Source organism: Gossypium hirsutum, chromosome D03 (assembly GCF_007990345.1).
Source record: "Gossypium hirsutum isolate 1008001.06 chromosome D03, Gossypium_hirsutum_v2.1, whole genome shotgun sequence".
NCBI lineage: Eukaryota > Viridiplantae > Streptophyta > Magnoliopsida > Malvales > Malvaceae > Gossypium > Gossypium hirsutum.
The window spans coordinates 39,289,125-39,361,213 of record NC_053439.1 but is presented as its reverse complement, the minus strand read 5'-3'; the positions used below and the strand labels follow the sequence as shown (position 1 = coordinate 39,361,213).

The 72,089-nt window shown below is 35.8% G+C and overlaps 3 protein-coding genes and 1 long non-coding RNA gene across 6 annotated transcripts in view; 2 read left to right on the top strand and 2 right to left on the bottom strand.

Annotated features, from left to right (window-relative positions):
* Positions 1-50,634: 50,634 nt before the first annotated feature.
* LOC107949771 (squamosa promoter-binding-like protein 6) lies at positions 50,635-56,179 on the top strand. Of its 3 annotated transcripts, none has more exons than XM_016884524.2 (5): positions 50,635-51,018; positions 51,319-52,239; positions 52,742-52,878; positions 54,959-55,746; positions 55,885-56,179. In XM_016884524.2, the coding sequence occupies exons 2-4, from the start codon at positions 51,575-51,577 to the stop codon at positions 55,732-55,734; spliced, it is 1,578 nt and encodes a 525-aa protein (XP_016740013.1). In that variant the 5' UTR covers positions 50,635-51,018; positions 51,319-51,574; the 3' UTR covers positions 55,735-55,746; positions 55,885-56,179.
* A 1,204-nt stretch (positions 56,180-57,383) lies between these two features.
* LOC107949772 (COBRA-like protein 4) lies at positions 57,384-60,250 on the top strand. Its single transcript, XM_016884525.2, has 6 exons — positions 57,384-57,644; positions 57,730-57,809; positions 58,521-58,977; positions 59,056-59,203; positions 59,299-59,579; positions 59,658-60,250. The coding sequence occupies exons 1-6, from the start codon at positions 57,575-57,577 to the stop codon at positions 59,948-59,950; spliced, it is 1,329 nt and encodes a 442-aa protein (XP_016740014.2). The 5' UTR covers positions 57,384-57,574; the 3' UTR covers positions 59,951-60,250.
* A 3,535-nt stretch (positions 60,251-63,785) lies between these two features.
* On the bottom strand, positions 63,786-66,743 carry LOC107949911 (protein MAIN-LIKE 2-like). Its single transcript, XM_016884673.1, has 2 exons — positions 66,623-66,743; positions 63,786-64,396 (listed from the first exon to the last, which is right to left on the bottom strand). The coding sequence occupies exons 1-2, from the start codon at positions 66,741-66,743 to the stop codon at positions 63,786-63,788; spliced, it is 732 nt and encodes a 243-aa protein (XP_016740162.1).
* Positions 66,744-69,223: 2,480 nt separating this feature from the next.
* Positions 69,224-72,089, bottom strand: part of LOC107949773 (uncharacterized) — a 3,026-nt gene continuing 160 nt past the window's right edge. Inside the window, exons 1-3 of the long non-coding RNA XR_001697888.2 lie at positions 71,826-72,089; positions 70,799-70,936; positions 69,224-70,685 (exon numbers count right to left, since the gene is read on the bottom strand). The exon at positions 71,826-72,089 is cut by the window's right edge and continues 160 nt beyond it. This is a non-coding gene — a long non-coding RNA (uncharacterized lncRNA). The remainder of the gene's footprint in view (positions 70,686-70,798; positions 70,937-71,825) is intronic.

Here is a 72,089-nt window from a genome sequence, read left to right as displayed (position 1 = left end):
GAGATCACCCAAATTTGAGATGAGGCTTTAATCAAGTAAAAGGTAATAATTGTAATCTCAATAAGTAAAGCATTACTTACCAACTTCCATATTTGCATAAACCTTAGGAAAGGATCAAACCCAATGACCATATTGTATGTAGTCAAAGTCTGGATCGAATTGAGGGAGATATGCAGTCAATATAGACTGATATAAGACAAGTGTGGTTTTAATGCACTCAAACACAAACCATATTGACTAAGCTTGAAGATCAGATTAGCCAATTGACGATCATAATGAGAGAAATTATAAGGAAAATTGGCACATACGTTCCAAGCAACACTAAAAATAATCTTCGAAGAGAAGGGAAGGAGCAAGTGAAAGTAATAGCATTCCATTTGGGTAAAGCATACAGTAGCCCAAGTGACCCTACACAAGATGAAGACGAAGAGGATGCCAATGATCTTCAAGAAGAGACCCCTCAACAAGATGACGTTGAAGTAGAACAAGAAGAGGTAGCCAAGTCGGTAGCTAAACTAGAAGCTACACAGAACACAAAGCCTGACGTTGCGAAGAATCCATTCCTTTCATGGTTAGAGGACAAAAGAAAAATGGATAAAGCAGAATTTGTAAGTTTTCAAAACTTATTCAAGCCACTTAAATAGGGAAACTTAATGGCTAGGTGTAGGAAACTTAAATAGGGAGACCAAATTAGTCTACTGCCCTTATCAATTTATAAGAAACTCTAGTTATGGGAACGGTCTTTAGTACAATCGAAAGGGGTGCTTGAAGATGTGTTGGTTAAGGTGCGCAATTTTATTATCCCAGCCAATTTTGTAGTACTAGAATTTGAGGAAGACCACGAAATCCCTATTCTATTAGTAATACATTTTTAGCCACATCCAGGTCTACCATAGACTTAGAAAATAATGAATTAATCATGAAAATCAATGGTGAGAGTAAAATATTTAAATGTGGTCACCAACAGAATGAAGGTAGTAAGGAAAAATTAAAGAAAGCTTGTTATGAAATATCTTTAAAAACCTATAACAACCCTGAGCCAGGAAAGGTGTTTTCTGTGGTTAATGCAGGATGAAAAAGAAAATTCAAAGAGTAGCACAAGCGGAGCAAGGTGGAGTGGTATGAAAGATGTTGGAGAAATTCATACAAACAACCAAGCGAGAGAACGTCCAAGTGTAGATTACAAGAGCTAACAGATGAATCTGATAGTAACACCTGATCCTCAACAAACTATTTTAATTTTTGTAAATTATTGTATTCTAATAGACTTAAATATTAGTAATTGAATTGGAATAGAATTAAATAGGCACACAAGGATTTAATTTTAAAAACTATTTAGAATTAAGATATTTATGCCCCACACTCATTGAAATTTAAGAAATAAGGCTGGAACAAGGCCGGTGTCACAACACGACATCTCCGTGTTGCAACACTAAGCCCAACCTTGAGAATTTTCAAAACATAACTCAATCTCATAAGAAAAGTACCATTGTTTCGAAACATTAATGATAGTTGCCTCAGGGTTTCAAAATTTCAAGGTGTGTCGCAACATCGAACCTTCTAATATTCATTCTATACATCGAAGATAGTGGCCTCAGGGCTAAGAACTTATTTTAACTTGGATTTTAACCTAAAAATCAAATTTTTTTAAACTAAAACATTTCTAATATTCATCCTAAACCTTCTTGAACTTTAAACCCTCTGAAAAACCTCTTGAAGTTTCCAACTTCAAACACGCTTATTATGATTCCCCTTTTCTTTTCTCTATTGCTGCAATTATTTTTATGTTGGATTCTCTTTTGTATAGGTATGGGTGCTACATTATCTAGGAGTTTGCAGTAATCCATAAAAGCAACAAAGTACTCGGTGTAGCAAGGTTAAGGTTTCCTTTCTTCAATTTTTACTATTACATTGATTAATCGATAAACACATTGCTTGATTACTTGGTTATCTAGTTAAGCATATTTGAAAAAATGCCTCCTAGGAAATCTAGAAGAACCAATGAGCAAAAGATACCAGTGGTCACGAACCCCTCTAATTTCCCAAAATCGAACGCCAAAATTTTTTTATTAGAACTCTAAGAGAAGACATCCATACAAGAAAGGGTTTCGAACCATCCATGCTCTTGTGGAAGGAGATTTGGACATTGGTCTAGTATCATAGATGGGAGTGATTTGGCATAGCCCCAAAAAAACCAGTTGTTCTTCTCACAGTATAGGATTTTTATGCATCACTTAGAGATCAAGAGTCTATGAGATCATATGATGCTATGTGGGAAAGTGTAACAGTTAGGGGTAAAGCCGTGCGCGTTACCCTCGGGGAAATTTGTGAATTTTACAATCTACCATACTATGAATATGATTTTATAGATAACACTGATTTAAATTATTTCAAAGAAATAGTCATGGATAACATTGTAAAATATTTAATTGAGGGTAGGGATGAATGAAAACACCGACCAGGTACCTATATCCCAACTTCTTTCAATCAAGCAATTATTTTTCCAATAGCAAAAATGTGGATACAGTTCTTATGCACTCGAATTACACCTGCACTAAATGTATCTAACATTAATAATTTTTGAGCTATTTTGTTGTATGGTATTTTGCAGTAAAAAAATGTGTCGGGAGATGGATCTACCATTGCATGAAGCATTGCATAAGCGGCCAGAAAGTTGGGGTCTTCTTTCCTCATTTAGTGATGACACTTTACAAAAAGTATGGGGTTCCAATGGCAACGAACGAGCAGTGCATGAGGCCAAAAAAGATCTGGATAGGAGACTCCATATACACTCAATACATTGAGCTTCAATGAAAGCAAACAGAATATTGGAACCAGTGCAGAAAATAATAGATGGATGTCTTGACATCCCTGAAAAGAAAAAAGACATCAACAGCTCGGGAAAGAACTACGGAAACAACATCCTAGGCTTAGAGTTGGTAATACGGTGGGTGTAGGAGATGGGACTAATAGGATAGGAATTTATATGTAAAAATGGTATGAGAATACCTAACTTAACCCCAAATAAATATGGTATGATGCAATTCCATCAATCATCCAAAGCACAAAAAAGCAAGGAAAAAGAGGGAAATGATGATGACGAGGAAGACGAGGAGGAGGATGAAGATAATGAGGCGGAATTTTAGTTGCAAAGATCTACAGAGAAAGGGCTAGTCATCTATAGTCCAACCCAGTATGCACCTTCGTTGACTGGAGACTTCTCTTAAGGTGGCATTTTAGGCAAGGGAAAAGCTCCAATGGAGTAGAGACAGCCACTCAGATTTGATGACTAAAGACTTTAAATTTTAACTTTAATTGTTGGGACTTGTAAACAATTAACTTGGATTGTTTTAATTTTCATTTTAAAGTAGGAGTAGGATAAAATTAGTATATATGTCTACTATTTTGTTTTTAAATTTTCTATGTAGGAACCTTACACAAAGAGAGCACTATAGTTACGATCTTTAAACAAACAAGGAAGAAGAAACCCACCATAAGGCTACAGTAATGTCAAGACCAATCAGGTAACTTCTTTCTTGTATTTTGGAGGGCTACACATTAGGGACAATGTGCTATCTAAAGTGGGGGTAACATAGGAAATTCAAGTGTTTGTTTTCTTCTTTTATTTTTCTTTTCCTTTATTTTTCTTGTCGAAAGTGTGCTTGAGCTTTTAGAAATACAAGCCATTGGTTAAGAGCATGTATGTAGTGAAAGATATATAAATAAGGTGGTATCCATAAGTATATAGGTCTAGTTGTAATATAGTTACAACAGAGTAGGTGGGTACTCTAAGTATCGTACCCAAGGGATGCGCGTGCTAGATCAATTTTAACCTAAGCACTGAAAGATCTAATTAGTGCTTTAGTTTAGATATAGTATAAAGGTAAAATGAAAAGGATTTTTTAGGGTTTTTATAATAAAATAACATCAAGAAAAAAAATTCAAGAGATTGAAGAATAGAAATATTCAAATCTGATTATGGGTGATTAACTCACTTCGGTAATCTCCATCAACTGTCATTTCGGGTTTCTTGTCAATCAAGTAGTTGCTATCCTAGCAGGATCTTCCAATCTTCTACTCAAATTACAAGTTGGCAAGGACTACATATCTTTCGACCTCATAGTCCAGACCGATTTGGGGTGAAGGTATTCACGGATGGGCCATACCAATTTTGGGTTAATTCCCACCTTCATGAATTCCCAGGGTTTTCAGGCCTAGGGTCTTTTTTTACATTTTTCATTTCCCAGACAGTTGATCCATTGAGTATCCCTACAAAATAGTTAACAGATCATACCTCCATCCACTAATCCCCCAAAGAGGGATTAGTTACTCATGGCCTCCATAGACACTATAAAACCGATATAAAGAGAAAACATGCTAAATAAATTGACAATATAGAGTTTACGAAATAGCTTGATTGTATTAAGATTGATCATGAATCCACAAGGTTTGATTGTTTCCACAATTCAGATCTCTCAACATAGAGCAAGAACAAATGAAATAAATCTAACTTAAGAAAAGAAAAACATGAACTGAAATTAAAAGACTAGTTCTGGGCTAAGTGAATGGTTTCTGTAACATGTGACAAAGGAGCCTATTTATAGATTTTAGGTGGCCTTCTTCCTTAACCCTAGGTTAGCTGACGTTCCCGAGCTTTAAGTTTGATTGAGTGGACCAAAATGCCTCTGTCTCATGTTTAGTTTCTGTCCAGTGAAAAACTAGGACCTGTGTCGCGACATAGCAGTCAATATACTTCTTTTGAGCTATCTTCAGGGGTATGTCGTGACACCTATTGGCTGTGTCACGACATCGAAGGTAGTTTTGTGATTTCTCCATTTTGCTCCCTATGTTGCAACATCAAACATTTTGTGTTGTGACATAGACACCAATATCAGTTTATTACGCCTTTTAATGGTCTCCTACACATTTACCAAGGCCATTAGCTCACCCTTAGGCCTCATTTGGCTTCTAAGGTCAATAAAAGACTCAATTTGTATATTTTATTATCTTAAAAAAAACTCACAAGAATATAATTAATACATAATGAACACGCTTGCTTTCAAGTTGCTAAAGTGTGGAAATTAGCTTAATCTGCTACACCAAATTACGGTAGATCAATATAGCAAATGATAGATAAAATATAGAGAAATAAGCATGCTAGTATAATAGTAAATGATTAGGGTTATGATTATTTAATCGATTAAATTCATGAATATTGAGATACTTAGGGATGAACTAAGACATTCTTTGGTATAAACAAAGAGCTAAAAAGCCAACCTTATGCATCGAACTATAGTACCTATATTTGAGCCATAAATCACTTATTAAAAACCTTCACACAAAACTTGAAGCCGAAATATATATTGTACTTATGTTTTTTCTTTGCTCCCTGAACTGCACAAACTTAGACATCTGGCCACATGTATTGAGGGATACATAAAGACATTACAGTGGTTTTGTAACATCAGAATGAAATAGGAAGAAACAATGCGATATAGTAATTATAGGTCAAGCTAAAAGTGTGCAAATACAAGAAAAATTCAGAAAAAGTCAAAATGAGTGGAAAAGTACCAGAACAATGAAAAAGCATTGTGAGTGAGACAATATTGAAAAAGTAAAAGTGGCCCAAAAATAAGGTCGCAAATTTATAAATCTCAGTTAGTATTGCATAAAAACTCATAAGCTGATCACAATTACTATCCTTATATTGTAACTTTCTACACAGATAATTAAGAAAGGTGAGAGAAGGAGAATAAGGTGGTGAGCGTAAAAGGGTTACAAAAGGGGGTGAATAGGGAACAATACGATGTGTCAAACTAATTCATGCTTGAAACTATTTTGATGCTCCCTATTTTTGAATTTCATACCAACCTTCAGCCTCAAAATGTTACAAGCCGAAAAGCCATATGTAACCTAGGTAATTCGTTTATATATCATGCAAGAATTATGTGTATTTATGATTATTCCTATTTTCTTCGTTCCTAAACTAATCCTGATATTATACTTTCCCAAGGATCATCGTTTACTTTATGTTTTTTTACTTCTTTCTGCGTGGATCTTTGTGGCTAAAATGTTGCCTCGTAATCGTCATCCTCTAATTGAGAATCTAGCTCTATAGCTTCCTCCTCTACTTCTTCTTCCTATTCATCTTTCTCATCATCGTTTTCCTCTTCTTTCTTAAATTGTTGGTGGTCGTACATCAATCGTATTTATTAAGAGGTAGAATTGGTATTCTGATACCATTTTGCCATACAAATTTTTGTCTCATTGGGCCCATCTCTTGCATCCACCTTATCACCCACTCCATGTTTGGGATGTCTCTTCCCTCAGGTTCTTTTCGAGTAGTAAATGTTGATTTCCTCTTCAGAGATGTCGGGACGTCCATCTTTTGCTTTCGTCATTGGTTCCAAACCTTGATTTTTTTTCATTGAAGCTCGGCATATTGAGTATAAATAGAATCACCTATTAAGCTCTTCATTGGCCTCATGAATTTCCCATTTGTTTCCATTGGAACCCTAACCTTTTTCCATAGTGTCTTTACTAGGTGACGAAAGAAAACCTCGACCTTCTAGCCACTTATACAATGCTTCATACTAAAATAGATCCATCGATTAATGCATATCTTCTTTTTTTTACAAAATTTCATACAACAAAGTAGCTCAAAAAGTGTTTACGTTAGAAACGTTCATAGTAGGTGTAATTCTAGTGCAAAGAATTTACATCCATATTTTAGCTGTGGGAAACATGATTGCTTGATTGAAACTGGTTGGTAGTTTATCTGTCGTAATTTGGTGTAGCAGATTAAACTAGTTTACACATTTAAGGGGCTTGAATACAAGTATTTTCGTTATGTTTTAGTTAAGTTTCTTTAGTTTTACTTACATTCAATAAAATGTGAACATCGAGTCTTTTATTAACCTTAAGGGTTGAACGAGGCCTAAAAGAGAGCTAACGTGCTTTGTGAGTGTGTAGGAGACCATTAGAAGGCATTTCAGGCCAATACTGGATGTTATGTTGCCACATAGGAGATCCAATGTCGCAACATAGAGAGCAAAAGAGAGAAAGTGAAAATCTGCCTTCAATGTCACGAAACAGGCTAAGGATGTCGCGACATACCCTTGAAGATGGCTGCAGAGGAGCATACTAGTTGTTATGTTGCGACACAGGTCCTGGTGTGTCGCGACATCAACTCTTTGACGAGAATAAAACACGAAGCAGGATCATTTTGGTCAACACAATCAAACTTAAAGCTTGGGAATGTCAGCTAACCTAGGGTAAACGACGACGGCTACCTGAAGGCTATAAATAGGCTTTTTTGGCACACATTATGGACACCAATCCATTAGCTTAGATTATTTTCTTAGGTTTTTAGACTTGTTTTATTGTTTCTCTTGGGTTTTCATAGTTTAGTTTATTTTTTTCTTCAAGATATTTGATTATAAAGCAAGATCAACTTCTGTGGATTCATATTATTCAATATCAATCAGGCTTTCTTAAACCCTCTATTCTGCATCATTCCCCATGATCAATCCTTCTATGGGGGATTAGTGAGTGGAGGCATGATCTCTTAACTTTTTTGTAGGGTTACTCAACGGATAACTTCTTTGGAAAAGGAAGAATGTAAAACAAAACCTAGGTCTGACAACCCTGAGAAGTCATCAAGGTGGGAATTAACCCAAAATTGGTATTGCCCATTCATAAACATCTTTACCCCAAGCCAGTTTAGACTGTGAGGTCAGAAGATAAGTAGTTCTTGCTGACTCATTACGTTGGTGGAAAATCAAAAGATCCTGCTAGGGTAGCGACTAGTTGGTTGACAAGAACCCGAGACAACAATTAATTAGGATTGCTGAAGTGAGATGATCTCCTATTCTCAAATTTGATTAACTCTATTTATCTTAATCTCTTGCAATTTTAATTTCTTTTTTATGTTATTTTATTTTATTATTTTACAAACCCTAAACATATTTCTTATTTTAATATCGTGCTATAACTGACCAAAAGTATTAATTAGATATTTAATTATTTAGGTTAAGATTTATTTAGTGCTCATCTCCCTTGGGTACGATCCTCGGAGTACTCACCTACTTCGTTGTAAAATCTATATTACAACTCTACCTATACACTTTCGGACACCACCTCATAACTCTATTTTATTACAGTATTCACACTCTGAATGTTACTACGTCTGGAGGCAGTCAGTACTCCGGTATTCGGTCGGTGGTTCCATTCACCCTCCTTTTAGATAAGTAGTTTACAATGTTATCCATATTTATGTCCTTAAAATTAGTTAAATTAGTATTTTCGAGAAAATTATTTTCATAATATGGAGCATCGTAAAACTCACAAATTTCTCGAAAGGTTACGTGCACCTCTTTACCCCTTAACATTATAGTTTCCCAAACAGCATCATACAGTCTCCTAGAATCTTGATACCTAAAAGATGCATAGAACTCTTAGACAACCAGAATAACGGCGGGTTCTTTTAGGGTTATGCAAAAGCATTCCCACCTATGATATCGAACTAACATCCAAATCTCTTTATAGAGGATCATCGCTAGTTCGAAACCCCTTTATTGAATGAATGTCTTCTCTTGTAGTTCTAGAAAGTATTATTCAGCATTCGGTTTTTGAAATTTCAAGGGGTTTACGGCCACCAAATTTTCTTATTCATTAGTTTGTTTATTTTTCCTAGGAGGCATGTTTCATCATATATTAAACTAGGGTAACTAATAATCAAGCAATATGTTTCAAAATGAAAAATGCAATGTAACAGTAAAGTTTGAGAATGAACCCTTAACCTTGTGATTTTGAATATTTGTGATTCCTTTCGTGAATTTGTTGCAATTTTGTTACTGATGTGGAGCTTAGACCTGCACAAAAGAGAAACCAAAGAGAAAAGAAAAGAAATAAATGAAACAAAAGTAGAAGCGATAAGAGAAAAATGAGAATAAGGTTTTTTTAGTTGAACAATTTGAAAGGTTTTTGAGTTTTTTAGAGTTAGAAGGGGTTTAGTGTCACAACCCAAAATTGGGTCTAGGAATTTTAGGCGTATTTTAGGGATTTTAGCTCTAGTGAGCTCGAGTATTTTGTAAGCATGGTAATCAGAGATGTTCTTGTTTATGGTATTTACAAAATCAAATCAATTTTTGAAAATAATGTTCAAAAGGTTTTTAATTTTGAAATAGGGACTGATTTCAAAATGGGGCAAAATTTTGTGTGTTAATGAAGCAGTTAAGCCAAGTTTTTAAAAAATACAACCTAATATCATCCCCCACCTTCATCAGATCATGTTAGTCTTTTCCCCTCATTCTTGTGCCGTCCTTTGCATCCCAAACCTTAGTTCATCAAATTTTTATTTCCAAAACTATATTCCATTAATTTCTATCAACACCCAAGCCATAAACCACTATAAAAATTAAAGAAAAACCCCCAAAACACCATAGATTTCTCCATTCTCAAGTTTGTGGGTTTTTTGGGTTTTCAATCAAAAGCTAATTTTTCTTTCATAAAAGGTAACCATTCATCTACCCATTAGTTTTTAATATTATTTGGTCTTTAAAATTGAGTTTTTAGCTATTGAATCGCCTATTTTCAATAAAAGCCAAAAATTGGGTCATTAATGGTGAATTTCAAGATTTTGGGTAAAAATGTGGTTTCAAAGTGTTTTCCAATTATTTTTTATGATATTAAAAGGTTTTTAAACTTAATTTTAAGTTTTTTTAAATATTTCTAAGGATTTAATGAATTTTTGTGAAAACTGCCAAAAACATGTTGAAAATTTTGATACCATGAATTGAGTAGTTTTGCACAGTTTAAAGGTTTTCAGTCTGTCATAGGTGAATAATTAGATGAATGGAATTTATTTTATGCAAAAATATTAAGTATAAATAGAGATATTTGAAATTTAAGTTTGCTATGTCGAAGGTTTTGGTTACTTGAGAACTTAGCTTAGGCTTATGTTTTTTATTGCTTAAGGTCAGTCATTAATTGATTGTGATTGTGTTGTTGTATGATTTATGTTGTTGAAGCCTCGGGTTCATTAGGACCTTCCACGAGTTAAGGAAAGGTTAGTTTGAGCTTTCGGCATTTCGACGAAAGCGTAATTAGTGAGTGTTTAGAATCATTGCTTGTGGACACAATTCATTGTGTTAATTGGGTATTTAGAAGTAGCCTAAGCCTGTAACACCCCAAAATTGGGCTTAGGATTTTGAGGAGTATTTTAGGAATTGTAGCTCTAGAGTGCTCGAAAATCTAGTAGCATAGTGAATCGAAAAAATATTCGACAATGGCTTTTTTACAGTTAAATCAATTTTTGAAAATAATGTTCCAAAGAATTTCAATTTTGAATTAGGGAATGATTTGTAAAAGGGTCAAAATTATGTGTGTTTATGAAGCAAATAAACTAAATTTTAAAATTCACCCTATATCTTCCCCCACCTAGTTTTACTTTCATGTTAACTTCTCCCTTTTATTTTCTCTTGCCATCCCATGCTCTCCCAACTCCTCCCATAAATTTTTTTTCAAACCTAAATTCATTTATTCCTGTCACTTTCCAAATCATTAAACCTCCATAAAATCCAAGAAAAACACTCAAAAACACCATAGATTCCTCCATTGTCAAGCTTGTGGTTTTTTGGGTTTTCGATCAAACACTCAATTTTTCATCAACTCGAGTTTTAAATGATCTTTGGTCTTTTAAATGGAATTTTTAGCCATTAAATCACATGTTTTAAATAAAAACAAAAAATTGGGTCGTTAATGGTAGATTTCAGGATTTTGGGTAAAAACGTGGTTTCAAAGTATTTTTCATCTTGTTTTAATATTATTAGAAGGATTGTAAATTTATTTTAAAGTTTCATTAACGATTTCTAAGGATTTAATGAATTTTCGTGAAAATAGCCATAAACATGTCAAAATTTCAATACCATAAATTGAGTAGTTTTGTGTAGTTTAAAGGTTGAGAATTAGTCATAGCTGAATAATTAGATGAATGAAATCGGTTGTAGGCAAAAAGATTAAGTATAGAGGAAGATATTTGAGTTTCAATTTTGTTACTCAAAATTTTAGTTTCATGAGGAATATAGCTTAGACTTGTGTTTTTGGTTGGTTTAAGTGAGTCTTTGGCAAAATATTAATTGTGTATATTGTTTGGTTATCATGTGTAAAGCATTGGAACCTTCTTCAAGCAAGGCGAAAGGCAAGGAAAAGCTAGTTTAAGCTTTCGACTTTTTGGTGAAAGCGTAATCGGTGAGTGTTAGGAGTCGCTACTAGTAGACACAATTCATAGTGTTAATTGGGAGCTTAGAAATAGCCTAAGTCCCTATCCGAGGTTTCGACTGTAAGCTTTCTATTTCCCTTGTTTTATTTTTAGTAAATTATGTGATTATGAGAATATTTATGGATTGATTATTATAATGCAATATTGTTATATGAGACATGTGTGATGACTATTGTGAATTGTATTGTGTTGTGGGCATATAAAATATGTCGAACAATAGTAATGATGTTGTGTTAGCAATCTAAATGTGTAGTGAAAGTGAGCAAAAATCGGTAAGTATTTATGTGTTGAATTATGGAATGTAATACTAATCTTTATGTTTTGGGAATAAGGCAATGTGGTAGACTTTTACTAATATTTGCAATGATGTTTTTGATGCTTCCATAGATTATTTGCTCTCAAGTTTATAAGATTCGTTTCGCATTATGTTGATTATAGCTCAGACCTACTTTTGATGTTTGAGACTAGTATTACAGCTGTTTTGATGTTTATTTGATGATAGCATGATGAATTGGTACAAGTTGGAATGACTTATTTGCTTAAAAATATTGTATTTTTTTGTTTGAAGTAGAGGTATCGATATTCATGTTGTAAAAATGATACCTCTGTGATTTTGAAATGTATATGGAGTCAGTAATGTAATTTGGTATCGATACCCTATCACGAGTATTGATACTCGGGGTAATTTTATCAATAATTTTTCAGTTGTACTGATATTTTTCAGGTTTTGATTTTTGGATGAGAAACAGAATGCTGATTTGGTACTGATTTTCCATACGGTATCAATTTCGTGTGTTGAAAATATCAATACCCATGTTCTAGTACCAATACCTATGTAGTCAGTTTTGAGATTTTGCTAAATGGACCTTAAGCATGTTAAATTATTATAAGACTATTCGATGAATGTTTAGCACGTAAGGATGATAACTAAAGAGTAAGGTTCACTTAAAACCATTCTAATATTCAGGGCTGGTATAGGATGTTACATAACCCTTACTCTAAATTCTGAGTGTAAGCTTTCTCATACACTTGATTTTATTTGTGAAATAAGAGCTATTGTGATTGTGAAAATGTGAACTAAGACGAGATGTTATAGCATGTGTTATCTGTTCATCATTACAATTGTTAAAGTTAAATGTAGGATGTTATACATGCTAAATGACAGAGATAATGTTGTGTTTATAATGTGATATTTGCAGTAAATAAGTGCAGTGAACGGTGAGTAAATGTGTGTGATAATAACGAATATTTTAGCCTTGTGATCTTTGAGACCGTTGGATATAGTTGGCATGCCATAGGATTGTGAGTACTCACCTATATGTAATGTGTTTTTGGGCATTGAGACCCTAGGACAAATTGGACAGATAATGGCATGTGAGTTAAGCTCCATTCAACGGGACATGTTTGGTGTGTTGGAGAGTGTTAGTTTTATGCTTCACTTTTTGGGATATGCTCGACTCTATGAGTCAATTGGTGTGTTGGAGATCTGTGTATCCAATGTGTGGTGATAGAGCCCCTTATATGTTTCATAGATCAAGTGCCAAATTATCTTTAAATGTGATTATATGTGTAATATGATATATGCTTAAAAGTGTATGTGATTACTAAGTAAATGAACCATTAAACAATGCATGAGTAAGTATAATATGACATTAAAGTTGGTACTGTTGTAAGTATGCTATATAGATGGTTTGTTAATGCATGATGACTTGTTTGCGTGGTAGTTATTCTGGGCAGTCACTAAACTTGTTAAGCTCACCCACTCCTTTTAAATCATTGTAGATTAGTAATGTTTTAATGTAAGCAGTGTGGTTCCAAGGGATTGATCCAAGCTAGACTCTAGTAATTCTTTGTAAGTGACTTATTATCCGTTTATGGTTTGGGAAAATAAAGGCAATGTGGTAGACTTTTTACTGGTATTTGCTATAATATTTTGGATGTTTCCATAGCTTATTTTTTCTTAAGATTTAAAGATTTGAATCGTGATATGTTGATTATTTCTCAGACTTATTTTTGATGTTTGAAACTATTGTTATAGTCATTCTAACGTTTATTTGATATGGTAAAAGTTGCATGTTGAATAGACTTGCGTTGGAATGGTTTGTATTCTTTTGTAAGCTGAATTTTTATTGTTTGAAGCAGGGGTATCGATACTCGAGTTTTAAAAATGATACCTTTATGATATTCAAATGTGCATAAAGTCAGAATCGTAATTTGGTATCGATACCATGTCACGAGTATCGATACTCATGGTAGAATTATTGATACATATTGAAAGGTGTCGAGAACTTCGGGTGTTTTATTTTTCGACAAGCAAAAAAATGCTATTTTGGTATCGATTTTTCAATCGGTATTGATACTGTGTATGTAAAATATCGATACCCATGTTCCAATATCAATACCTACGTAGTCAGTTTTGAAATTTTGCCAAGTGGCCCTCATGTATGTACAATTGTTATTCTATGATAAAGTAAAGTGTATGTAGTAAGTCTTAATAATAATTAAGAGTATATTTAACTTAAAAATCGTGTCAATACTAAAATAGAAGATGTTTATTTAATAATGAACTCATTTGTACTCTGTATGATGTGGGACGGTGGTGTGGCATCCTGATATTTGAGCTCGACGACTAGGCCGGGTATAGGGTGTTACATTTGATAGTATCAGAGCCAAGGTTGACTAGCACTCGAACCTAGGTGATTGTTGATGTGTTTATTGAGGTTTCACAACCCATGGATTTAGAAACCCAATTGTTTAAATTATCCTGATTTCTTAAAATTTTTGAAATGTCTCTGATTGAATTGCATGTGGGGTAGGAACAGAAACACATTGTCTGTAATCCTAAAGTTTCCTTGCAAGATTGTGACTTGGATCATTTCCCCGCCACTCAAGCCTCTTATTTTTTTTTGTGTGATATGCCTCCTAGATGTGTTAATGTGATAGCTTGTGCTCAATAGGATGGTACATCCTCTGCACCTTATGTGTCGTCACATAGAGTGAACATACCTGATGAGGGTGTTGGCCTTCTGATAGAAGCTATGATTGGAGCGTTTCAGCGGATTGCTGGTGATAACCCTACTCCTACACTTGTTAATCTTGTGCAAGTTAATCGAGGGTTGTTGCTTGAACATCTATAGGCATTTGGTGGGAAAGAGTTTTCTGTTGTAAAACGTACCAATCTGACCGTAGCTGAGTACTAGTTGGAAGGAGTTCAAAGGATCCTCGAGCAGATGCCCTATTCTGTCAAGGAGAAGTTAGGTTGTACTGTGTCCCTACTCAACGGTAAGGCTTATCATTGGTGGAATACGGTTAAGAGAGGTGCTACCGCTAACCGTTTGGCTTTGGATTATTTTCTTGAGGTGTTTAAGAGGAATTTCATGGGCTAGTAGTATATGGAGGCTCGTAAATATAAGTTCTTGGATTTGGTTTAGGGTGATTTGTTAGTGGCTGACTACGATGCAGAGTTTGTGCAACTTAGTCAGTATGCTCTTGACAAGGTTCTTTTTTAGAGGGATCATTGTAACATTTTCTGATTTGGGTTTAATCGTGAGATTCGGCATTACTTGGTAGCTCAGAACATAGTGATGTTTGATGATTTAGTTAAAAGATAAAGTAGTTGAGGAGACTTTAGCTGAGCCGCCTCATTCTTTGGTTACTGAATCTGGTAAGAGGACTTCTTATGGTGCATCAGGTCGACTGCCTAAGAGAGGGCGTGATAGTCAGAGTTTCGGTAGAGGTGCGAGACGTGGGTCTCAATCAAGTCAGTCTAGGCAGCAGAGTAGTGTTGTGGTTAGTATTGGTGATTTGATGGGTGGTTCTAGATAGCTAATTTGTGCACATTATGAGCATAGGCATTTTAGTGAGTGTCGTAAGTTGGCAGGTGGTTTTCTTAAGTGTGGTTCGATGGAACATTTTCTGAGGGATTGCCCAAGCAGAGTGGAGGTTTCACAGACTCAGAGTTCAGCACCTGGTTCTGCCCCTACTAGAGGCCTTGGTCCCAATAGAGGTAATGGAAAACTGGTTAAGCAGTGAATTGTTGCTCATACTATTGCTTCACAGTTGAGTCTAAAGGTCCAACTCAAGTTTATGTTGTTAGGGAACCGAAGGATCATGATCCAACTGATGTTATGGAAAGTTCTTTTACTTTATAGTCTACTCCATTGTTTTCTTTGGTTGATTCTGGTTCTACACATTTGTATATATTTGAGTGAATTGGCTTGTAAGTTAGGGATTCTTGTAGAGACTATTGATTTAGGTATGACTGTAATTAGTTCCTTTAGAGATAGTGTGATAGTGAATAAATTTTATCGTAGATGCCCCCTTATGATACAAAGGCACATTTTCCCTATTAATCTTATGGAATTGCCTTTTTACGAGTTTGATGTTATTCTTGGTATGGACTGGTTGCCTTAACATAAGGCTAAGGTATAATTTTAGATGAAACAAATTACTTTGAGAAATAGTGATGGGTTAGAAATTGTTGGTGGTGGTGAAAAATCGGGATTTATGTCTAATGTGGTTTCGGCTATGAAGGTTGTGAAAATGATAGGAAAAGGTTGTGAAGCTTACTTAACCTATGAGATGAATTTGTTTAGTAAAGAGTTGAGAGTTTAGTATATTCACACGATTAAGGATTTTCCTTACGTGTTTCTTGAAGAGCTGACTAGTTTGCCATCAGAACGTGAAGTTGAGTTTGGTATTGAGTATTGCATCACTTTCTATAGCCCCCTATCACATAGAACCAAAAGAGCTCAAGGATTTGAAGGTTCAGTTGTAAGAGTTTCTTGACAGAGGGTTCATTCAGCCGAGTGTATCTCCATAGGGTGCACCGATTTTTTCTATGAAAAAGAAGGACGATTCAATGAGGATGTGTATTGGCTATAGATAGTTGAACAAGTTGACTATTAAGAACAAGTATCCTTTACCTTGAATTGATGACTTGTTTCATCGGTTTCAAGGTGCAACAGTGTTCACAAATATTGATCTAACATATGGGTATTATCAGTTAAAAGTGAAGGAGTCTGATATATTGAAAAACTTCTTTTTAGACTCAGTATGGGCATTATGTGTTTTTGGTCATGCCATTTGGTTTAACTAATGCCCTTACTCCGTTCATGGATTTCATGATCGAGTATTCCATTCGTACTTGGATCAATTTGTGGTTGTCCTCATAGACGATATTTTGGTGTATTCTCGTTTTGAGGAGGATCATGATATACATCTAAGGGTTGTTTTGTAGATTCTGCGAGATAAGCAGTTGTATGCGAAGTTGAGTAAGTGTGAATTCTGGCTTTAAAAAAGTGGCATTTTTAGGTCATGTTGTGTCGGCAGAAGGGATTTGAGTGTATCCAAAGAAGATTGAGGTGATCTTAGAGTGGAAGCCATCTAGGAGTATTACCGAAGTTCAGAGTTTCTTGTTTTTGGCTGGCTATAATCGTAGATTCGTTGAAGGGTTTAACTTATTGCTGCACCCTTAACTAAACTACTTCAGAAGAGTGTGGTGTTTGAATGGACTAATGAAAGGCAGAAAATTTTTGAACAGCTTAAGGCAGTTTTAACTAAGGCACTTGTGTTGGTTCAACCAAAGCCTAGAAAAGATTTTGTGGTTTAAAATGACGTTTCGTACTCAGGACTTGTTTGTGTGTTAATGCAAAAGGGTAAAGTTGTGGCTTATCCCTCGAGACAGTTGAAGATGCATGAGAGCAATTGTCCAACCCATGACTTGGAATTAGCGGTTGTGGTATTCGCGCTTAAGATTTGGCACCATTACTTGCATGAAGAGAAGTGTGTCATCTACACAAATCATAAGAGCCTTGAGTAACTCCTCAACCAAGATGAGTTGAATTTAAGGCAAAGGTGTTAGATTGAATTTTTGAAGGATTATGATTGTGTAATAGAGTATCATCCTAGCAGGACGAATGTCGTTGTCAACGCTTTGAATAGAAAGTTGGTGGTGAAGTTGAGAGCTATTTTTGTGCGTTTAAGTTTAGCTAGTGATGGTGGTTTGTTAGCTGAGCTTCAAGTGAAGCTAACTTTGTCACAACAGATTAAGGAGAAACAGTCATTAGATAGGAGTTGTTAAAGAGGATTCGACAGGTTGAGCAAGGTGTTAAAGGGGATTTTGACGTTCACAGTGATGTCCCTTACACTATGCATCCCGATAGTGGTAAACTCTCAAGGTAGATTGTGTGTTCTACATGATGTGGATTTGAGGCAAGCGATTCTTACTGAGGCGCATAATGGCCCTTACGCTATGCATCCCGATAGTGGTAAAATGTATCATGATCTTTGAGAGATTTATTAGTTGCCTATATTGAACCGTGATGTTGTGAATTTTGTGACTCGGTGTTTGGTTTGCCAGAAGGTAAAGGCAGAGCATCATTTTCCTTCAGGATTGTTGCAACCGATTGCGATTCTTGAACAGAACTGGGAAAGGATCACTATGGACTTTGTTTCAGGTTTACATTTGACTCCGACAAGTTAAGATTTAGTGTGGGTAATAGTTGATCGGTTCCCGAAAAGTGCACATTCTTGGCTGTGTGTACCGACTATTCTTTACAAAAGTTGCCAGAGTTGTATATTGTTGAAATTGTATGTCTCTATGGAGTTCCTGGTTCTATTATTTCTAATATAGATTCATATTTTACATTGAGGTCTTGGAAGATTTTGCAAGAGGCTTTGTGTTAGAAGCTTAGTTTCAGTACGGCTTATCACCTCCCAAACAGATGGTCAGTTTGAAAATGGTAATTCAATTTTTAAAGGATATGTTGTAAAGCTATGTGATCGAGTTTAGTGGTAGTTGGGAGGGATATTTACCGTTAGCCAAGTTTGCTTACAACAATAGTTTTCAAGCAAGTATTCATATGGCTTTGAAGTGTTGTATGGTAGGAAGTGTAGAACTCTTTTGTGTTGGACAGAATTGGATGAGAAGGGAGTTGTTGGACTAGACTTAGTTCGTGAGACTGAGGAGGAAGTGAAGTTGATTTGTGATCGATTGAAAGCTGCGTCTTATAAGTAAAAATCTTATACAGATTTGAAACGTCAAGATATCGAGTTTCAAGTTGGCGATGAGATGTTCTTGAAGGTTTTACCTTAAAGGAAGGTTTTGTGGTATGGTAGGAAGTGTAAATTGAGTCCAAGGTATGTTGGACCCTATTAAGTTGTTGAGAGGATTGGTTTGGTAGCTTATCGGCTCAAGTTATCATCAGAGCTTCAGCGAATTCACAATGTTTTCCATGTGTCTGTTGCGGAAGTATCATTAAGATCCATCGTATATCATGCCAGCAGAGGAGATTGAAGTTCAAATTGATCTCACACATGAGGAAGAACTGATTGAGATTTTATCTTATCAAGAGAAGGTTTTGCATAATAAGAGGGTTCCTTTGGTTAAATTTTTGTGGCACAACCACAAGACAAAAGAGGCTGCTTGGGAAGCCAAAGATGCGATGAGACAATAATATCCTTACTTTTTTAGCTCAGGTAATTTTCGAGGATGAAATTCTTTTTAGAGGGGGAGAATTGTCACACCCTAAAATTGGGCCTAGGAGTTTTAGGGGTATTTTAGGGATTTTAGCTCTAGTGAGCATGAGAATTTCGTAAGCATGGATATCGAAGATGTTCTCGTTTATGGTATTTAGAAAATCAAATCAATTTTTGAAAATAATGTTCAAAAGGTTTTCAATTTTGAAATAGGGACTGATTTGTAAAAGGGACAAAATTTTGTGTGTTAATGAAGCAGTTAAGCCAAGTTTTTAAAAAATACAACCTAATATCATCCCCCACCTTCATCATATCATGTTAGTGTCTTCTCCCCTCATTCTTGTGCCGTCCTTTGTATCCCAAACCTTAGTTCATCAATTTTTTATTTCCAAAACTATATTCCTTTGATTTCTATTAGCACCCAAGCCATAAACCTCTACAAAATTTAAATAAAAACACCTAAAACACCATAGATTTCTCCATTGTCAAGTTTGTGGGTTTTCAAGGTTTTCAATAAAAAGCTCGTTTTTCTTCCATCAAAGGTAATCATTCGTCCACCCATTAGTTTTGAATGTTAGTTAGTCTTTAAAACTGAATTTTAGTTATTAAATCGCATGTTTTCAATAAAAGCCGAAAATTGGGTCCTTAATGGTGAATTTCTATATTTTGGGTAAAAATATGGTTTCAAAGTGTTTTTAAATTAGTTTTAATAAGATTAAAAGGTTTTTAAACTTATTTTGAAGTTTTGTTAAATATTTTTAAGGATTTAATGATTTTTTGTGAAATTTTCCATAAACATGTCAAAAATTTTGATACCATGAATTGAGTATTTTTGCATAGTTTAAAGGTTGAAAATTCGTCATAGGTGAATAATTAGATGAATGGAATTTGTTTTAGGCAACAATATTAAGTATAGACTGAGACATTTGAAATTTAAGTTTGTTATGTAGAAGGTTCCGGTTACTTGAGAACTTAGCTTAGGCTTATGTTTTTTATTCCTTAAGGTGAGTCATTAGTTGATTGTGATTGTGTTGTTGTGCGATTTATGTTGTTGAAGCCTTGGATTTTTTAGGACCTTCCACGAGTTAAGGAAAGACTAGTTTGAGCTTTCGGCATTTTTACGAAAACGTAACTGGGGAGTGTTTAGAATCGTTGCTTGTGAACACGATTCATTTCGTTAATTAGGAATTTAGAAGTAGCCTAAACCCCTACTCTAAATTTCAAGTGTAAGCTTTCTTGTATACTTGATTTAATTTTTGAAATATGTGCTAGTGTGATTGTGAAAATGTAAACTGAGACTAGATGTTATAGCATGTGTTATGTGTTCAGCATTACCATTGTTAAAGGGTAAATGAAGGCATGTTATACATGCTAAATGACAGAGATAATGTTGTGTTTATAATGTGACATTTGCAGCGAAAAAGTGCAGTGAACGGTAAGTAAATGTGTGTGTTAGTAACATATATTTTGGCCTTGTGATCCTTGAGACCATTGGATATAGTTGGCATGCCATAAGAATGTGAGTACTGACCTATATATATTGTGTTTTTGGGCATTGAGTGTAACAGCCCGATTCTGGGCCTAGTCAGAACAGTGGTTTCGGGACCACAAATCCGACGAGGGAAAATATTATTATTATATATTTATGATCTACAGTTTCACGAAAAAAATTCGTAAAAATTTCGTTCAAAAATTTCGACGTTTGGGCACTCAATTTAGTCAAAAGGACTAAATTGTAAAAAGTGAAAAAGTTGAGTTCTACATGTTAGAAGTGTCTAATTGTTATGAAATTATAAATTGGTGGTCCTTATATGGTAATTAGACCATTAGTTAATTTATGGACAAAAATAGACATAAGAAATGGGTGAAATAGATTTTTTTTAAATGGGGGCATTTTAGTCATTTAGTAATAAAAAGAATTAAAAAGGGAAAAAGATGGCAAAATGTGCTCATCTTCTCCATGGTGAATGAAATCAGCAATGGGGAAGACATAGTTAGGGTTTTTAAGCTTCCAAGCTTAATAGTAAGTGATTCCAAGCCCCGTTTTTAATGTTCTTTACGTTTTTAGAGTCTCGGTAGCTTAATTTAGCTATTCTAGCAATAATTTAACCTAGGGTTTATATTTAGAAAAATATCCATAGGTGAAAAGTGTTTATTTTTCTGTTTTATGGTGGAATATGAAGCTAGAAATTATGTTAAAAAATTTTTGCTAAGCGATTTTAAACGAAAACGGGTAAATTGACATAATCGGTAAAAATAGTTAATGTTCAAATGTATGTGATAGAGTGAGAATTTGATGTTGCCATAAAAGGGAAAAGTGTTCAGCATGTTGTAAAACATAAGAATAAGAGATGAAATTTAATTTCCGAGCTTAGGGACAAAAGTGTAAATATTCAAAAGTTTGGGGGCAAAATTGCAATTTTTCAAAAAGTTGGGTGGAGGACTATTTTATTAAATTTGAACATTAAATGAGTTAAATTTGCTATTATAGATCAAGAAAGACGAGAAGACTACCTCAAACGGGGAAAAGAAAAGATAGTGGAGTAAATTGCAAAATTACGATATTTTACACCGAGGTAAGTAAACATGTGAAATAATGCATATTTTTTATATTATTTGATATATGTTGAGATTTATTTGAACATAGAATAAATATTTGGCAAATATTCTAAAAGTGTGGTTAAGTTGGGAAAAGTGGTAAAGTGTTGAAAAACACGGTTTCTGGTTGAACACTCGGAATAGGCCGGATTACATTGAATATAAAGGGGGTTGCTAAGTGCTGATTCCCCCAAGGGGTTGCTAAGTGTTGATTCCCCGATTCATTGGTGGTTGCTAAGTGCTGATTCCACCGTATCTAAAATGTGAAAGGGGTTGCTAAGTGCTGATTCCCCGACTCATTGGTGGTTGCTAAGTGCTGATTCCACCGTATCTTAAATGTGAAGGGGGTTGCTAAGTGCTGATTCCCCCGAGGGGTTGCTAAGTGCTGATTCCCCGAATCATTGGTGGTTGCTAAGTGCTGATCCCACCGTATCTTCAATGTGAAAGGGGTTGCTAAGTGCTGATTCCCCGACTCATTGGTGGTTGCTAAGTGTTGAATCCACCGATAATGGATAACATTCCAAGTATTCAACGACGAAATTGGAAAGGTGAATATTTATATATGGTGGACAAGTTTATGGGATGAATATTGGGTTTGATACTTAATCAACCCATATGTAAGATGAGAGGAAATATCAAAAATAAAAAAGAACAATTTAAATACAAAACTGTTTTGAATAATAACAGGTGGGAAACTTTGAAAAATCACCATAAATGGTGGAAAATGAATTAAAGGTTGAATAATATATGAAATTGAATCTGGACGAGTTTATTTTCATATGAAAGAAATAGAGCAAGAAAAAGAGTTGTATATTTGGGGATATTTGAATTTTATTGAGACAGGGTTGAATTGATTTCGAAATCCCCTATTCCAACTTTCGAAAATCACCATAAATTTTAAAAACATAATTATGGCCTGAAATTTATATGTTTGGATTCCTTAATGAGTTTATTTTTAATATAAACAAATGATAACATTTTTTGAATTCTGTAAAGAGAGTTAAGTAAATTTTAGTAAGAATAGGTCAGAACTGTCGAGCAGTGAATTAGGGGAATCTTTAGAGAATAAACTGTACTAATTGGCCAAACCAAAAATTCTGAAAATTTTATGGTGGAAATTTATATGAATTTAGTTTTGGTTAAAATTTACAAAACTTAATTTTAAGTCCTGTAGCTCCAGATAAAAATAAATTAGTGACCGTGACGCAGAAAAACAGCTTGCTGGAAATTGAACAAACAATGAAATTTATGTGTGATTAAAATTATGTTACTATGTAATCATGTGAGGAATTTATTTATTGGTCATATGTTTACTTACTAAGCTATATGCTTACTCATTTTTATTTTCCCTTGATTATAGTGACATCAATCAGCTCGGAACTTGGACGACGTCAGATAATCATCCACACTATCATCAACTTTTTGGGTATTTTGTAATTAATACTTTGGAAACATGGCATGTATAGATCACTTTATGTAATGTGGTATACATATGTATATATTCAGTATTGTTCGGTTTAATATGTTGGTGTTTATTAATGGATAAATTATGTCTGAACATATAACTGTAATTGGTTGGAAATATTGAAGTTGTTTGAAATTGTCTTTGAAAATTTGCATGGGGTTTTATGTAAAAATAAGCAGAAATGCTGCCGAAATTTTTATAAAAAAAATTTATGAGTGTTTGAATTCTAGTAATACCTCATACTCTGTTCCTGCAAAGAAAACGGATAAGGGGTGTTACATTTTAGTGGTATCAGAGCTACGGTTTAGCCAGTTCTCAGACTAATAAAATATACGTGAGAGTCTACCTATACATGCCATAATTATATTGTGATAGTGTGATGATTTCTGACAATTTAAAATTTTTTTATATAGTAAATGGATCCTGACCGAAGTGTAGGAGATGATGTTGAGAGTAACACGCCAGCTCCCGCACAAGGGACCGCGCATGAAGAAAGTAGACATGAAACGCATAGTCAGGATGAGGCTCGGGAAGCCTTCCTTCGAATGATGAGTAATTGGTATACTGAATTTGTTCGTGCAAATTCAAATGTTCAACCTCCTCCACCCCCTCCTATTCCTCAATCGGTCCCCATAGCTCCACAAAGTGTTGATTTGGTAAGATCAAGTGAACCTCCCGTTGACAAAATCCGAAAGCATGGGGTTGAAGATTTCAGGGCTAATGTTGGTGATGATCCAGAAAAAGCAGAGTTTTGGCTGGAAAACACTATTCGGGTATTTGATGAACTATCTTGTACTTCTGATGAATGTTTGAAATGTAATGTGTCTTTACTGAAGGATTCAGCATACCATTGGTGGAAAACATTAATATCAGTGGTTCCGAAAGAAAGAGTTACTTGGGACTTCTTCCAAGAGGAATTCTGAAAGAAATATATAAGCCAACGATTTATTGATCAGAAACACAAGGAGTTTCTTGAGTTGAAGCAGGGTCGGATGTCTATGGCAAAATATGAAAGGGAGTTTGTTAGGCTCAGCAAGTATGCCCAGGAATGTGTGCCTACGGAGGCCATTATGTGTAAAAGATTTGAAGAGGGGTTAAATGAAGATATCAGATTGTACGTTGGGGTTTTAGAGTTGAAAGAATTTGTAGTACTGGTTGACCGAGCCTGTAAAGCTGAAGAACTGAGTAAAGAAAAGAGAAGAGCGGAGATTGAAGCTCGAGATGTAAGAAAAAGGTCAATGAGCAGGACATTTCAATCCCAACCAAAAAAGCTTAAAGGGATGGATCCGTGATCAACTGGTTCAGCTGGGTATTCACGTAGAGATCGAGGGAAATCATACCTCGGAGCTAAAACTCAAGCTACCTCAATTGCAAGTGTGGGCAATGTGGGGAATAATAGACCTGAGTGTTGGGGATTTAGACGAGCCTGTTTCAGGTGTGGTTCTCAAGAACACTATATAAAAGATTGCTCTGAGAGAATAGAGGAAGAAAAATTATAGAGAATTGGATCGGGTGATATTGTTAGTAGAGGTAGACCACTGAGGAATACTGGGAGCAAAGTCAGTGGTAAAAGTGTGGCGAAAGATACAGCTGGGAGATCAGAAACTAGAGCGCCTGCCCGAACTTATGCAATACGTGCTCGTGAGGATGCATTATCTCCTGACGTAATTACTGGTACATTTTCTCTTCATGATATTGATGTTGTTGCTTTGATTAACCCTAGGTCTACTCATTCATATGTATGTGTGAATTTAGTATCCAGTAAGAAATTGCATGTTCAAAATACTGAATTTGTGGTTAAAGTATCAAATCCTTTAGGCAAGTATGTCTTAGTCGATAAGGTTTGCAATAATTGTCCTTTGATGATTCAAGGTCACTGTTTCCCGACTAATTTGATGTTGTTACCATTTGATGAGTTCGATGTTATTTTGGGGATGGATTGGTTGATATTGCGTGATGCCAAGGTAAATTGTAGACAGAAAATCCTTGAATTGAAATGTGAAAATGGCGAAATTATTTGGGTTGAAGTAGAGGAGCCGAATAAATTGCCTATGGTAATTTCGCACATGTCTGCTCAAAAATACTTGAGAAAAGGATGTGAAGCTTATCTTGCTTATGTGTTTAATACTGGTATAACCGGGTTGAAGCTTGAATCACTGCCGGTAGTCTGTGAATTTCTGGATGTATTTCCAGAGGAATTGCCTGGGTTACCTTCGATTAGAGAAGGTGAGTTTGCTATGACTTGTTACCTGGTACTGCACCAATTTCTTTTGCACCGTATTGGATGGCTCCAACTGAGTTGAAAGAATTAAAAGCTCAATTACAAGAGTTGACAGATAAAGGATTTGTGAGACCAAGTTTTTCTCCTTAGGGTGCTCCTGTATTATTTGTGAAAAAGAAAGATGGCTCTATGAGACTTTGCATTGACTATCGTCAGCTCAACAAAGTGACTATAAAGAACAAGTACCCTTTACCGAGAATTGATTATTTGTTCGACCAACTAAAAGGAGCAACAGTGCTTTCAAAGATTGATCTGAGGTTGGGTTACTATCAGTTGAGAGTTAGGGAGTCCGATGTGCCAAAGACCGCTTTCAGAACGAGGTATGGCCATTATGAATTTCTGGTAATGCCTTTTGGGTTGACTAATGCTCCAGCTATTTTTATGGATTTAATGAACCGAATTTTTCACCCGTACCTAGATAAATTTGTGATGGTGTTCATAGATAATATTTTCATTTATACTTGGGATAAATCCGAGCACGCCGAACATTTGAGAATTGTGTTGCAGATTCTGAGAAAGAAGAAATTATATGCTTTAGCAAAAGTGAGTTTTGGCTTCGTGAGGTTGGATTCTTGGGGCATATAGTTTCAAGTGAAGGTATTCGGGTTGATCCAAGCAAAATTTCAGCAATTGTTGATTGGGAGCCACCAAAGAATGTGACCGAAGTTAGAAGCTTTCTGGGCTTAGCTGGATATTACAGATGGTTTGTCAAGGGATTCTCGATGATTGACTCTCCTATGACTAAGTTATTGCAAAAGAATGTCAAGTTTGAATGGACCGATAAATGTCAACAAAGTTTCGAGAAATTGAAGGCTTTATTGATTGAGGCACCAGTGTTGGTACAACCTGAGTCAGGGAAGGAGTTTATAATTTATAGTGATGCACCGTTGAATGGTCTTGGGTGTGTATTAATGCTAGAGGGTAAAGTAATAGCTTATGCTTCGAGACAGTTGAAACCGCATGAGAAGAATTACCCGACGCATAATTTAGAATTGGCTGCCATTGTTTTTTCTTTAAAAATTTGGCGTCATTATCTGTATGGTGAGAAATGTCGAATCTTCACTGATCATAAGAGTTTGAAGTATTTAATGAATCAAAAAGACTTGAATTTGCGACAACGAAGATGGCTCGAGCTAATAAAAGATTATGAGCTAGTGATAGATTACCATCCCAGAAAATCTAATGTTGTTGCTGATGCCTTGAGCTCAGTGAATTGCAAATTCTGGAAGCACAAAAGAATGATAGTGAATTGCAAGCCAGGAGAGCTCAGTGTGAGGCAGGTGTTGATTTAGATTTTTGACTTGGATCAGATGATTGTCTAATGTTTCGAGATAGGGTATGTGTACAGAGAAATGATGAGTTGATTCGGACCATTTTATGTGAAGCACATAGTGGTGATTTTTCAGTTCATCCAGGTAGTGTGAAAATGTATAATGATTTGAAGAAATTGTATTGGTGGCCGGGCATGAAAAAGGATATCTCGGAATTTGTATCAAAGTGTTTAATTTGCCAACAAGTGAAAGCTGAGCATCAAGTACCATCGGGTTTACTTCAACCAGTAATGATTCCAGAGTGGAAGTGGGACAGCATCACGATGGATTTTGTGACGGGATTGCCTCTGACTCCAAGGAAGAAGGATGCTATTTGGGTAATCGTTGATAGATTGACAAAGTCAGCCCATTTCATTCCAGTACGCATTGATTACTCACTTGACAACTTGGCGGAGTTCTATGTTGCTGAAATAGTGAGATTACATGGGGTGCCTAAGTCTATTATATCGGATAGAGATCCGAGGTTCACTTCGAGGTTTTGGATAAAGTTACAGGAAGCTTTGGGTACAAAATTGAACTTTAGTACTATGTTCCATCTGCAAATTGACGGGCAATCAGAAAGAGTGACTCGAGTTCTTGAAGACATGCTCCGGTGTTGTATTTTAGAATTTGAAGGTAGTTGGGAGAAATATCTACCATTGGTTGAATTTGCTTACAACAATAGCTATCAGTCAAGTATACGAATGGCACCGTATGAAGCTTTATATGGGCGTAAATGTAGAACTCCTTTATATTGGACTGAGCTTAGTGATAACCGGATTCATGGAGTTGATTTGGTGAAAGAAACTGAAGAAAAAGTGAAAATAATCTGTGATTGTTTAAAAATTGCGTCAGATCGGCAAAAGTCATATGCGGATTTAAAGAGGAAGGAGATTGAGTTTCAAGTGGGTGATAGAGTGTTCTTGAAAGTATCTCCATGGAAGAAGATTTTGAGATTTGGTCGTAAAGGCAAATTGAGTCCACGTTTTATTGGACCGTATGAAGTTATTGAAAGAATTTGACCTGTAGCTTATCGGTTAGCTTTGCCGGTAGAGTTGGAAAAAATACATAATGTATTTCATGTATCGATGTTACACCGCTATCGTTCTGATCCTTCACATATAGTTTCTCCTACAAAAATTGAAGTTCGACCGGATATGACTTATGAGGAGGAACCGATAAAGATTCTAGCTCGAGAGGTCAAACAGTTAAGACATAAAAGTGTAGTCTTAGTGAAAGTGTTGTGGAAAAAACATGGAATGGAAGAGGCTACATGGGAACCGGAGGAAGTTATAAGGAAACAGTACCCAAATCTCTTTTCCGGTAAGATTTTCGAGGACGAAAATCCCTAAGGGGGGAGAATTGTAACAGTCCGATTCTGGGCCTAGTCGGAATAGTGGTTTCGGGACCACAAATTCGACGAGGAAAAATATTATTATTATATTTTTATGATCTACAATTTCACGGAAAATTTTGTAAAAATTTCGTTCGAAAATTTCGACGTTTGGGCACTCAATTTAGTCAAAAGGACTAAATTGTAAAAAGTGCAAAAGTTGAGTTCTACATGTTAGAAGTGTCTAATTGTTAAGAAATTATAAATTGGTGGTCCTTACATGGTAATTTGACCATTAGTTAATTTATGGACAAAAATAGACATAAGAAATAGGTGAAATAGTTTTTTTTAAATGGGGGCATTTTAGTCATTTAGTAATAAAAAGAATTAAAAAGGGAAAAAGATGGCAAAATGTGCTCATCTTCTCCATGGTGAACGAAATCAGCAAGGGGGAAGCCATAGTTAGGGTTTTTAAGCTTCCAAGTTCAATAGTAAGTGATTCCAAGCCCCGTTTTTAATGTTCTTCACTTTTTTAGAGTCCCGGTAGCTTAATTTAGCTTATTCTAGCAATAATTTAACCTAGGGTTTATATTTGGAAAAATACCCATAGGTGAAAAGTGTTTATTTTGTTGTTTTATGGTGGAATATGAAGCTATAAATTATGTTAAACAACTTTTGCTAAGCAATTTTAAACGAAAACGGGTAAATTGACATAATCGGTAAAAAGAGTTAATGTTCAAAAGTATGTGTTTGAGTGAGAATTTGATATTTCTATACAAGGGAAAAGTGTTCAGCATGTTGTAAAACATAATAATAAGAGATGAAATTTAATTTCCGAGCTTAGAGACAAAAGTGTAAATATTCAAAAGTTTGGGGGCAAAATTGTAATTTTTCAAAAAGTTGGGTGGAGGACTATTTTATTAAATTTGAACATAAAATGAGTTAAATTTGCTATTACAGATCAAGAAAGACGAGAAGACTACCTCAAACGGGGAAAAGAGAAGATAGTGGAGTAAATTACAAAATTATGATATTTTGCACCGAGGTAAGTAAACATGAGAAATAATGCATATTCCGGTTGAACACTCGGAATAGGCCGGATTACATTGAATATAAAGGGGGTTGCTAAGTGCTGATTCTCCCAAGGGGTTGCTAAGTGCTGATTCCCCGATTCATTGGTGGTTGCTAAGTGCTGATTCCACCGTACCTTAAATGTGAAAGGGGTTGCTAAGTGCTGATTCCCCGACTCATTGGTGGTTGCTCAGTGCTGATTCCACTGTATCTTAAATGTGAAGGGGGTTGCTAAGTGCTGATTCTCCCGAGGGGTTGCTAAGTGCTGATTCCCCGAATCATTGGTTATTGCTAAGTGTTGATCCCGCCGTATCTTAAATGTGAAAGGGGTCGCTAAGTGTTGATTCCCCGACTCATTGGTGGTTGCTAAGTGCTGAATCCACCAATAACGGATAACATTCCGAGTGTTCAACGACGAAATTGGAAAGGTGAATATTTATATATGGTGGACAAGTTAATGGGAGGAATATTGGGTTTGATACATAATAAACCCATATTTAAGATGGGAGGAAATATCAAAATTACAAAAGAACAATTTAAATACAAAACTGTTTTGAATAATAACAGTTGGGAAACTTTGAAAAATCACCATAAATGGTGGAAATGAATTATAGGTTGAATAATATATGAAATTGAAGCTGGACGAGTTTATTTTCATATGAAAGAAATAGATCAAGCAAAAGAGTTGTATATTTGGGGATATTTGAATTTTATTGAGATAGGGTTGAATTGATTTCGAAATCCCCTATTCCAACTTTCGAAAATCACCATAAATTGTAAAAACATAATTATGGCCTAAAATTTATATGTTTGGATTCCTTAATGAGTCTATTTTTAATATAAACAAACTAGAAAATTTTTTGAATTTTGTAAAGAGAGTTAAGTAAATTTTAGTAAGAATAGGTCAGAACTATCGAGCAGTGAAACAGGGGAATCTTTAGAGAATAAACTGTACTAATTGGCCAAACCAAAAATTCTGAAAATTTTATGGTGGAAATTTATATGAATTTAGTTTTGGGGAAAATTTACAGAACTTAATTTTAAGCCTTGTAGCTCCAGATAAAAATAAATTAGTGACTGTGATGCAGAAAAACAGCTTGCTGGAAATTGAACAAACAATGAAATTTATGTGTGATTAAAATTATGTTACTATGTAATCATGTGAAGAATTTATTTATTGGTCATATGTTTACTTACTAAGCTATATTCTTACTTGTTTTTATTTTCCCTTGATTATAGTGACATCAATCAGCTCGGAACTTGGACGACGTCAGATAATCATCCACACTATCATCAACTTTTTGGGTATTTTGCAATTAATACTTTGGAAACATGGCATGTATAGATCACTTTATGTAATGTGGTATACATATGTATATATTCAGTATTGTTCAGTTTAATATGTTGGTGTTTATTAATGGATAAATTATGTCTGAACATATAACTGTAATTGGTTGGAAATATTGAAGTTGTTTGAAATTGTCTTTGAAAATTTGCATGGGGTTTTATGTAAAAATAAGCAGAAATGCTGCTGAAATTTTTATAAAAAAAATTTATAAGTGTTTGAGTTTTAGTAATACCTCATACTCTGTTCCTGCAAGGAACACGGGTAAGGGGTGTTACATTGAGGCCCTGGGAAAGGTTGGAGAGATAAGGGAATGTGAGCTAAGCTCCATTCAATGTGATATGTTTGGTGTGTTGGAGAGTGCTAGCTTTATACTTCACTTTTTGGGATATGTTCGCCTCTATGAGTCAATTGGTGTGTTGGAGATCCGTGTATCCAATGTGTGGTGGAACAACCCACTTATATGTTTCATAGATCAAGTACCAAATTATCTTTAAATGTGATTATATGTGTAATGTGATATATGCTTAAAAGTGTATGTGATTACTAAGTAAATGAACCATTAAACAATGCATGAGTAAGTATAATATGACATTAAAGTTGGTACTATTGTAAGTATGCTATATAGATGGTTCGTTAATGCATGATGACTTGTTTGCGTGGTAGTTATTCTGGGCAGTCACTAAACTTGTTAAGCTCACCCACTCCTTTTAAACCATTGTAGATTAGTAGCATTTCAGTGTGAGCCGTGTGGTTCCAAGGGATTGATCCAAGCTAGACTCTACTAATTCTTCGTAGGTGATTTATTATCCATTTATGTTTTCGAAAAATAAAGGCAATGCGGTAGACTTTTTGCTGGTATTTTCCATGATATTTTGGTTGTTTCCATAGTTTATTTTGTTCTTAGGATTTAAAGATTTCAATCATGATATGTTGATTATTGTTCGGACTTGTTTTCGATGTTTGAAACTATTATTATAGTCGTTCTGACATTTATTTGATATGGTAAAAGTTGCATGTTGAATAGACTTGTGTTGGAATTGCTTGTATGCTCTTATATGTTGAAGTTTTACTATTTGAAGCTGAGGTATTGATATTCGAGTTTTAAAAACGACACCTCTATGGTTTTCAAATGTGCATGAAGTCAGAATCGTAATTTGGTATCGATACCATATCATAAGTATCGATACTCGGGGTAAAATTACTGATATGTATTGAAAGGTACCGATAACTTCTGGTGTTTTATTTTTAGGCAAGAAATAGAATGTTTTTTTGGTATCGATTTTCAATCGGTATCAATACCAAGTAAGGAATATAACAATACCCATGTTCCAGTATTGATTCATACATAGTCAATTTTGAAATTTTGCTAAGTGGCCCTCATGTATGTACAATTGTTATTATATGATCAATTAAAGTGTGTGTAGTAAGTCTTAATGATAATTAAGAGTATATTTGACTTAAAACTCGTGTAAATTCTAAAATGGAAGACGTTTCTTTAATAATGAACTCATTTTTACTGTGTATGATGTGAGACAATGGTGTGACATCCTGATATTCGGGTTTGGCGATCGGACTGGGTATAGGGTGATACGTTTAGGATAACTAATAAGGGTGTTTTAGTTTTAAAAGGGTGGAATCTTTAGTTAGGAACCAGTTAAAATAAGGGTTTGGTTGTCAGGTTTCCATAACGATTCAGGTCAATCTTACAAAAATTTGCAACTATGTCACGATATGGAGGTTTTGTGTTACGACACCCCTGATAGTTTCTTGATGCCTTCTTGAAATTTTTGGAGTTGGGGCTACTGTCATTGATGTTGCGACCTACAGGTACCTGTGCTATGACTTGATTTTTTATTTTTTTATTCTGGACTCAGTGTTGCGACACCAATCCTATTTTGGCCTTTTTTTCCCTTGAATTTCAAGGTGTTCGGTTCATACATATCCTACTCTTAAACAATTCGAAGAAAATTAAATCCCGATGTACTTCCCCCCACACTTTAAAGCATACATTGCCCTTACTGTAAAATGATTAAGGTGCAAAAAAGAAAAGTTTCCTGAGAAGGTTGAATTCCTTTTGTTGTATTGACATCAGGATTTGTTTGCTCCAATCGGATAGAAAGTACCCACACGAAAATTTTATAACAAGAAATATGAAATATGCAATATACTATAAAGGAAAAGAAATTAATAACTAATATAAAATAAACAACTAAAGTAATAAAAGAAATGAAAACAAAATTTAAAAAAGAAATAAAGGTTCTTTAAAAGTTGGAATGACCCTATCGCCACCATAGAAGAACCTCCAGCTAGTTCTCAACAGCTTCATCCAACATTTGTTTTTCTATCGATGTATATCAAGCAGCCACATTGGTTGATTCCAATAATTTTGCCTTATTTTCAACCATTTAGTACCACATCCAAGCCAACCCCAAACTATATTTTGGGGTATTATTGCCTCGAGCTTCCTGCCCTCCATGTCGCATGAAGTTTTTGTCACTCAAGCTTTATTGCCCTTGTCAAATGAGAATGAATCAAACTCATCGATCTTTTCAGTTGGCACCTTCTCTACTATGGCCAGAAAGTGTATTGGCTCTTCTGTACTTTTATTCATAATCAATTTAAGCTCCATGTTAGTAGTTACTTCTATTTTTACATTAGCGGCTACATCTATTGTTATGTCAATTGGATCAAAAATCATTTCAACTATGTTCAACTCATCCCCATGATCTTCAATCACAAGTTTAGGTTGAATCTGATAATGGATCTCATCATGTTTTTCAATAGTACAAGGGTTTTCATGATCCAAGTAGTGCACGTCAGACATGTCCTCTTTCCTTGGACACAGTGCTTCAGATATTTCTTACATCATTTTCATCATTTGTGCCATCATGTCTGACAAGTTTGATAATACCTTAGAGTTAACAGTATTGGTGGTTTCACATAAAGGCATCTCATATGAATCACAAGAAGGCTTGTCTAAATTTTTGGGCATATCATGATCTTCTTCAGGTGCCTCATACAAATTACCAGTGAACTCATGTGGATGTTCAACTATATTAGTACCTTGGTTATTACTCCACTAGTGCATTGAGGCTTCATTTCCACATTGGCTTAGCTCTATCATGAACAATTTTTTATTTTCCTTGATCTCTCATTCTTCATAAACTCCCTCCTCGTATATTTCTTCATCATATTTCATTTCATCGTCAAACCATATGTAACCAAACTCATCCGCAGTTAAAAGATCTTTGTCGACTTAGTCTCTATGAACCAGTAACTAACTCGATGGGTATTCCTTTCTCCCGAGGCATACACTAAGATCTACAGGGAGAAATAAAGAAGTTAGTAGACTAAATTAAAAAAATAAAGTCGTACCTATAGCTTAAATTTTTCCTAACTATCCTATTAAACGCAAAAATTAAAACTGATCTAGTACCGTTGCCTCTTCGGCTACGGTGCCAACAACTTGACCGTCTCTAGATGTACTAACGTCTAGAGTGTAAATCCTACAACCAAATTTTATCGTTAGGTGGTTTCCACAATTATGCGGATCAGGTTATAATATAGATTTATACAAAAAAGTATTGGAGTACTCTGAGGATCGTACCCAAGGGAGGCGAAGATGAACTAATTCTAACTTCTACGTTAATAGATCTAATTAGTAATTTAATAAAACTATATTACGATAAATCCTAAGGTGATGAAAAATCATATTGTATGAAAATAATTAAAATGCATAAAATAAAGAAAATAAACTAATTTGTAGACTTTATCAATTTTAAAGACGGAAGACTAACTCGCTTCGGTAATCATAACTAACTCCTATTTTGGGTTCTATTCAATTAACTAGTCATTAACCTAGCAAGATCTCTCAATCTTTCACTAAACTAATAAGTCGGTAAAAACTACTTATCTTTCGACCTCACAGTCCAAATCGGATTAAGGTAAGGTGTTCACAGATAGGCAATACCAATTTTGGGTTCATTCCAACCTAAATGACTTCCTAGGGTTATCAGGCCTAGTGGTTTTAAGTTCTTCCTATCCCAACCAGTTGATCCGCTAAGAAACCCTACATAGAAGTTCATTACTCCCACGTCCACTCATTAATCTCCCATAAAAGGATTAGTCCTGCAAGGATCTAATAAACATTATAAACTTGATTGAAAAGATAAGCATAAATAATATATCAAAAATAGAGTTTAAGAAGAATCCTGCTATGTATTGATAATTGTGAGAACAGAATCCACGAAGAGTCGATGAATCCATAAATCGAGTTCCACAACGAATGAAAATAAAAGCTAGAACCTAAGTACAAAATAAACTAAAAATAAAACTAAATGAAAGTCGTAACATAAAACTTGAATTAAAAATTGTTTATTAAGAGTTTACAGTTGTCTATTTATAGGCTTAGGGTTGGTCGTCATCCATTGACCTAATTTGGCTGACGTTTTTGCATTAAAGTTTTTTGTGCAGACCAAAATGCCCTTAGCTCATTAATTCTCCTCGTCAAGGCGATATCGCGACACCCTCTAGCTTGTGTCGTGAAACTGATGGTAGTTTATTATCCGAGGCTTGATTACAGGGCTGTGTCACGGCACTAAAGGCCATTTACTCCTTTTCAGTGCCCTTCTTACTATTTTACGACATCGACACTCCATGTTGCAACATCACAGCCAGTCTTGTGTTCCTATGCCTCCGAATGATGTCCTACACACTCACCGAATACGTTAGCCTACCTTTAGGCCTGTTTTGGCCCCTAAGGTCATACAAATTACTCAAATTACACTTTTTATTATTTATGAACTAAAATTAAAAACTAAGTAAAAACATATCAAAATTGCTTTTATACGAGCTCCTCAAGTACAAAAAGTAGTTTAATCTGCTATAACAAACTGCGGCAAATCAGTAAACATTTTACATTATTACCCAAGCTTTTATATTTTATTTAATTTAGTCCCTAAATTTGAAACTTACATATTTTTCATAATTCAACCAAAAACCTTTGTGTCAAATTCAATATAGTCCCTTAACAGCCACTAAGTGACTAAATTTTACAAGAATTCCTTATTAAATTCAATATTTTATCAATTTAGTCCCTAAACTTAAAACTAACTAAAATTATTTTACAAAATAGTCCTATTTTTAACATCAAGCTTATAATATATCAATTAACCTCAAGAACATCTAAAAATCATTAATGGAATGTCCCAAAACCTTTAATAGTTTTAAGAAATAATCTCCGAGTTAATTAGATTGAGCTACAACGATCTCAAAAAAATAAAATTTACTAAAAACGAAAGCAAAATTTAGTTACATGCAAAGAACCAAGCTTGACCAATTCTTCCTTTTAAAAATGGTGTTTTCGGTTGGGAAATGTTAGAATGAAGAATATGATAGCTTGGTTTTCATTTGTTTATGATTTTATTTACTTAATTACCATTTTACACTTGTAATTTAATTGAAATTTCATCAAAAACATGCATGACCCATCCACTTACTATTAATAATGAATAAATTGTCCTAATAGTCCTTAAAAATTCATTTACCAAGCACTTAACTAATAACAATCATTACTGATTAACTTTTGTAGCTTTTAAGATTTAGTCCTTTTTTCCTTAATTAACTAGCCAAACACCAAAATTATCGGACCAAACTCTAATATGACACTATAATAGAGTCGTAAATATTAAATAAATAATATGTACTGACTCACTGGTCAGAATTGTGGTTCTGAAACCATCGTTTTTGACAACACTGAAAAAAAGGTTGTTACACTAGCTTTCAGTTCCTTATCTATTTGAACTTAAGTTTTCATTTATACCAAAGTATATGAGACACGCATACGTAGTCCATCATCCATTCAAGATTAAGGTATGTTACACTATAAACATCACAAGTGAATTGTTAGGATTTGGTAACCCCCAGCCCAAATGACCCAATAGGGTCCAGATCTCTGACCAGGATAGACCCGACCCGAAAGAAGAATGTTCGATGTAAAGATAGTTCGTTGGGGACCCCACTAGAATGCCGAGTGCTCATAAAAATAGATCACGAGGAGAGTTCGCATAAGCCTCACAAGAATGGGATCGTGAGCTATGTCTACAGAAGGGATCGTAAGCCCTACAAGGGACCCTCGTTCGTGACCAGTAGGTATGGGGCTCGCTAGAGGTGTCAGTCCCAGGATTACAAATGATCGCGTGCTCCGCAGACACACATCTAATAAGCTAGGGAATGTCAGCACCAAAGATAGGAATGTTAGTGCCATCGGCCCTAAGACCGAGACAAAATAGTGGGCCATATTGTGAGTTGTAACAGTAGTAGGAACATGTACAAATACCCCCTGCGTTTCCCTTAATACAACATGAGAAAAATATTATTTAACAATTGGTGCGATAAATCTGGACTACTTCTGATTGGTAGATTTTCTCCAATTTGATTCAATTCTTTTCAACCCTAAAAAAACCAAATAACTCACCCAAATGAGACTTTTCCTTTTATCCCTTCCTCCAGTTAGGCAGGAGAGTCGGGTTCCGGCCCCCAACACGATGAGATAAATTTGTTCATTTCTTGGTCCATCGACTGTCCTAAAAATCTCAACAATGCAATCTACCGAGGGCCTTCCCCTTCATTGGACCTTAATCTCTCCTCGGGTCAAAGAATGCCCTATTCTCTCACCAAGAACCACGCCCACAACAATTCCTGGCCCTCTAGGATAAGATGAAGTTCATGAGGGAACAAATGGTCGCACAAGAGGCACAGTTTGTGGAACAGCAAACCTTCTAGTAGGAGTTACTAAGACAGAACAAGGAACTATACAGAAAAGCACATGCTAACAACTTGGGATCCCAAGGAAACGACAACACCCAAGATGAAGCCCCAAGTACCCAGGTGAAAGAGTGGCTGAACGATATAGACGAGCTTCGCCACAACGTGCGAGCCTTACACCCTGAGTCACAAGATATGGATTGGTTATTCTACTCCAACAACCTACTTGCCCTTGAAATCGCAGTAGTGGGCTTGCCCCGTGATTTTAAGGTACCTAAAGATATGTTTGAAGGAAGAAGGGACCTATAAGCCCACTTGATGTAGTATAATGACTATATAAATGTGTTGGGATCGTCGGACGCAGCCAAATACAAGGCCTTCCCTACAATACTGAAAGTAGGCTCCAAGGACTGGTATCTCTCCCTCCCATAAGGCTCGGTTCATAACTTCTCACAATTGGGAAAATATTCTTGGGTAGATTCAGGGCCCATCGAGCGATCATGAACACACTCATAGGGCTGATGTTAGTAAAGTAGCGGGAGGGTGAGCCTCTTCAAGACTATGTAAAGAGGTTCCATGCAACTACACTCAACACAAAAAACTTGGAAGACCTATGGGCGATAGACGCCTTCATTATGGGAGTGCAGAATGACCACGTCCAGTACTCATTCACAGATAACAAGCCACAGAGCCTAGCCGACTTATACGAGTAAGCCCATAAGTTCGCAGAGGCAAAAGAAATTAAATGAGTGTCGCGGGTCAATTTTCAAAAGAAGGACCGATAACCCAAAACTAGAGAGGGACAACGTGGTAGGCAATCTCTCATCAACCAGTCTTTACGGGTTAGGATCAACAGACCGTACAGCACCTTAACCCAAGGTGACACACTTAGAAACCCGCAAAGGCCCCAATAAGAACACGCGAGGCATTATCCTCCCCAATGAAAGTTTGAGGCTTACACCCCGCTGAATGCCACGCGAGCCTACATCCTCAACCAAGTAAAGAGCCTAGGAATCCTTCCCAGACCACCCACGATACAAAGTACTAGTAGAAGGACGAACTCCAGGGACTGATGCGCCTTCCACGATGATATTGGGCATACGACGAAAGACTGTTTCACTCTAAAGGATGCCATAAAAGAAGCAGTCTGAAATTGCGAACATGATGAGTTTGTAAATCAAAAAGGTTCGAAGAAGGGCCAAATCTCATGAGGACCAAATTCCAAGGGTAAGCAAAGGGAACGAGGCACCATTCATGTAATCATAGGCACCAATGACGACTGGATGCAGTCAAATGTAAAACGATGAGAACACATGAGAGGTGGATGTCACTCAGTGCTCTAAAAAGGCCGTGACACTAGGAAAAATAGCTTGTGGAGTTTAGGAGCGATGACGAGGTACTAACCCGTGACGATGAGGGAAATGAGCCAAAGGTAGTTTCGGCTACGGTCGCAGAATTCAAAGTTAAGAGGATACTTGCTGATAGCGGTAGCGCGGTGGAAGTCCTATCTTAGGAAGCGTATAAGAAAATAGGTTTAAAAGAATAGTCGTTGTCCGAGGCCAGCCCTCTGTACGACTTTGCAAACCACCTTGTCAAGGTAAAAGCTGCGATCACACTACCAGTCACCTTAGGGGACGACGACCAATAAGTATGGCCATTTCTATGTGGTTGACCACTCGATGGCATACAATGCCTTCTTTGGAAGACTAATCATAAGGATGGTGAAAATGGTGATGGTGACCTTTTGCATGAAAATCAGATTCCGACAAGTACCAATGTTGGCTTCTTGCAATCCAACTAATACATGGCGAAGTAATGTCACATGCTATCTGTTAGGCAAGCAATGAAGCCTCTGACCAAGAGGCAGAGTTCACGAAAGGAAAATTTAACGACCCAAGCCATCAACTTAGACGATCTAGATGTAAGAGAAGAGCATTGAGATAAGAAACCCGAAGCAGCAGAGCACACTGAGACCCTATAGCTATTCTGTGACAACAAAAAGAAAATAGTTAAGATCTCGTCAACACTAAATAAGGAAGAAAAAATTACGTTGGTCAAATGTCTGAGGGGGAATTCAGACGTCTTCACATGGTTTACGATGGATATACCAGGCATAGATCCATGGGTAATTGTGCATAGGTTGAATGTGTTCCCAAAGGCGAAGCTTGTAAAGCAAAAAAAAATACACTACATGTAATAGAGGCAGTGAGGCAAGAGGTCTCCTAATTGCTGGCCACTGGATTTATCAGGGAAGTGGAGTACCCAAATTGGGTCTCAAATGTGGTAATGGTAAAAAGGTGACGGGCAAGTGAATGATGTGCATCGACTTCACCAACCTGAACAAGGCATACCCCAATGATAGCTTCCCCCTAATGTCACTAGATCGTCTGGTTGACGCCTCCGTAGGGTACAAATTTATGAGTTTTATGGATGCCATTTCGGTCTACAATCAGATCCTACTAGACTGCGACGACCAAGAAAAAATAACTTTCATCACCAAAGAGGGTCTCTTCTATTACCGAGTCGAACCATTTGGACTCAAGAATACAGGTACAACTTACCAAAGGTTGGTAAACAGGATATTCAAGTATCAGATAGGCCACGGCCTGGAGGTGTACGTAGATGACATGCTGGTAAAAAGTGAGTCCATGAAGAAACATGTGCAGAACCTCTCCACAGCTTTTGCTATATTGAGGGTCCATAACATAAAGCTTAATCCGGAAAAATGTGTCTTCGGGGTGCAAGTTGGCAAGTTCTTGCGTTTCATAATCTCATAAATAGAAATAAAGGTGAATTCGAAAAAAATCTAGGCCATCATGGAGATTCTCCTGGTGAACTATAAAAGAAATTCAGCGTCTCACAGGCAGGGTGGTGGCTCTAAATAGGTTTATCTTCAAGATGGCAGACAAGTGCCTCCTATTTTTTAAAGCTCTAAGGAAACCCTTCCCGTGGATTGAAGAATGTCAAACTGCCTTTGAACAACTGAAACAATACCTCACCTCCTCTCCACTGTTAAAGTCACCTAGAATGGGAGAAACACTATACCTATACTTAGTAGCCTCAGAGGAGACGGTCGCAGTTGTCTTAGTTAAGTTTGAAAACACCATTCAATTCTCAGTATACTATGTCAGCAAGGTGCTTCATCACGGTGAGCTCAGGTACAAAAATAGAAAAATTCATCTATGCTCTAATCATTGTAGCTCACAAGCTACGATCCTACTTCTAGGCCCACCCAATCGTTGTAGTCACCGACCAACCAATGAAGGAAGTGCTCACCAAAGCAGACACCCTGGGGAAGATAACAAAGTGGAGAATCAAACTCACAGAGTTCGGGACAGATTTCACCCTGCGAAAGGCGATAAAAAGACAGGTGCTGGCAGACTTCATAGTAGAGTGCTCGTTCGAAAGAAGCGGGGAGATGACATGTAACATGGGTTGTAATTTGATGCATCAAATAGTGAAATATCTCACTGAGATAGTGTAATATGCAAATACTAATGAAAGTTATCATTTTAATGATGGCACATTTTATGATGGGACGTACCACTCTAATGATTCTTATATTTTGAGGAAAAACGATACTCACTTTGCATTTTGTACTAAAGTTTCTTTTTATTGTTGAACACTACCAATAGCAAACACAACCTCAGGAATCGCACGCACAATAGATAACTCGAAAGGTTAGTTAGTTTACATCGACGACTTTGCAACCAAAATAAGATCAGGGGAAGACACGCTCGTAGTAGACCCAAATGGCAACAAATGGCAATATGGACTATCGTTTAGATTCCAAACATCGAACAACACCGTCGAGTACGAAGCGCTGATCTCTGGGTTATAATTGGCGCACCAGTTGGGTGCTAGGGACCTAACTATACACACGGGCTCCTAGCTAGTAGCGAAGCAAATACATGGCAAGCACGAGGTGAAAGAAGCAAACCTAAAACAATATCATGCGATGGAAACCCAATTACTGACAGGGTTCAACAAAGCCGAAGTTAGGAAGCTCCCAAGGAACGACAACACGAGCGCAGGTGCTCTGTCAAAGTTAGCATCCTCCATCACCATTGAATAGAGAGGAAAAATCCTACTCGAACTCAAAGAAACGCCAAGCTACGAAGCCCTCAATTACTCTCTATGACCCAAGAAAAAATATGGATGACCTCTATAATCCACATGTTATATGGTAAACAGGAAAGCCAAGATTGAAAAGAGCTCGCAAAACTAAAGCGCAAGGCGGAAAGGTATGTCTTTCATACGAACTGCGAATACTTGTTGAATTCTTCACATGAAAATTACATATCCGCCTATTGCAAACTTATTACATACTAAGTTAAAACAACATGTTTCATTCACCTTTTGATATATACACCTTCCTAGAGGGTATACTATATAAAAAAGGGTTTTCGCACCCATTACTGCAATGCCTTTCTCCCTTAGAAGCTGAGTATATCATGAGAGAAATCCATGAGCGCATTTGCAGATATCACTTAGGAAGAAGATTATTAGCACAAAAGATACTTAAACAGGGGTACTATTCGCCTACCAGCTACGAAAGACACCTAGAACATGGTTCACAAGTGCGACTCCTGCCAAAGAAACGCTAGAATACAGCGACAACCAGTAGAACCCCTCTAGATCATGACAGGACCTTGGCCTTTTGCGACCTGGGGGTTGATATCCTCAAACCATTCCCCATAGCCATGGCACAAAAGAAATTAATTATAGTAGTTGTTGACTACTTCACCAAGTAGATCGAGTCAGAAGCCTTGGCAACTATCACAGAAAAGCAAATAGAGTCATTCATGTGGAAGTCAATTATATGTAAATTCAGAATACCTCATATTATTATCACGGACAACACTACACAGTTTCAGGGTAAATTCAATAACTTTTACATAGACCTTCAGATATCCTTATCCCAAAGCTCAGTAAAGACCTCACAAACCAATGGCTAAGTGGAAACTATAAACAAAAAAATTCTAACAGCTTTCAAGAAAAAGGTGAGCGAACTAAAAGGGGTTTGGTTGGAAGAGTTACCAAGAATCCTGTGGGACTGTGAACCACGCCCCACACTATAATGGGAGAAACAACCTTCTCACTCGTTTATGGCATAGAAGTCGTAATCCCCACGGAGCTAGGCTTAAGAACACATAAAAAGCGACGCTTTAACGAATAAGCTAACCATGAGGCCCTGATACTCAACTTGAACCTAATCGATGAGCTCAGAGAAATGGCTAAAATTAGAAATATAGCTCGCGCCTAACAAGTAACTCTCTACTGTAACTCCAAGGTCAGAGGAAAATAGTTTCAAGTAGGCAACCTTGTGCTAATAAACACTGAAGCTAGCCTACCTTCTTCCCAACGCGGGAAAATGGCTTCTAACTAGGATGGGTCATATAAAATGGTAAAGAAGATAGGCTATGGAGCATATAGGTTAGCAAGAATGGAAGGCACGATGGTACTGTAAACTTAGAATGTCCGACACCTCAAAAATTACTATGTACAAATTCCAAACCCATAAATAAAATTCCATTCCAACAAAACTATCGTCGGTGAAAACAAGGTTTGTAGGTGAAGAGCCGCAACCTCTAAAACAGTTAACGAGAGCAAAGTTCCTAGTTGTAAAAACAAGGTTCACAGGTGAAGAGTGGCAACCTCTAAAATAGATAGCGACAGCAAAGCTCTGAGCTGTAAAAACAAGGTTCGTAGGTGAAGAGTCGCAGCCTCTAAAACAGTTAGCAAGAATAAAGCTTCTAACTGTAAAAATAAGGTTCACTGGCGAAGAGCCACAACCTCTAAAATAGTTAGCAAGAGAAAAGCTCCCAGTTGTAAAAACAAGATTCATAGGTGAACAGCCGCAGCCTTTAAAACAGTTAGCGAGAGAAAATCTCTCAGTTGTAAAAACAAGGTCCGCAGGCGAATGGCTGCAGCCTCTAAAATAGTTAGTGAGAGAAAAGCTCCCAACTGTAAAAACAAGGTTCGTAAGTAAAGAGCCGTAACCTCTAAAACAATTAGCGAGAGCAAAGATCCCAGCTGTAAAATTAAGGTTTACAGGTGAAGAGCCACAGACTCTAAAACAGTTAGCAAAAGCAAAGCTCCTAGCTATAAAAAAAAGGTTCACAGGTAAAGAGCAGTAACCTTTAAAACAGTTAGCGAGAGCAAAGCTCCCAGTTTTAAAAAAATATTCACAAGCGAAGAGCCACAACCTCTAAAACAGTTAGCGAGAGCAAATCTCCTAACTATAAAACAAGATTCACAAGCAAAGAGTCGCAACCTCTAAAACAGTTAGCCAGAATAAAGCTCCCAGTTGTAAAAACAAGGTTCGCAAGTGAAAAGCCGTAACCTTTAAAACAGTTAACGAGAGCAAAGCTCCCAGCTGTAAAAACAAAGTTCACAAGTGAATAGTTGCAACCTCTAAAACAGTTAGCGAGAGGAAAGCTCCCAACTATAAAACAAGGTTCGTAAGTGAATAGCCGCAACATCTAAAATAGTTAACGAGAGTAAAACTCCCAGCTATAGAAATAAGGTTTGCAAGCAAAGAATTTTAAAACCTCTTCCCAGCTATAGAAATAAGGTTTGCAAGCAAAGAATTTTAAAACCTCTTAAGTATGAAATAGCTCACGGATTCATATTCCTAACTATGAATTTTAAAACTTTAAGTATAGAACAACTCACAGGTTCATACTCCCTGCTGTGAGAAAAAACCCTTAAGTACTAAATAGCTCTCAGATTCGTATTCCCAGCTATGAATTTTAAAATTCTTAAGTAGAGAACAGTTCACAAATCTACATTCCCAACGCATTATTCTCGAAGCATAGTACATGATACAAAGCTTGCAAACACAGAAAGAAAACCAATATGAAATAAAAAAAATACTTGTTCACTAAACAAAAGTTAAATTACAAACCTTTGCTCGATTAAATCATCAACCCCCTAACACCCTGGTCCGTGTTAACAAGAGCGACACACTTGCCAACTGAGGAAACAATAGTAACACCCCCAATTACCGAAAGAGGATCTGAGTTCACATCATCACCGACCACAGAAGGAGCCATGTCTGCAGTGACAGAGCCCTCCCCCTCCTCTAGATAAAGCTCACCCTTCCAAATAGCGACGAATGAGTCCCAAGTAGGCCCAGAAGGATTGAAAACATTAAAAACCAAGCTACTTATGTCCGCATCAATGAGCGTATCAAAATCCACCTTGTGAACATCAAAAGGACCATAAGTAACTTGGGCATGAAGTAGTAGATTCTCCTTAAACTTCCAAAGGGAGCCTAGGATGTTTTGGGATGTTTGTTGCCTAAAAGCTATCAAAACCTCATCTTGCTTCTGTAGGGTGCTATCCACTTGCTCTTTGCACTCACTGATAATCCTTTCCAACTCGGTAGAATGTCTCAAAGTGACCCTTTTCAACTCTGCCTCTGCAGTTATATGCCTCTCTCTCTCTGAAGCAAGCTCAGCCTCACAGTCCTCTACCTTAATCTCCATGATTGTAAGGCGCTCGATGAGAACCCCCTATTTCTCATTTATTATCTCATTATTCTCCCTCATCTTGTGATACATCTCACGCACCCTATTTAGCTCAACCTTGGTGTCCGCGAGTTCTTTATTATGGGCCTTCTTCTGCCTCAGTCTGAGAGCGTTGACTACAGACAGCAAGAGGCGTAGAGACAAAGAGAAGTCATCTCCAACCTCAACAGGCACTCTTTCAATAGCAGGAGCTACAGGAGAGTTCTTAGGAGCAAAGGGATGGGGTATCCTCATTGATGGTAATCAGTGAGTTTGCCTAGGTAACAGTTGGCAAGCTCACCACAAGAGAAGAATGATATGTAGTGACTGCAGCAACAGGGCCACCATGATCGGCTCTCTTTTTTCGACGATGCTCTAGTGGAGCACCGCTCTCCTTCTCCTCGCTAGAAGGGTTGATACATATGGCCCTAGCAAAATTCTTATGCTTCTTACAGCCACTGCCTATCAAAGCATCAATATCCATAGCTTCATTAAGCTCGCACAAGATGTTGTCAATCTCATTGGAATTATCCTCACATCCCCGATTGCCTCCTGCAGCATCAACAACCCAAGGATCAGTAGAAGCAATTAACAAGTCAGTACCTCCTCTAGCCCTCTCATCTTACTCGAACTCAGGAAGAGCGAAGAGATGGAGCGTCATCCCACAATAATGGTAGAAGAAGTTCGTAGGCTCCTCCAAATGCCCTGTTAATATCATACCCAACTAATAAAGGGAATCATGAGGCCAAGTACTTCTCGTTGGTCATCCACCAACTGATTGTGCGACCTCTTAGTTGTCGCTAGCTCTCCAACTGTTCATGCTGAGATCCTCCAAGTTGAACCTGAAGACATTTCTCACAGTCAAGACCACATTCATTAGTGATAAGAATCCTCTAAAAGGTATGCATGTCTTCACTAGGGAAAGACCACCTGGTGAGGAACCCAAAGCCCTCACTAAAGATGTTGCGGACTTAAATATACTTCCCCTATTTTAGCCGAAAGTTCTTGCACTGATTTCGTATGATCATTCGCGCCTTCTGGTGAGGGAAAAGTAGTAGAACCCTACTGACTCCCCCACATCACTCCCCTTCAACTAGTGCAGATGCTAGAAGACAAAGAGCATCAGCACTTCGCCATACTGGTAGCTATCAAGAAAATACGCCATGGTTATCCACCAGAAAAAAATTGAAGAGTTGGCCAGGAGCGAGGCAGTAGTCATTGAGGAGGTTATAGAAGAAATAATGTAGTAAGAGGTGGAATTCTGCTTCTAAGACATGCAGCAGGAAAAGGAAGATATCCTCCGTTTCCTCGAACACCCAGTGTGACCCCAAAGGGATAAAAATTTCATAAGCAAAGTGGGGGAGCTTTATTCCCTGCACAGCCAGAGCCTGTTTCATTTCTTTCGGTGTGGTGGTACAGACGTAAAGCTTTTCAGTTACAATGAATGGAACTGGACGGGCCGAGACGATGTGGTCGTAGGCTCCTCTCATCTTCACCATGATTTGAGTAAAAAAGAAAACAAAAATGGAAACTAAGAAGCAAAAAAGATTCATGAGAATTACCTCGATTCTAACTTGCAGAAAATACCAAATAGTGAAGAAACCTAAACCCCCTAGAGATCCCCTTTTAAAGAAAAGTTCCTTAAACTGTTTGGATGGCCAAAAATAAACCAACAACCCAAATGCGAGCAAGAAGAAATGATTCGTCTCTCAAGGTTCAGATGCGCACACCCAATACCAGGGTTCACACGTGGCAAGGCAGTTGTTATGCACCACGACTTGCGGCGTACCCAACAAGTTGCATTCAAAATAGACCTACGGCCTGCCATTTTATAACGACCCTTAAGCCCACTAAAGGGGACTAGATTGTTAGGATTCTATGTCCACTAGCCCAAATGACCTAATAGGGTCCAGGTCTCCGACCAGGATAAACTCAACCTGGAAGAATAATGTTCGCTATAAAGATAGTTCGTTGGGGACCCCGCTAGGATGCTGGATGTTCACAAAGATAGCTCGCTGGGAGAGCTCACGAGGGACCCCGCTAGGGTGCCGGGTGCTCGCAAAGATAGCTCGTGAGGAGAGCTCGCATAAACCTCGCAGGAATGTGGTCGCAAACTATGTCCACAAAATGAATCACGAGCCCTACAAGGGGCCCCCGCTTGTGACCAACAGGTACGGGACTCGCTGAAGGTGTCAGTCCCAAGATTAGAAAGGACCACGTGCTCTACAGACACGTATCCAATAAGCTAGGGAATGTCAGTGCCATCGGCCCCAAGACCGAGACAAAACAGTAGTAGTAGGAACATGTATAAATACCCCCTGTGTTTCCCTTAATACGACATGAGAAAAATATTGTTCAACATGAATAAATTCATAAACAGATCTAGGATTTATTCTACTTGGGTTTTGACCGATGTGATTGACTGATGTAATATTAGTTCAGTCAGTCACATCTATGTCTCTATCTTTTGGGAGTCATTCGCTATGATACCCAAGACAAGGTATCTCCGTAACTAGACTTGATAGACGGCATATTAGTCTTTCAATTGATTTGTTCAATTCTGATTAGACTAAGGACATGTTTAGATTATCTACTAATATAAGTTTTCTTTCTACGTTACAATCTGACCACGTAATGTCACTTAATATTAGTTTAAATGTTAGATAATTAGTAAGCTAATATTTTCTTTCAATTTTATTTATGTACAAAAACTATTGAAGACAATATACAAAAGATATTAATGATACTGATGGATTTTATTAAACCAAATTGTTCGAAAATTACAAGTATATAGACGGAATCACTACACTAAAGGCACTAGATCCTAGATCCTAGCATTGGGGTCAAAGAATTTATTCTTTTTTCCTAACCTCTAGTATTGGTATTGATTTAGTGTATTTTCCATTGGATTCACCACCTTTATCTAATTTTAGTATTTTCACTTTTTTTATCTAATTGTCCTTCAACTTCATTAATATATACCTCAAGGACATTTATGGATTGAGATCTTTAATTAAGCAAATAGATATAAAAAAATACCATGAAAAATCTCAATAAAATTGATAAATTATTTCTTTTCCATTAAAAGATGGAACATCAAAAGGTCCACATAAACTAGTGTGTATTATTTCAAGAAGTTGGGTACTTATTGTGGTGACTTTCTGAGTATGTTTGGTTTCATTTCCCTTAATGCAATCTACATATACATGAATATTAGTAAAACCTAGATTAGGTATAATCTCATTCTTTAATGATCATTCTAGTCTCTTTTTTCTTTAGATACATTACCTAAACATTTATGCAAAAAATAAACAAATTTTTCATTTAACATATTATGTTTAATTTCAATATTGTTATGATAAACAAGTAAAGATTCATCAAAATATAAATCAAGTTTTAATTTATATAAATCATCAATAAGATTTCTAAAACCTTAACATTAAACCCCAAAACATTAAGTTTTTTTAATTATCAATAAAGTTCTTAGAAACTGAAGGTCCAAGATTAAGATATAAATAGTATCTAAGACTAAGATATAAGTCCTTATGCTTTCAATTAAAGCCTTTATTTAGTTATCATATATAACATATCTTCATTTGGATTTGTGGTTTAGATTTAAAAGAATCTGTGTTTCATGTTGGATACATTAGTAGTAATAGTAGTAATAGTGTCTAAGTCAAACAACTAAATATTATTAGCAACTTCAATTAAGCTTGATTTGAAACATATAAAAGTATAAAAATAACTTTCTTTTTTAACCAAACTTTGCCTTTTTAGCAATCTTTTTATAATGTCTTATTTTCTTACAAAAGTGACACTTATCTATTATTTGTTTTATTTTCTCACATTTAGAGACATTGATAAGCGTATTTTTCTTCCTCTTAAACTTGTTGGTTTTTACCTTAATATCTCAGTGACTTACAAAGTTGATGGAATGACTTCCTTAACTTTCTAATCTTTTTTTCTCCTAAACTAGCTTACTAGCCAATTCATTAACATCTTGCTAATCTTTAACAATGTTACAGTTAATTTGAAATAGCCTATAATTTGGAGGTGGTGAGTTTAAAATAAACCTGACTAAAAAAGAGTCTTCCACCATCATCTCCAAGGTGTTTAGTCTTGTTGCAATATTAGTCATCTTGATGATATGTTCTTACATTCCCCTCGACCCATCAAACTTCATGATAGTGAGTTGTGTCATTAAAAACATTTCTACAAACATAATATATTATTTCTCACTTTTAATTTGTTGAATCGTGGTCTTAACATTATTGAAAATAGTCATGTTAAAAACATAAAGTTCAATCTGTTTGATCATTCTCATTGCTTATAATACAAAGTCTCTTCCTTATTGTTTAACTCAATAATAAAAAAAAGGTTTATCTCCTAATAGTGTCAAGTCAAGATCCAAAACACCTAAATGGAACTTAACTTACTCACTCCATTCAGAGAAGCTCTAACCATTAAATAAAGCAACAAATAGGCTTGCGAATGAAAAGAAATAACTGTAAAATAATATATAAAAGCAAAACAATACATAAATGTTTAACTATTAAATTTAATTTATGAATTTATATAAGCAAACAGTCCAAGTATATTGTAATTCTCCTCTAATTACAATATACTATCATAAATAAATGTTACTAACTTTAATGGACAAATAAATATTTTTACTAAATAAACACATCATCTTTAGAAATTCAAATATATATCTAACAAGAATATTGCATAAATAATAATTTTATGATCTTTAGAATAACATGATTTTCACAAATATAAAATAGGCTAAAATGATATATAAGACTCTGAACTTTCGCAAAAAAAATCAATTAAGCCCCTCCAAGAAAAAATATACTCAATTAAGCCCGAATTGCATCAATTAAATCCTTTGACCAACGTTTTCCATTTTTAACCATTACAGCGTCGATATGACCGTTAACGGTGCTAACGTGGCACTACATGTCAACAACAGTTAACATTAATTGCCACATCAGCAAAAAATAAAAAATTCATTTTTTTTAATAAATTAAAAGAAATGTTTTTTATTGGAATGGGTTCAATCATTTCAAAGCTTATTTTTAAAAATCAAAAATATTTTTAAAAAATTATAAATATATAAAAACATTATTAAAATTTATAAAAATATTAAATAAAATTTAAAATTTTAAAAAATTAAAAGTTAATAAAAAACCATTTAAAAGTTAAAGCTCATAATGAATATGGACATATGGTTATCCAAACTCAATGCGAATCTAGACAACAATATGTCCTAATTCATTGTAGATGATTTTTTTAAATTATATAAAGTTTAAAATATTAAAAATTATTTTTCTTTAAAAATATTATATATGTATAAATGTTTAATTTTATTGGTACCTTTTAAGATATATAAAAAATAAAAATATTTACTTTAATAAATAAACATATATATTAATTTTATTTTAAAAAACTGAGTCTTATAGAATAAACTTTAACATGTGATTGAGAGATTGCTAAACCCTGCAAAAGAAGAGCAAAAACACAAAAAAGATGTTAAATAATTCACAAAAATAACCAAAAGCTTTTAGTAGTAAACACACTGACACAAACTTTTACAATCGTTGCACCTGAAATTAGAATGAACATAGAACAAGGAAATCAACATCATACGAAGCTGCAGATTCTACTTGAAAGGTAATATTGTCCAAACATAAAAGAAGCCATGTTGATGCAAGTGTAGTAGAGATTCCCTGCTTCTTAGGTAGGCAGTTACTGATTTAGGCTTCCTAAGCAATAGAGAATCTCTACTCCAACATGACTAAAGATAAAAAATCTCAAACCTTCTAGGGTTTTAAAAACCCCAATTTTTTGAGAATAAATTACTTCAAAGTGAAAAAAATGAAAGTTGTGGGCAGAAAGAAAAACAGCAATTGATAACAAGGAGTTAATAGTTTGAAAAAAAAATCTATTTGCTACAAGAGTTATTAAATTTGTTTCAAGGTAGTTTTGCTTAAAAGAAAGAAAACTAATATTACAATGTGTCGAAAACTAGCCATTAGTTATTTGGTAAAAAATAATTTAAATTATAAATGTTTTTAAAAATATAATAAAATGTAAATGACATTGATTGTAAATGTTCTATTTATAAGGTGAATGAGTACTTATGGACTGGATGGCGGCTAATATTTCAAATTGGTATGTCGATTGCTGATATATTTCATATGTTTTGTTTGTTTCAAACACGATAAATGTATCAAATTCAACCCCAGATCATATTATTTCGGAAAATATTTTTTATATTTTCCGGGAAAAAAACCATTTCCAACGCATGTTATACAAATTGTTGAAATTTGGAAATTTTTTTTTTATACCGGAAAAAATTTGGAAAGCTTTGAGAGTAGTTTTTTCAAAGAAAAAAAAAACATGATATTTTGTGGTCTCTGAAAATAACAACACCCAAAGCTCTCTCTGTCGCTTCTTCCATGGAGTATGGGACATCAGCATATCGTTTTCACTGAGTTTATTGTGTTGTGTGTGTGTGTCTCTCTCTCCATGTCAAACCATTTTATTGTACCATTGCTTCACTCTTTTCTGGTAAGTACACACTTCTTTATCTCTCTTTTTCTTCCTTTCCCTTTTTTCTCCTTTCTCTCTTGTAATCATTGAGAAACTTTTTACTCTTAATCATTGAGCTTTTTCTTCTTCAAGTGTTGTTTTTTTAAGTTATTTTCATTAACTGTGACTTTTTTTTTAACTCTTACATTTAGCATTACTTCTTTTGTTCTCTCAGCTTTTTACTTGATTGAATCCATGTTCGGTTATCAAGTTTGCTAGAGCTGTTTATTGTTTTGGGTTTTTGATTTTCTGCACTGGTTTTTTTGTTTGTTCGTGAAGTGCTTTTGGCTGTGAAAAGACTTGAACTTCCCATAAATTCGGTGCTTCAAAGAAGAGAATTTGTTGGGTTTCTTTGCTTGTCTTAATCTGGATAAGGTTTAAGGGGCCCCTAAAGAGTTACTTTTGAGACTCAGGTGAATTTTTGGAGATCTGCATGTTATAGTGAAAAGGATTAAGGAAGATAGGTCGTTTTGTGTTTAATTTTTCCTTGAATTGAACTTTGTTTTATTTGTATTTGGTGATTCCATTGCATGTAATGGAGTCCTGGAGTTATGTTTCTGGGGAGAATGGATCTGAATCTGATGCAGCAAATTCAGCTTCTGATTCTTTTGTAAGAAACAGAAATGCCTTTATGAATTTGGAGTTCAAAGGTCCATATAGTTTTAGTAACAATATGATAGTCTCTGGACAACAAACAATTGAAAGCCATGGTTTTGGAGAGTTGGGGTATGGAGAATTGATAGGGAAACAGTTAACTAATGGTTCAATTGGGGATGTTTTAAGTAGCAAAGTTAGTGAGGCTAGAACTGAAAATCCAATATTGGCTACCCTGAATACCTTATCCGTGGACGATGAGTCTAGTTCTATGCTTTCAAGTTCTGTTGTAGACTCGAATAGTCGGGATTCTTTGCTGATAGATTTGAAGCTGGGAAGATTTCCTGATTATATAGATGGCCAAAGTTCTAGTTTATCTATAGGAGCCCCCATTTTATCATCATGTGAGTCATCTACACCCCCAAAGAGAGTTCGAGCGGCCGGAGCAAATTCTCATACTGCATATTGCCAAGTTTATGGGTGTAATAAGGATCTCACTTCCTCAAAAGATTACCACAAGAGGCACAAAGTTTGCGAGGCTCACTCAAAAACTGAAAAAGTTATTGTTAATGGAATTGAACAAAGGTTTTGTCAACAATGCAGCAGGTCAGTTTTGCTTGTAGAAGCCCTTTTGCAGTCTTTATATTTGTGTAAATTATGGTAATGTTCACAGTTTTCTTTTTATCCCTTTTCAGCTTTTCCTGTGTTTTCTCAGTAATAGAAAAGTTTATTTGGGACCTTGGAAGTGTTCCGGTTGTCTTGTTCCATCTTTCATATAGTTAACTAAGATTGGATTGTTTTCCAGGTTTTTCGTTTCATGTTGCAAATCTTGTTTTTGAGGGTTGTATAATGAACCTTTTCACTTTCGAGGCTGTAAACTCTGCGGATGGATTGCTGGCATAAACCTATTTACATTGTTGATTCATCTTAATTATCAGGTCCTGTTGTTTTTCAGGGAAAAGATAAAATCTACCATTTTGAAAGGTTGCCTGATTTTGAGTGTCAATAAATGGGTGAAAGTCATTTTTGTCATCGTAGAACTTGGCTCAATTACCATACTTGAGCCTCATTCCTGCTATAATATGTCTTAGTGTGTTTCACCATCCAGGTTTCATTTGCTGGCTGAATTTGATGATGGAAAGCGCAGTTGCCGTAAACGCCTAGCTGGCCACAATGAGCGGCGGAGAAAGCCTCAAGTTGGTATTCGATACGGGAGAACCGGAAGGTTACTTCAGCCATATAATGGTAATAAACCCATATCATACCTGATTTCAGTCATTCATATAATAACGTGTCGATATTTGACCTGCAATTTTTTTACTTCCTTGGCAGAATATTAACATGAAAATATAAGTTTTGTTTGCTAAGCTAAATGGCAATAGATTACTTGAATTGGTAGAAAGCTTTTCCAAAAATACAATGATTTGCTTATCTTGTTTCCTAAATATAAAACATCAATTGCTTTTATTTCTTGATTCATACTTCAGTTCAAAAACACTTGAAATATTTAAATGTTTTGACTTCTTTGTATAGTAAACATTGAGTTTGTTGACATTACCATTTATGATCGCATTAACATTCTCTAAATTGGATTCCTCTTTTATTGATGTGTGTATATCTTCAAATATTCATTTCCTGTATTTCCATGCAAGGAAAAGTTAAAGTGAAATGAAGCCTTCACTTTCCATATAAACTGATATGTATGAACATCCATTTCTTGTCTCAAACCCCTATATCAACCTGCAAATTTGCATGCTTACTGGATTTAGAAGGCATATGTGAGCCTTCAGAGCTTCATTCCAGCATTATCAGTAAATTATATTCAACTTGGGTGTATGCTTAACTCATCTACAAGGGACCATTGCTTAAGGTTTCTCAATTCAGGTTGTGAGTCCATGCCATAGTATCTTGAGATGTTGCCTCTTAGTGCCTTTTGAGAGATGTATGCTCAATATCTGAGTGGTTTTTCATTGAATTATTAAGGAGACACCATACATTTTCACCCAGTTCTCGGTAACTTTTTCTTTTATTCCAAACTTTAAACTAGGAGGATGGACAACTGCTAGGAACCTTTGAGATTCATGTTTGTTTCGAGTCTGAACAAGCTAATCACCTGAGGATTAAGATCACTTTGAAAGATTTTCAAAGCTTAAGTTCAGCTCAGATCTTGCAATGTGAATCCATTCAAACTCAAGCTCAGGGTCAAGCTTGAGTTCAATCATGCATGCGCAGACTCAAATGTTAGCTTGAATAATTTGCAACTAGATTGGCACATTTCCACAGCCTATGTTGTTCCGACTCTTCATTTTACTTGAAGTACCCTTGTCTGTCATCTGTGTCTGACACATTTTTGGAGATATGGCCGTCCAAGGACCCTCCAAATAAAGTCTTAGAAAAATATAGAACATATTCCTATTAAACACATACATGTCTCTGATACCCACGTCCTAGTCCGAATACATAGTCAGTTAGTAGGAGGATGATATATGTGATGACATGGTAGCTGCGTTGACCTTCTGTTTCATGATAATACAGAGGTGCATAAAGATGCAAAGAAGTTGTGCTTTAGCTTTATAAGCTTCATTCTAATTCTGTTTCACTGATTCCTTTTGTACAAGCCATATGATGATTAACATGTATTGACATTTGACAGTTTTAATGGTCTGAGATTGCTTGACATTACCTTTCATAGCTTGTCAGAATTTATGGTTCTAGAGTTTACTTTTACTGGTAGTTTAGAGATTAGCCATATTAGCTAGACATATCACTTTAAAACACTAAGCAGTATTCATGTAGTCTATGATACTCGGACTCAGGTTAGAGTGTCTTGGAACGAAGTCAAGAATTTTAAATTGGGCTGGTTGAGATAAAAAGAAAAGAAATCAAATTATAATTATAATTATAATTTTTGGGGGGGTCAAAATATTTTTTTTTTTTACCTTTTCTAAAGTATAAAAATACTAAATTATAAAAAACAAAAATTGAAGAAAACATGAAGAAGATGGGAGGCGGGACCTCAGCCTACCACCCTCCCTACATCGCTGTGAGTGTCAAATTTGCATGTGTCCTACACCTATATGTTCAACTTTTCTAAAATTTTCCATGTATTTGGAGGGTTATATCACCACAATCATGTCCAAATATGTGTTAGACATAGGTGAACACGAAAAATGAAAAATCAAAAGTTATGGTTGCCTTGCAGGTAAGACAAGAAGTCAGAGGCGCCAAAAGTTTAAAAAAAGCAACTAAGTTTACTTTAGTAATATTCATAAATATCCGTGACTTTTATGTTTTACATCTTGTAAATGCTCCCAACATTGCGCAGGCTTCGCTGGTGGCAGATTTCAAGGGACTATGCTGACAAATACATCCTTTATTTGCCAAAATGTTCGAACTAGTGGCCTTTTGCATCCTGAGAAATATGTAACAAACGAATGGGGCAAACGGATAAAAGTTGAAGATGGGACGGATTTTAGCCCTCTTTCTGCCATACCTGTCAAGAACGGGGGGCATTTTGAGAAACATTTTCCCTATTTCCATAATGGACCTAGTGCAGTCACTGGAGGCATTTTAGGTGAGAACAATGCACGATGTCCTCATGGTTTTGATGGGACTTATTCCGGATCACGGCCTTTGTTCCAAGGCACCTCCTCGTCAGCAAGTGAAGACATCAATGTTTTCGATGCAGCATTGAGCATTCAGGGATTATCTGGGATTTCGGATTCTGTTTGTGCTCTCTCTCTTCTGTCATCTCAATCACACAGCTCTTCAAGCCACTCATCAGGAATTCCCATGGCCCGTTCCCTGGTTATTCCAGGCTACCATAACCATCACATGACTCAAGTCTCGGAAAAGCTCGACAGAGTGTCGAATATGATCTCTTCATCAGGGATCAATTCAACCGAAGGCAGTAACATGAGTGCTATACTGATATCTGATAGTAGTGAAGCTGCCAACTTCAATATCACTGATGGACTATCATGCAAAGATGGACCGACGATCAACTTGCTTCAGCTTTCATCGCAGCTTCAGCGAGTGGAACATCAAAGACAATCTATGCAAGAAGACAATGAAAATGAGACCTGCCTACGAATCGTTTAAGTACAGATTAAGGTAAGTAAAGATGCTCGAGTTGAATGACATTATGATCATATATCTTTGACATTTGAACCAAGTGTTTTGTTTATCTAACATTCTTCCATTCTCTGAATTTGCTGGCCTGGAACTAAATGATTGGACTTGCAATGGAAGACAAGTTCAATGTTGCTGAAAGCTGCACAGTTCTCGAGATGTCCGAATAGTCGGAGTAACATAGATGGAAGCATGATGAGAAAGTTCAGCAGCTGCTAACAGGATTCCCCACCCCACCCCTCGGTTAAGTTTCACCTAGACTTTTACAAGTTATTTTGTAATCGAAAAAAAAAATTGTTTGATTATGCTTCTCGAATTAAAAATGTTTTGATGAACAAAATTATCAACATTTCTCGAATTAAAAATGTTTTGATGAACAAAATTATCAACATTTCTGTTTGCAACGTTCATCAAATCAAGTTTAATATTCGACACTCGCTATTTAGATGCATAACTAAAGCAAAATTATCAAACAAGTTTTATATGAGCTTGTGATATAAATCTTACTAAACTGCTTAAATTTTAGGGTAAATTACACTATTAGTCATTAAACTATGGGTAAGTTTAATTTTGGTTAGTTAATTAAAAAAGTTACAATTTAATCTTTGAACTATTTGAAAGTTTTCATTTAAGTTATTAAATTATTCAAAGTTTTTATTTAAGTCAATTGAGTTGTTGAATTTTTCTTTTTTTAATCACCAGTGAGCTCCAAGCGATTATTCGATGGCCAGTATGGTAGATCAATATCCATCGATGAGTAAGAGAATATATTTTAGATCTAAGTGATCTAACAACTATTTTCAGAGAATAAATTCATTTGAATTTTGATTCACAGATTTATGATGTTTAAAGCTATTTCATAAAAAAAAATGTGAAATATAGAAGAGAAAATGTCAGAAAGCTTTTAATCGGTGCAGGTAATGGGATAACATTGATTTTAATATCCCAATGACTTAAATACAAATTTTTTGAATAGCTCAATAATCAAATTGTAACTTTTTTAACTAAGTTATAAAAACAAAAATTTACCCATAATTTAATAAGTAATGGTGATGGTTAGAGAAAAAGTTGGTGTATGGTTAATGGATAAATTGGGTAAATTACCCCAAAGCTAGGAAGTTCCCGCTGCGTCATGTACATCAATTACTCACTAAACTCGTAGTAACAATTTGTTGTTTTATGCCATAATTAATTATACTGGGAAACTTGGCAGGTCATGTTAGCATAAAATCTCAAAGCTGATTTTACTTCTTTTTTTTTTAAACAGAGGTAGCATAAGCAAAGCTTTCATCTAACATCCATATTAAAACACAAAACAAAATGGGAAGTTGGAAAATCCTTGTCTGAATAACTCACTTATTCCATTTAAACTATCACATATGTTGCATATTCAAAACTAAAAATTTTGTTGTTGCCATTTCCCTATCCCTTTTACAATCTATCGTTATTATATTATTAATTGTGAAACAGTTGAGTAGTCATTATCACTAGGTGAGTTGACTTCAATAACTGCAAGCTCTCACACACCCACCAATTTAATTAATTTAATTAATTTTAAATGGAAATCATTTGTTTGGTAGGTGATTAAATCGAGTTTAAGATGTTTCTGTATTTGACGAATATCGGCAGTTAGAAGATTGTGCTCAGAATATGTCTGAAAAAAGTTCCAAGTCATACTCACACATATATACAACAAAACCAGTAGTTGAGGCTGTCATAAACAATTCTTGTTTGTTGGGGGAATAGATATAAACCCATAGGAGTATCATTGTTTACAGACAGAAGGCGTACTACCTCTTGATATTGCACAATGATGTTCTACAAATTTGCCTACCCCCTGCCAATGGTTGCTTTCTTTGCTATAATCATTTCTCAAGCAGGTCAGTTGCTACAATCATATTCGTGTTTTAGTTAATTAAGTTTTCTTGCTAATAATTTCCTTTCCCTTTTCTACTTTTGTTGTAGGAGCATATGATCCGTTAGATCCTAACGGAAATATAACAATTAAATGGGACGTTATGTCCTGGACTCCGGATGGTTACGTTGTAAGTATAACTTCATTTCACTTATTATACTCATATTTTTTCATTAAACTCAAGATTAATTAATTGGTTCACGTAGTCACCTTAAAAGATAAATTTTTAATAAATTTGGTCAAAATTACGACTTCCTTTATACCAAAAACAATGATTTCCATTTATATGGATCAAATGTTAAATGTTGATATGTATCCATCACTAATATATTAAAACTTTTTCAAGTTGTTTCTTATAATTGAAAGTTACCTAAAATAAGAGCCAAGCTAAGGGTTGGCAGGGGCTTAATCCAGAGTAATAACAATTTTAATCCAGTCTAATTATAGAATATTCAATTTAACTTTTTTTAATCAATTTCATCCTTTGACTCCAAACTTTTAAAATTTTATTTTAACCCCACAATACCGAACTTCTAGCTTCGATCCAGGTCAATATCCTAATACCCATATGCAAATATTACTTCGATTTAGTAATTATAAAGTTTCTTTTATTAAACTCAAACTTAAATTAGACTGTTCATGTAATCATTTTTAAAAGGTAGGTTCCAAACTTTCTTTATACCATAAACAATGCTTTTCACTTATGTTACTCAAATTTGGTTTGGATATAAGATCCCATACTAAAATTTTCAATATTCATTTTTATAGTAAATATAACTTTTGAGTGTGGGATAGTTGAAGAAATAGAAATGCAAGCTTATATATCATATCTGGTATGCAGGCAGTTGTAACAATGACCAACTTCCAAATGTATCGGCACATAATGAGCCCTGGCTGGACCCTAGGCTGGGTTTGGGCTAAGAAAGAAGTGATCTGGTCAATGGTGGGAGCCCAAGCCACTGAACAAGGAGATTGTTCAAAGTTCAAAGGAAACGTCCCACACTGCTGTAAGAAAAACCCCACAGTTGTGGACTTGCTCCCCGGCGTCCCATACAACCAACAGATAGCCAATTGTTGCAAAGGTGGCGTCGTGTCGTCATGGGGCCAAGACTCCTCCACCGCGGTTTCGTCCTTTCAGGTGAGTGTTGGCCGTGCCGGGACTTCCAATAAAACAGTGAACCTGCCGTTGAACTTCACTTTGCTTGGTCCTGGTCTGGGTTACACATGCAGCGGAGCTAAAAAGGTGCCGTCCACTGTTTTCCTCACCCCTGATGGTCGACGAAAAACTCAAGCATTGAGTAAGTTTTTGATAATTTGCACTTAAAACAGATATACTTACACCCGACATAAGTTATGTGTTGTAATTTGTGCTGCAGTGACATGGAATGTGACATGCACGTATAATCAGATTCTGGCATCACGATATCCGAGTTGTTGTGTCTCGATGTCTTCATTTTACAACTCCACAATCACACCTTGTCCATCATGTTCTTGTGGCTGTCAAAACAACAATAATTGCATCTCGTAAACCTTCTTTCTGATCCCACACGAAAATGTTTTTAACTATGGGATTTCACTATATATCATCATCCCTAATGACATTAGTCTACAAATTGCAGGGGTGATGCAGAGATAGAAAGTGTAGTTGGCAAGAACAGAACAAGGAGTAGAAATTCGAATGCGATGATAAGGTGTACCAACCATATGTGCCCCATCCGAGTGCATTGGCATGTGAAGCTGAATTACAAGGAGTATTGGCGAGTGAAGATGACGGTCACTAATTTCAACTACGCCATGAACTACACGCAGTGGACACTTGTGGCTCAACATCCTAACCTCGACAACATCACCCAAGTTTTCAGTTTCGAATATAAACCCCTCCTTCCTTACAAATACACAAGTAAGTCCTTGTCTTTGATTTGAATTTCCCTAGGCAGTCGACAAGTGGGCTAACCATGGACTAACTTTGAACATGCAGATGACACTGGTATGTTCTATGGCTTGAAGTTCTACAATGACGTATTAAAGGAAGCCGGAGCTGATGGAAACGTCCAATCAGAATTGATTCTTAGGAAAGACATGAGTACATTTACGTTCAAGCAAGGTTGGGCTTTCCCTAGGAAAATATACTTCAATGGCGATGAATGCGCCATGCCAGGTCCAGAGGAATATCCTTATCTACCAAACTCTGCAAATTCAAAGCTGATTTCAGTATCGACAATGGCTTCCTTTTTGCTTTTGGTTTTCGCTAATCTTTTGGGGATGATTTGAAGTGACTGAGTGAATGAAAGCAGGGAAAAGATGAAAGAAACCAAACCTTTAAGAAAGTAAGCCATTGACAGGCAGCCATGTGGATGAAGTTGAAGCAGTAGGGGGTAGATGAAAAAAAGTGTGACATGAATGATTTTGCAGAGAAAGCCAATAATGAATCTGGGTTTTTCCAAGGTCTTATCATTAGTGGCTCGGGCCGGGTTTCAGTCTGGATTTTTAGTTAAGCTGGTCCAAATTATAGGTTGATCCGTAAATATGTTTTATTTAAAAATAATAAAATATAGTGAATTTTTTTTTTTTACATTGATATTGATATATTGATAACTAAATTTAATTTAATTTTTTATTAAAATAATAATTATAATCTAGCCTGCTTGAATTTTAAATTATTTATACAAAGTCCCAATCAGGACAAATCCTTAAGAAAAATAATTTTCTTTCTCAAATAGGCAGAGAGAAGCTTTAGCCTGAAAATAGTAAAACTGGGATTTGGTCTCTTTAAAGTTATGGATTAATACAACAATAAAATTGTATTTTAACTTTTTCTTTTGAATTACAATTTAATTTTGCTACTTTAGGTACAAGAAATGAAATACGATGAGCCTATCCTATGCAAATTTTTTTTTTTTTGCTCGAGTTTGCATAGAATTTTTTACAGATAAATTCTTATTTAAAAAACTTTTAAGTGTTATATTTCGGGTTTTTTACCGAATAAATTAAAAAAATTAAATACTGAAATAGGTTGTCAGATAGATTAATTATCGAAATGGTATATTTTTTTTAATGGCACCTATAGGCGCCAATAATTTTTTTATATTAATTTTTTTTAATAAAATATTATTAATTTTTTCCCGGATCAGTATATGACCCGGGTATAGATACGAGGCGCGACTAGTTGCGCCTATCTCGGAGGCGCCAATGGTGTAGCCTATCTGACAGGCGCGACTAGCTGCTGCTTATTTTTTTCCCTATATATACCCCCGAAAATCAAATGAGCACAGACATAAATTTTAACAGAGGAACATACACAAAATTTAGCAGAACGGAAATAGGAAGATAGGGAGAAGAAAAAAAGAAAGGAAAGCAAGAAGAAGGATAAGGTATTTTGGTTTATTTCTTTTTAAATAGAATGTAGAGTCTTGTTAGTAATTTTATTGTTTGAAAGTTATTTTGTTAGGTTATTAATTTTGTTAGCTTTTGAATGAAAAATTTTGCATTAAAAATTTTATGTAATTTTTTTTTCATTTCGAAACTATTTTAAGAATTTTAAAATTTTTTTAATAGATCTAGTATTGAATATGGAGAATCAGTTTTTTGTATGCGTTTATTTCGATAGAGAAATTTTGACAACAACCGTGGGATGTATATTTGAATGTCGCAAACAAGTAGCAATGAGATTTAATAGAAATATCTCGTTTGATGATATGAAGGAAAAAATTAGTGAAAAAATTTATAGACGTTGTGGGAGAAAGATATCAAAACTTTTTTACAAGTTTTCAGTTTCAACGGATCCAATAAAATTTACCGAAATGGAACTTGTAGACGATGAAGACGTGAAGACAATGGTCGTTCGTTATTGTCGGACTCAAAGCAACCAAAATACACCGATTCAATTATTTGCTGAGTTAGCTGGTATGGAGGCAACTGAAGATCCCACACCATTAGGTGAAGAAGATGGAGTTCAAGAGCCGTGTATGGTGGTTCCGGTATCATATGTTGATAGTCAATCAACTATACACGGGATCAATATTGATCTTAATGTTGCACCCGAGACTGATGTGGTTGGTGATGATGTATACTATAGTAATGATCCTGTTGATCACGAAGTTGATAGTGAGAGTGATCCTGATGTGGATGAGGTCCCGGGTGATATTGACGACGAAGGCGTGAATGAGGATGGAAATGTTAACGCATCTTCAGTCGGAAACCAGATTCGTGGTATTATGATACACAATAATCCTGAGGCACACATGTCTCGGATAGACCCCGATGCGGCGCGGGTAGCTGAGTTTTCGGAGTACCCTGAAATTCACCCTGCTCACCGGATGGCCGTATATTCTGATCCAGAGGAGTTGTTCGTGGACCAGAGATTCGAAAGTAAGGAAGAATGCATATTTGTTATTAAGCAGTATAGCATGAATATATTAGTAGACTACAAAATCGTCGTGTCTAAACCAACATTATATATTGGAGAGTGTTGGAGGTCGGCAGAAGGCTGCAATTGGCGGATACGATTTGCATTTATCCAGAAGTCGCAGATGTGGGAGATACGAAAATTTGTTGGGCCTCACACATGCACTTCAACACGTATGATAGAAGATCATCAAAAAATTGACTCCAAAACTATCTGTACGTGCATCATGCCAATGGTGAAAGACATGCCGACCATTAAAGTTTCGGTACTGATTTCCAAAATACAAGCACGATTCCAGTATCAAGTATCATACAGGAAGGCATGGATAGCTAAACAGATGGCAATAGAGCAATTGTACGGAGATTTTGATGCATCTTACAATGAGTTACAGGGATGGATAGCCGCTATGAAGGAACACGTGTTGGGGACTATCATTGAGTTACAGACACAACCTTATTACGGGCCGGATGACCAACTACAATCGAGAAAAAGAATTTTTCATTGGATGTTCTAGACGTTTGATCCATGTGTGCGCGCATTTCCTAACTGCAAATCGTTTGTGCAAGTAGATGGAACCTGGCTTTATGGAAAATATACACAGATCCTGGCTTTATGGAAAATACACACAGATCCTACTTCTTGCGGTTGCTCAAGACAGCAACAGGAACGTGCTCCCGATAGCATTTTTCATCGTCGATAAGGAGAACATGAAATCGTGGGAGTTCTTCCTTACCAACCTGCGGAGGTATGTTATTAGCAACATAATATTTGCATCATCTCCGATAGAGGGAAAGGATTAATTGTAGCCATTAGGCGTTCCGCTGTACCATAGAGATCCGTTTACTGCATCCAGTACATCGCGGCTAACTTCTAGTGAGATTATAAGAATGTAGACTGGAAGAGACAAATTGTGAGAATGGGTAAAAAATTACCTTATCTTTTCAATATAAGTTTTAATGTTTTATAACAATACTGTAACTTATATTTTCTTAATACATATGCAGCGCACGAGCTAGAGCCACACATTTTTTGCCAAAGAATGTCTCAACTTGAGAGTGACATGGTGGGTCAAACCAACACATCTTTCCGACAGTAGTTGGGTACCATAGAGTCGTGGTAATGGGCTCAAAATTTTGACCAGGGCTTTCGTTATGGTCAAATGACCACAAACTTGGTGGAGGGGATCAACGTTTTTGTTATTAAAAACACGAAATATTTCGATTTCATCTGTCTTCTCGGCTACATTCTACAAGTTGGCTACCTTGATGCCAAGAATGAGTCAGCAACAAGTCAACCAGGTGGAGGCGGGACACGTCTTTGTCGAAGATGTTAGGGATGCAATGGTTGCAAACCGTCAGATGGTGAGGTTGATAACAGTAGAAGTATATTCAAGACGTAATGAAACGTTTCGAGTTACAGAGACCATCGGTCGTCGACCTGGTATACCACCTAGGTCCTACGGAGTTGATCTCCGAAACAGACGGTGCGACTGCACGAGGTTTCAAACACTTCATTATCCATGTGCACATGTCGTGGCAGCTTGTGCTAAAGTTGGGCTCAATGTAGAACTATTTATTGATGAAGTGTACACCATCGAACGCACGTTGCGTGTATAGGAAAACGAGTTCCCCGTGCTAAAACTGCATGGCTAAAACTGTGGACCCCCAACTGTCGTCCAACAAAGTTCGCGATACAACATGGCTAAAACTGCAGACCCCCAACTGTCGTTCGACAAAGTTCGCAATACAGTATGGCTAAAACTGCGGAACCCCAACTGTATGAACGGGTGTTATGCAAATTGGATAATAGGGGTAAGTACATCAAGTGGACCTTACCGCCGTTTGCATCCGGTATGAGTACACCCCCTATAAGGTGCATAATGTAAGCTCGAACGGCCTGCATCACCTCCCATTCATTGGCAGTACTCGGCAAATGCTCAAAATTAGCCTTTAGCCATGAAAATCTCAAACTGGTAAATTTCCCCTCACTTGGTGAGCGTCCAAGTAATTCATAGCAAAGGGTAGCCGACCTAGAGATTGAACTTACACCCGTGACCGTATTCCTGTCAATGGGAAGCCCTAGCTGTAATGCAACATCCTCTAGAGTGACGGTACACTCTTCGCACTGCAAATGAAATGTATGGGTCTCCGGACGCCATCGCTCGACTAAAGCGAAAATCAAGTCGTATCGCAGATCAAAAGTTTGGATCAATGCCGCTGATCTGAACTCGGCTAACTCTAAGTATGGTATTAGGCGTTCATCTGGCAGAAACCCTACACTATTAACACGGCCCCTCAATACGCAGTACGGACCTTGACATTATTAAATTAGTAAAATAGTTAATACAATATAATTTAATTCAACAAATAACATGAGTATCAAATAAAAATTTTATTACCATCTCATTAATAGTACTTAATATGTGATTATTATTATTAATCAAAGAACCCATTTGCTGCAAATCTGAAATTAAAAAAATGAATTTATTTAATTTGTTTCAAAAAATACAATAAAACATTTCAAATTTCAAAAACAAAACATGGTAAATAAATATCTAATAATTTCTCATAATTTACCTACAATAAAAACATTTATGTCAGATTACAATAATAATATAATTAAAAATAATATAAACTATCTTAAAAACATACAAATTAAAAAAATAAAAATAGAAATAGATACATACCCGAGTAGTTTATGTTCAAACAACCTATAAAATTATATAACAACAAATTTAATCAACATTTTAATAAATCAATAAAAACTATTAAATAAATAAAAAATCAAATAAAATTATATTATATAAAAATTACATTATATAAAAATTAAATGAGTTAACAGCAACTATATGATTAAAAGAGTCAGTTATGATTAAACTTTTAATGAAATGATTTTTAATTTTTTTATAAACTTTGGGTCCGTTTGATTGCCAGTAAAATATTTTCCGTAAAATGATTTCTGGAAAATTTTTTACTTTTTTGTAAAATGATTTATTGAAAAATATTTTCTGGTGTTTGATTGAATCTGTGTAAAATATTTTCTGTTGTTTGGCAGATTTCCTAAAAATATTTTCTGGAAAAGTTATTTTTACATATGTCGAAACCGCTTTTCGAAAACAAAAAAAAATTAGTTTCGACTTAAAAATGAAAATTGGAGTCGCCACCAATCCTTTATTGAGGTGTGATTGGATCACCTCAAAACGACTTTGGTCTACGAGTTTTAGGAAAAAACGGGTTCGGGAGTCAGTTACGTACGAGGAAGGATTAGCACCCTCGTAACGCCCAAAATTGGTACCAAATTACTTATTTAATGTCTTAAGGTCGAATGAATAATTTGCTTTTGTTTTAAAAAAACTCGTCTCGAGACAACAAAATGTCACATCCAGTGAGTTAGGACACAACCCTTTGAAGTCTCGAGAGTAAATTTAAATCTTGAAATGTTTACAAATTTATTGAAAAAAAAAAGATATTCGGCTATTTAAATTCAACGAAAAAACTGAAGCCCAGTAAGTTAGGGCACAATCTCCTCAAGAATTTCGAACGCCGAATATTTTGAAAACTCATGTATAAAACAATTTCAGTAGTTTAAACAAATCAGTAATATATCTAAAGAATAAAAATATTTTAATATAATTTGTACATGTATATATAAAACAATATTATATAAAAACTTTCATAAAAATCCTTAAAACATAAAAATATATATATAACATGAAAAAAACATACACTGCAAAATAAACACATCAAAATATATGCATTATACTGGATTTAAAAAAAATAATATATTGTAAGATAAAACAATAATATATGACGGTGATATAAATAGAATAAAATTATGCATGCAAAAAGGTTGAATAAATCGTCATAAAAATATAATAATAATAATAACATTAATGACAATATAGGATGTAATAATAAAAAGAATCATGCCTATGTAAAAATGTTATGGATTATAGAAGTAAAAAAATAAATAGATAAATAGAGGAAATATTAAAGCTTAAATATAAAATAAATAGCTGATATAATAATAATACTAATAAAGACAAATAAAATAAATTGGTCAAAGGACTACATTGAAATAATAATGAAATTTGGAGCGTATTTTGTAATAAATTAAAAGGTTAAAATCGAAATAGGACTAAATTATAAAACGCGCGAAGAAGCGAGGGCCAGATGAGCAATAAATTCAACCTCTAAACACGTGTCATTTCCTCAGAGGATTGGCGTGTTGGAGACTACATCGCAATTCAAAAAAAACTTGCAGCCCAATTTTAAAATAAAGAAAAGAGTGTAAAATAAACTAAATTGGAACAAAATGAAAATGGGGAAGGACTAAAGGAGTAAATAGCCCATTAACAAGAAACACGAGGATCCCCCTTTGAACGGGTCGGGTTACATATGGGCAAGCTTGAAACGGCATCGTTTTGAGCATTCTGAATCCCACCAAAACGGCGCCGTTTTGGTCCTTCTATAAAGCCCAAAATTTTGCTTTGAAATTCATTTAGATCCCCATTTTTTTAAAAAAAACTTCAAAAAAACCTCTCAACTCTCTCCCCTTTTCTCTCCTTCCGGCCAAAGCTCCGGTGCTGGGCCACTGTGGCGGCCGTCGGTCGCCGGTAACGGCGCCGCCGTCTGCGGTGGTCGGAAAACGAAAAGTCATCATTTTTTTAATTTTTCCGTCCCCGAGCCCATGGAACGTCAATTTTCATCGAAATCGGTACCTCTCTTGCAGAAAAGGTATGATTTTTACCCTTTTACTTTCGGTTCTTTTTTTAAAAAAATCCAAAAAAAATAAAAAATAAGTGAATAAATAAATAAGTCGGGGAAAAAAAATAAAAGACTACCTTTGAAAAAGATCGATATTTGAACTGATTTTTCTTGATTTCTTTTTGATTCATTCCTAAGTCCAAAAAAAATACATAGATTTGGGTGTTTATATAGCCCAAAAATTCCTTATTTTTTCTATTTTTTTACACTGTTTGTATTTTTTTTGGACTCTCCTAGTCTACTTTGCAGGTGAACGTGGCGGCTTGTACGGAGAAAACGACGCGCGCGGAGGCTGGGTCTGAGTCATGCGGCAGCTGGAAACGGAGCGGCGGCTGCTGATTTTTCTACTTTTGGGTTTCTTTCTTTTTTGTTTTTATTTTTTTGTGGGCTAGGGTTTGTTGTTATGTATTGGGTTTGTATTGGGCTAAGGTAATTGGGTTTTTATTTATTATTTGGGCTTTATTTGGTTTATTTTGGATTGGGCCAAAATTGGCCTATTACAGCTGCCCCTCTTTGCTCCTTTGTCGTGTAACGGGAACGGAGCAAAGACTTTAAAAATGACCAATTTTGGCCGGTCGTACTTGGACCTTTGTGCTCCTCTTCTTTAAGTAGCCTCATCCCATCCTACCGCATCTTCAGAGGTATAGGAATTGGTGCTTCGATCCACTCCACTTGGGAAGATAAGATCCATGATCTGCTCCACTACTGCTTAGGGAGACAGTATCTACATTATTCAACCTACTCCACTGCTGCTCAGGGAGATAGGACCGGTGGCTTAAATCTGCTTCACTACTATCTTAGGAAGATAAGATTTGCCGTCCTCGACCTGCTCCGCTACTGCTTAGGGAGACAGGATCTACAATCTTCAACCTACTCCACTACTGCTCAGAGAAATAGGAGAGGCTTAAATTTGCTTTCCTACTACCTTGAGAAGATAAGATCCATGATCTGCTCCACTACTGCTTAGGGAGACAGTATCTACATTCTTCAACCTACTCCACTGCTGCTCAGGGAGATAGGACCAATGGCTTAAATTTGCTTCTCCACTATCTTGGGAAGATAAGATTCGTCGTCTTCGATCTGCTCCGTTACTGCTTAGGGAGACAGGATCTGCAATCTTCAACCTACTCCACTGCTGCTCAGAGAGATAGGACTAATGGCTTAAATCTGCTTCTCCACTATCTTGGGAAGATAAGATTCGCCGTCTTTGATCTGCTCCGCTACTACTTAGGGAGACAAGATCTGCAATCTTCAACCTACTCCACTGCTGCTCAGGGAGATAAGACTAATGACTTAAATCTGCTTCTTCACTATTTTGGGAAGGTAAGATTCGTCGTCTTCGATCTGCTCCGCTACTGCTTAGGGAGACAGGATCTACAATCTTCAATGGTCTATTCTCTAGGGAATAAGACCTGTATGAACCTAATTATACCTAATGATTGAGATGCCATGATCAAAGTGAATCAGATGCTTCTAACTAGGCATGTATGAATATGTTTGCATGAATGCAAAATGTCATTTTTTTCTCTTTTTTTTTGTCATTTTTTTAGAATGATCCTTTTTTTATCTTCTATGTTGTCATTGCTCGAAGTTTATTAAGGTCTTATCACTGACGTGCTATAACACCTTCCTGCTCGATCAGCATCCAAAACACAACTTAATCAGATTGCCCCACTATAAACTTCAAAGTTCAATCCACTGGGACATAAAATTTGTACTATTTTTCTCCCCCTGTAACCCAAGGGTAGAAAAACCTGGTCTTCCTCAATCTTCTCCTATTGTAATTCAAGGATGTGAAACTTTTTGACCCTTTACACCATTCTCAAGGTGTCAAACCAGATGCCTATACACAAATGAATGATTCGCTTATCCAAGGAAACCCCTTTTTTATTGCTTAGTGATTGAAGCTTTATCACCAACATGACATCTTGTCATTTTGTTCAATCAATACTTCTGACAACAAAATCTGAAGGGACATCTGAAGGGATAGTCTCAACTTAGACTTTTCCTTCTTAGAAATTTCATCATTTAAGCTTGGTATATTCTAAACAATAGTCATGTTTCAAATTACTGTATTATTTAGAAACTTCTAGAGTAATATGCAAAACTTCCATTGTGAAAATTTTATTAGTCCATTAATCACTATTCTAATGCAACATGCTTGCAAAAGATTATAACATTGGATATGAATAAGATAGCTCAAAGTTAATAAATTATCGAGAAGTATGTATATATAGAAAAGAATTAATTGAGAACAAGTTTCTTGAAAAGAATAAAGTATTTCAAGAATAGAAAAGAATAAGGTATTCTAGGGACAATAAGTTCAATATAAATAGTAAGAAGACTAAGTGCCCCAGATATCGCAGCCTGAGCTTCTCTGTACAAACTTTCTGAAGACATGTGTTTAGAAGATCTACAGCACTCTGTCGGTGCCCTAAACGTCGCATACCCCATTTCCTGTTAATTCAGGCATAGCAAGATCACCACATGCCCCGATCAAAATTTTGAGCTACTCTGATCACCTCATGTCCCATCTTGATCAAAATTTGAGCCGCCCTTTTCGGGTGTTCAACTCAAATCCCCTTTGGTCTTAAGGCGCCCTTTGCGGGTTTTTACCTTGATCCTTCCTCTTTTAGGTAAAGTACCTCTTGACTGCATCTGAGTTTACAGGGTTTGACAAGTTTTTACCATCCATCTCACTTTGCTTAAGTGCATTCATGCAATGGTGACATTCTACTAAATGACATTTAGGTGAATCAAATTGTTATAGACTGTGTTTGGTGTAATTGCTTAAGTGCATCTGCTATCAAATTGCTAGCCACTTACAACTAAAAAAATGGCAATGTCTGCTACCAGGAAGCTTGCTGGGTTCAAATCAAAACACACAAAAACCAAAACTTAGCCTAAATAATCTAATCATAAAACACTACTCAGACTGTTAGCGTTGCATTAACTGATTCACCATCTGCTATCAAATTGCTAGCCACTTGCACCTTTCTTTAATAAGACTTTGATTACTTCTAGATGGGACCCCTGAACAACATAGTGAAGTGGAGTGAATCCCTTGCGATTAGTGGCTCTCACTGAAACTCCTGATGAAAGCAGAGTTCAGACAACCTCTAGATGTCCTTTCTGCGTCGCAAAATGAATCGCACCCATGCCATCCCTGGCAGAAACACCAACATCAGCCTTTTGCTTGCAAAGATAACTCACTACCTGTGCTTGCCTGGCCCATGCTGCTAAATGTAGTCTATATCACAAGGTTACCGACGTCAAAGAAACAAATTGAAAACTGGAAGGCTATCATGCATGGTGAAAACAGCAAGATCCAGTCACTAACGATGTTACTGAGAATAAATATATACAATACAATTCATTCAAAAAGTGCAGAATGCACATCGTTTGAGCATGGTACAATTCTGAACCGAGGACCACTTTCTTAGTAGAGAGCTAATTAGGCTATGCATCATTCACAACAATTGCAACATTTCAAGCAACAAGTATATTTTGTTCTAATTTTAACAGTTCATACAGTTACACCGGACCAAATTGAATACAAAATACAGCTAAAATTAACCACAAATTAACCACATCTTCAGTATAACAATAATCAAGTAAGATCTATTAAAACCTTTGTTATTAATGAAAATTTTACTATATTTCAATTCTAAAGGATTTGCATAAATGTTTATAAGAAATGTGCTAGGGACAATCAAATGCAGAAATGTCTAGAGCATTTTATCCCATCCCAGATATGTTATTTAATATGTAATAACCGGGAAGAAGATAAAATCTAGCATACTTATGCAGTTAAAAATCGTAGGAGCTCCAGGTCCTGTAATATAGATTAAAAATAGTAGGAAAAAAAGTAGTAAATTGTTATATTTACAAAAAAACCAATATGAAACCCAGAAGAAACTATACACAGCTAAAGTTGACATTGGATACCAATTTCAAGATCATGCCATGGGTGAGCAGCCACGGACCTCCTGGTCATTGACGAAAGGATCCTTTCATTCAAAGGAGGATGTGGAGCGCAGTAAGAGTCAGAGGACTTGACTATAGTCTCAATTGGTAGAGCCATCACTGTGAGTTACAAACAGTGTTAGCAATAATAAACAATTCTTGAATAAGATTTAAACAGCAATAATAAACAATGATTGTAGAAATTTCATTGATTTGTTGCATTTCTTCTTTGATTTTTCTCTCGTGTTATCGATTATATAACTTAACCAATCAAATGCTTGTAGAACCATGCAGCGAAAAAAATTGTCACCACATATTGAGTAAAAGCTGTTTCGATTTCAGAAAACTGCCTAAGTTTTGCATTTGACATGGAACTTTTCTGCTTTGAAAACGGAAGGTTTTCTTAGCACTTTAGCAGCAGAGTATCGTCAAATTTAACAATAACAAAACAATTCAACGTAAAACTCTCAAAATCCCAAAATAAAACTGCCAAAGAAAAATGAAAGAAAAGAAGAATTCTACTAATTGATTCTTTTACTCTATTTGGAAAAATAATCGGAAAATAATTTTTGTTTTAAAGATGATTTCATAGCAGAGTCTTTCGCGCGGTGATTCCACAGCTGATCGTTTACATTTAGGAAAAATGTTTAGAATCAATTAAATTTATAGCTTACAAACACAGATCTACAAACTACTACCTCTTAAAATCTTCTAAAGTGAGAAAATACAAAAGCAAAACCAACCAAGGCTAATAAAAAAGTGATTTCAGCTCAAGATAAGTGCCAGATGATTTCTCACCAGAAAAAAAATTATATCATACAAATCTAAGAAATTAAAAATAATGCATCTCTGATTCTGTGCTACAGCCACGTTACAACTTACAAAAAGTAGAAACAACCACATAAAGAAAAAGAAAAAAAGCAAAGCAGAAACAAGAAACGGAGCATAAAAGCCAAAAAGAAATGAAAAATAAACGAAGTAACCGTCGAAAAATAGAATTTCAACGTACCAGCAGCGGTTTCCAGTTCTGAACCAAAATGAATCTTTTAAGAAGCTTGAAGAAACACACAGATCTCAAAAACAAAGAGAGAGCAAAAATAATAAAAGGATAATAGGCACTAAAATAGAGAAATAACACCTTATAGGAGGCTTTAAATAGAGAAGTAGCAAAGGAAGCTGTGCCGGTTCCCGCTCTCTTTCTTGGTTACCATTTAAAGCCAAACCCGAAGAGCAGAAAAGTGAAGGTTACCTGATCAGGAGAGGAGGGAACCGA

Bases quoted from the DNA above. Each gene is read 5' to 3' on its own strand.
- LOC107949771 (XM_016884524.2), top strand. From the start codon at position 51,575: ATGGAGTCCTGGAGTTATGTTTCTGGGGAGAATGGATCTGAATCTGAT. The intron at 52,240-52,741 runs GTCAGTTTTGCT...TTCACCATCCAG, and splicing joins TTTTGTCAACAATGCAGCAG to GTTTCATTTGCTGGCTGAAT. The intron at 52,879-54,958 runs GTAATAAACCCA...AACATTGCGCAG, and splicing joins GTTACTTCAGCCATATAATG to GCTTCGCTGGTGGCAGATTT.
- LOC107949772 (XM_016884525.2), top strand. From the start codon at position 57,575: ATGATGTTCTACAAATTTGCCTACCCCCTGCCAATGGTTGCTTTCTTT. The intron at 57,810-58,520 runs GTAAGTATAACT...TCTGGTATGCAG, and splicing joins GGACTCCGGATGGTTACGTT to GCAGTTGTAACAATGACCAA. The intron at 59,580-59,657 runs GTAAGTCCTTGT...TTGAACATGCAG, and splicing joins CCTTCCTTACAAATACACAA to ATGACACTGGTATGTTCTAT.
- LOC107949911 (XM_016884673.1), bottom strand. From the start codon at position 66,743: ATGACTTTTCGTTTTCCGACCACCGCAGACGGCGGCGCCGTTACCGGC. The intron at 64,397-66,622 runs GTTTTTTTGAAG...AATAATGTCAAG, and splicing joins AAAGGGGAGAGAGTTGAGAG to GTCCGTACTGCGTATTGAGG.